This window comes from Equus caballus, chromosome 16 (genome assembly GCF_041296265.1).
Source record: "Equus caballus isolate H_3958 breed thoroughbred chromosome 16, TB-T2T, whole genome shotgun sequence".
Lineage (NCBI taxonomy): Eukaryota > Metazoa > Chordata > Mammalia > Perissodactyla > Equidae > Equus > Equus caballus.
This window is the reverse complement of record NC_091699.1, coordinates 97,248,688-97,320,776: the sequence shown is the minus strand read 5'-3', so window position 1 is coordinate 97,320,776 and position 72,089 is coordinate 97,248,688. Positions and strand designations below refer to the sequence as shown.

The 72,089-nt window shown below is 43.7% G+C and overlaps 1 long non-coding RNA gene across 1 annotated transcript; it reads left to right on the top strand.

The window, feature by feature from the left end:
- Positions 1-43,682: 43,682 nt before the first annotated feature.
- On the top strand, positions 43,683-51,080 carry LOC111768460 (uncharacterized). The gene is made up of 3 exons (XR_011427133.1): positions 43,683-45,175; positions 49,484-50,168; positions 50,305-51,080. It is a non-coding gene; the product is annotated as an uncharacterized lncRNA (long non-coding RNA).
- The last annotated feature ends 21,009 nt before the right edge of the window (positions 51,081-72,089 follow it).

Genomic DNA, 72,089 nt, shown 5'->3' with positions numbered 1-72,089 from the left:
CATTTTTCATGGAAAAGGGGGATGGAAATGGATATTGAGTAGGCAGCCAGCTTTGACAACACCATTCCTATATTGCACTCTTATATCTTGGGTGTAATTGCTACTGGATCTCTCTGACATCCTGCCTTTCCTGACTTCCACCTATTCTGTTTCCTGTTACTGAAACCCTAATAGTGAGCCTATCTCCTGTCAAATCGCCCCCTGGTCATCTCCCACCGTGCTCCTCTGATGTCACCTCTTGCTCTCTGCTGGGAGTTCCCTGTTCACCTGCCCCTGAATCAGAGTCTGTACATTCTAGTCATTTCCAGTATCCCTATTTAATCTTGACCAATATTGAGGAAAAGAAAAATGTAATGGTGTTTTTGTGGATGTTAACTATAGGTGATCAAAATTATAATCTCATCTGACTAAATGTGACCCTCCAGAAATAAGATTAGATAAAAGATAAAAGAATAGGTAGATGAAGACTGAAGATCTGAGAGAAAAGCAGAAATGAGAATCTCAAACAAGAGCTGTTACTGAGAGCCCAATGTGAGCAGGGTCCGTGAACGCGATAGTCATTGGCCGAAATCGGCAGAAGTGGAGCTGACAGCACAGCGGGAGAGCGTGAAGGTTGATGTGGCCCAGGAAGGGTAAGACAGGAAAAAATGATGTGAAATCCCAGCTGGATAGCAAGGCTTGGGAAGCTGGGCTTATTTCTGTCATTTTAGAGACAATTTTTGAAGCAACTAGAAAAATTTTCAGTGAACTAGGCTTTGATGTTGTTGTTTAGGTTTTTCTTATAAAATCAAAGCTATGAAATCTTTAATAATACATCTTTCTAATACTGGCTCCATGCCTACCCATTACTTTGGAGTATTTATAGAATTCAGATATAAATGTGATTATTAAAACGAAGGCAGATTTTTGGCTCTAAAACAAAGCATTATAAAAATATGCCTTAAAAGCAATTTATAAAGCTTGTAGATCAAACAGTTTCTTCCACTAACTCTCAAAATTTAAGATAAAGTGTCTTGGAATCCTGGCCACATCCTATGGAGTATGTCTGTATTTACAGTATATATCTTGATCAGAAGGTGGAATCTGGGAGACCTAAATTCCACCCTTGGCTCTAGCACTAATTTGACATGTAAATTTGTGTAAGTCACTTGATGCCTTTGGGCCTGTTCATACATTAGTAAAGCTGATTGTGGAACAAGCATTTTATTGCTTTATTTTTAAGAAATGACATGATTATAAATCAATATTAAAGTAATCCAAGCTCATGGTAATAAAGTGGTCCCCAGATTACAAAGATAAATACTCACTTGTGTTCTCTAATCTCCATCATTACTTTCAGGAGTGATGTAGGTGTGCGCCTGGGAATGGAACCGGGCCGCTGAAGCAGAGCACGCCAAACGTAACCACTAGGCCCCCAGAGCCTGCCCGCCGTTCTAAGTTTCTATCCAACAGTAATAATCTCTCTCACTGTAGCTTGCAGACTTTCGACAACTCTGCCTGCATGTACCAGTACAGGAGTTCGTAGGCCCGGATGGAAAAAGGGGGCATGTCTCTGTGCCCAGCCCCCCCCCCGCACAGAGCCTGGCGTCTTGGGCCCTCAGTAGAGGGTGCAGGCTAACTCACTGACGTGTGAGTACCTAAGTCCCTGCGCTCCAGGCCCTGCTTTACAAACTGGCTGGTGCTCTGTTCCTTCTTTCCCTGTGTCCTGGCTTTTTTCTTGTCTCCTTCGTCACTGGGGCTTTGAGCTCTGCCCCTGAACCTCGGTCTGTGGCTGGGGCCCTGCTAATTCCCGACAGATTTTTTTCTGAAGGCAGGCATGGCTCCCATCGGGTAGCAGCCTGGCACCACCGGGCACACCCGGTCCTTGTTTCAACCCAAGCGGTCTCCTCTTTGCAATATGTGACTCTACCGAGTGTGGTGACTGTGTCATAAGAAAACATACAACAGGATGGGTATTTTTAGGTCTGTGGTGTTTTCTCATGTGTCTGCTGTACAGTTGGGCCATAAACGGGCGCCTCAGGCCAGTGCAGTCATATGGAGGCCGTGACATAAGTACAGTGGGGCTGCAATTTATTGGCTCTGAGACTTCCCAGCATGACCTCAAACTATTACTTAGGTCTTTATAAAAGCGAAGAGACTGTTGGCTGCCTACCGGTTATGGTCCAGATGCCTAAAAGAGCGACATAAAATATGGTGCAGAGTAACTGTCCAGGGCACTACATGTGGAATTTGAAACCATCAGAATACCATGGGTTTCTTCAAAATAGCTTTTCTGGAAGTGATGTTTCTGTCAGCTAACCTCCTTGTCTGACAGGCTGTTTTAATGAACACACAGGGACATGGAAGTGCTTTCGCCATATTTGGTTTGAGTTTAAAATTTCATTAAATATAAATTACACTATACTAAGCGTTATTCTTCTGTAACTTGCTTATTTTCCTCCACATTCTGTGTTAGACATTTATTTATGTTGATACATACAGCTTTAGTTCATTCATTTAAACTGCCAACTAGCGGGCCATTATATGAATATACTGCAAGATCCATCTGTTCTCCACTGGGCTGTGAGCATGAGCGTAATTGTTACTTTACACCACTGGCTATTGGGGCGTTTGTCATGCAGCTTTAGTGAGCGATAGCTGACTAATACACAAGGTATGTCCACCAACTTCAATAGATGTTGTCAAATTGCTCTCAAGGTGTTTGTACCAATTTTATCGTCCCATGGTGGCTTCTCAACATACTTGCCAAACCTTGGAATCGGTAGATTGTTACATTTTTGTTAATTTGATGGCAGGTTAACTTTTTCTTAATTTTCATTAATATAACTGATTTTTGGTCAGTTTGATCATCTTTTCACACAGTTTTTTGGCCATTTAGATTTCCTATTCTATGACTAGTATCTATTCCAATCTTCTACTTATTTTTAAATTTTGTTTTTAATATTATTTATATTAATTTTTAGGAATTCTTGTATTTATTCTGGGTACCGGTTCTTCTTCAGTCATATGTGTTGCAAATATCTTCTCCTACTCTTTAGCTTTTGCTGTGTTGAAGTTTTTGTTAACGTCAAATTTATTAATAACTTCCTTTAGATTTGTGAAATTTGTGCCTTGTTTAAGGAATTCTTTCTTAAAACAAAGTTATAAAAAGATTCTATATTCTCTTTCAAATGTTTTAGAATTTTGTTTTTGAGATTTTTGGGGTTTTAATGCTTTGGGACTTATTTAGGTGTATGGTATAGGGTAGGCACGTGACAATTTTTTCCCACTGGGTAACCAATCACCTTAGCCCCATTATTGAATCATTTGCAATCCACCTCTACCACATATCATGTCCATATATTCCTATGTCTGCTTCTGGATTCCATTCAGTGTCCTGTTCAGCTTTTCCCTGTGTCAATAGTCTCCTAGCTTATATGATAAAACTTTAACATAAATAACTTAATATTTACTCTTGAGTCCTTGTTCTCTAAACATTTTCGTTGTTATTCTTCTCCTTTTGATTTTTCATATGATTTAGGGTCAGCTTATTAAGTTGCATGAAAAACCCTGTTGATATTTAAATTGGAATTACATTAAATTTATATATTATTTGGGGGACATTTCACCCTCTTCAGGTCTTGAGCCTGTCATCATGAATATAGTATTGCTATTCTTTTATTCAGGTCTCAATAATGTCTTCCAAATTTCTCCATAAAGATCTTGCACAGTTTTTGTTAGTTTTATTTTTGGATGTGTTTAGATTTTGTTGCTATAGAGAATGCTATCCTTTTCTATTACATTTTCTAATTGTTTGTTAATGACTATAGAAAAGCTATTTTGTGAGGCCAGGCCCCGTGGCTGAGTGGTTAAGTTCACATGCTCCCCTTAGGCGGCCCAGGGTTTCCCCGGTTCGGATCCCGGGTGCAGACACAGCACTGCTCATCAGGCCATGTTGAGGCGGTGTCCCACATGCCACAACTAGAAGGACCCACAACTAAAAATATACAACTGCGTACTTGGGGGGGGGTTTAGGGAGAAAAGTGAAAAAAGAAACAAACCCACAAAGATTGGCAACAGCTGTTAGCTCAGGTGCCAATCTTTAAAAAAAAAAGAAGACAAGCTATTTTGTTTATTGATTTTATATTCAGTGGCCCTTACGAATTCTCTTATTAACTCTAATGATAGGTCTGAGAATCCTCTTAGATTTCTATGTGGACATAGTGTCAGTAGATAAGTATGTTTGTACACTCCTTTCCTATCACTAGCTTTTCATTTCTTTCTAGGTCTTTCAATAGGATGTTGAATAGAGGTGGTGCTGAGTGTACTCTGGTCTTGTTTCTGACCTAAGGGAAAGCCTTTAAAGTTTGTTTGCTTGTGGATATGTCAGGTATGGTGGTCAATTGTGTCTTTGCTCTCAGATCTCTGCCCGTTTTCCTGTAAACGACATCTCCCAGGCACTCCCAGCATTGGCCAATAGAACGCACTGCTAGGCAACTGGAGTGGAAGGAAGGGAGGAGCCAAGGACTTTCTCCCCTACTCTTGTTGCTCCAGGGCTCCACCTCCTCCAGGATCCACCTCCCACAAGACAGGCCCTTGTTTCCTGGTCCTCACTATGCAGAGAGTCTCCATATGAATGCAGCTTCCCGAGGGCCTTGGGTCTCGGGCTCTATCTACTCCACCTCCTCCATTGTCCCTCCACTAGGGATGTGATAGCTTCCCAATTCACTAATTTCCGCCATCTTTTTGGCTTTCAGCTCTCCCTACATCTTTGTGGCTAGTTTCCTAAGTTAGGCTCCTTCAATAGGACTATTTGGCTGGACTCTACATCTCTGGCTGGACCCCAACTAATACATCAGGTAGGAAAGTTCCAATTCATTCTTCGTTTGCTAATGTTTTTGTTTGTTTTTCTTAATAACAAAGCGAGCATTATATTTCATCAAATACTTTTTGGTATTGAGTTGCTACATGTGAGCAACTATTGAGAAGTTGATATGTTATTTCTCTTATTTAATAGACTTCCTGAGGACAAACCATCTTTGCATGTCTTGGGTGAAGCCTATTCTTGGTGTTTTTTAAAAGCACTGTTGAGTTCAATTGTTTGCCATATTTTAAAGGGATTTTTGCGTCTGTGTTCGTGAGTGTAATTGGTCAATAGTTTTCTTTTTTTGTATTGCTCTCATCTAATTTAGTAATACAATCTCTATGCTTTTGTTCTATTTAAAGGAAATTTGATGTCTGTTTTAGGTTTTAGGATTAACTTTTCCTCTTTGATATTACAGTTTTACTATAATTTTGGATAATTATCTCTCTGAAAATTGCTTCTATCTCGTGTCTTCTCTCTCTTTCTTGTGTTCCTGTGAGATTTATGTTGGACACACTGTCACCTCTATGTTTTTTAAAAATTGAATTGCTTTTTTCAAGTAATACTATGCTTTTAGTTAATTTTTACAAGTTCAGATTTCTTAATTTTTTAAATTCTTTTTTCATGGATATGAGTCCTTTATCAATTCCAATACTATAATCTATCTACAAGCTTGGCTAATTTCTCCTCTTCCCTGTAAACTTTCTCTGTCTATGGAAAGTCTGCTACTCTGCCTTCCAGGACCTAAACCAAGTGTCCATCCCCAGGCGAGGAGATTGCTCTGGTCTCTATTCTCCTAAGAAGGGATCTGGCTGAAATTCCTTTCATCAGACAACAAATAAACCATCGATAGTTTGATGCTCTAGTTATTTTAATTGGGACTTAGATTTTCTCTATGTAGATTGTATTTCTCACTGTTTTGGAAATTATAATAATCTTTAACAAAACACAGAGTGGGTTTTATTCTTCTCACATAGAGTTAAAACATTCTTCTGCCAGTCTCTCCAGTGTGTCCAGACATCATGCCCTTTATTTCATCATCACTCAGAAAAATGGGGGATATTTCCTCAAATGGCTCAAAGGGTTTCATTGATGCGAAAAATTTTATCATGGCGATTTCACAAAGTTTTTAAAAGACTCTCATGATGAGTGCTACAGGGGGCTGCAGGAAAGTGATGGTGCAACTTATTTTCACTTCTTTCAATCTCCAAAAATCTCTGAATACATATGTGTTAAAATATGGAGGGGGAGGGAGTTCGTCTTTTCGTAGAACGTTGCTGAACTATCAAAGCTCAAAATACTTGGCTGATTTGTACCGTCCTTCTGGGTGCATACCAAGCGCCCGTGTAGGAGCGGGGCTGTTGGTGGGCCCTCTCTTTGTGTCACTGCTCTCTTTGTCTGTCTTTATGCCAGATGTGTCCAGGTGTGGATTGACCTTTATCTCTACTCCTCAAGAGTCACTGTGCACATTTTATGTGAGGATTACATTTTTCTGCAATGCAGGAAAATTATCAGCCTTGTATTTTCAGCTGCTTCTTATGCATCCTTACTCTTCATGTCTGGAACTCTGATTCGTCTCGTGTTGGAGCATTTCAGCCTATCCTTTCATCCTTTACTCTTAAATCCTTTTCATATTGAAAAAAATCTCTTTATATCTTTGTGCAGGCACTGCTTCAACTTTTCTGCTCTCCCTTCCAATTTACTAATATTCTCTTTGGCTACAATTTATATCGCCTGTTAAGTTTCTAATAACAATGATTAAAATGTCAGTTTCTAGGATTTCCAAGTGCTGTTTCTCCTTCATTCATATCATCTCCTTTTCTTCCTCTCTTCTACTTTCCCCAAATCTCTACTGTCCTTGATTCATAACTAATTGTTTTGTCATGTAGATTCTATTCTGGCTTTTTTGGGGGATGTTATTCCTTTTTTAAAATTTTTGAGGACTTTAAGGACATTTATTTTTCTAGAAGACTTTTCTATTTTCGCATTTACTTAGAATTGAGTCTTCCTATTTGTTGAGTGGTTTCAAATATTTTGGTTATTTTTCATTTTATTATCGCTATGGGCTCTAGAATTTTAGTCCGCAAGCTCATCTTGTGTAGGAAATTCTTGTGTCTCCCTCTCCACCTCTCCGCCTCCCGCCATCTTCCTGCCTCTCGGTCCTGGCAGATGTACAATTCCTCTCAGCAGGGCCTCCATTAAAAAGTATTGGTGTATCTGGACTTTTGTTTGAAGAGACATTGCAGAACAGTTTCCTGGGCAGTAAGAAATTTGGCTCCTTTGTGGCCCTTCTAGGCGATGGCCCCCTGAAGGCTCTCCGGAGGTAGAGGCATTGACTTGGGTTAGTGCACCGGGACGCCCCCATGAGGGACAATCAGGCTGACACGTAGCTCTGTCTGTTGTCTCCCCGCAACGACTGGGGACTTCCAGCCCAGCTTCCACAGTAGAGGTCAGAAGCCTCTGCCCGTCTTAGCTCTCAGAGCCTTTGCCCGTCTTAGCTCTCAGAGCCACTGCCTGTCTTAGCTCTCAGAGCCACTGCTTACATCCTGGTGCTTTTGTTCTATGTTTTCTCTCCCTGTGGAGCAATCTGTTTGTGAGGATGACTGTGTTTGCGTGTCTTCATATATTACACCTTTGCTATACTGCGTGGAGCTGGGAGCTGGAAGGGTCTTCCATGTGAAATCACACACATCTTGGCCAGAAGTCCAGGTGTATATTTTAGGAAGATGAGTCTGAAATAACTGTGCAGTGGGTCAGAGGGCACTGAGGCTTGAGACAGAGGTTCCGTTCTGAAGGATTCCAGGACAAAAGACGAAGGTGGCCTGTTATGGGACTAGTAGAGGAGAGAGAAATCATGGAGATTCAGGAAGCAGTGTCCAGGTGGAGATGGAGCCGTGGGTCTCAACAGAGCTACACTGCCCCCTGGGGGGTGTTCTGGAAATTGATGGCAGTATTCTGGGTGGTCCCAGTTAGGAGGGGGGCCTCTGATACTACTCAGCACGTGGGAGGCAGCCATGGTTAAGTCCTAGAGTGGACAGAACTGTACAGTGAAGGACTGTCCTGCATCCTGATGGGCTGTCAAATATCCAGGCAGACATTCACGTGGGTGAAACACCTGTTTAAAATTATGTAAGTGGAAAAACTATTTTACATATTAATACTACTTTCTTTCCACAAAATTTTATTACACACTGAATTTTCCAAGAATACAACGACCATCTTAATCGAGTGAAGATTATACTTTGCTTTGCTTGGAACTTTGACGAGAATTATTCACCACTTCCGAAAATCAATTTACTGACAGCAACAGGGCTCATGGTGCATAAATTTCCAAAATCAGCAATCTTGACCGTTTTGTCATCTGTGACTTTCATATGTGATAGAGAAAATAAGAGATCATTCTGAACAGACTTAGAACCAAAATCATTTAACTATTAGAATCACATGAAACATGAGGATCTCATTGTGTTTTATTAATAAGCTGTTTCTTTAAAGAGTTTCCTAGCTTTCTACATATTTTTATTTTTTGTGTGGCAGAATGATAAATATCTATTTTTAAGATTACATAATGGAAGGAGTTCTCGTTGTGGGGCTGCCTGTTGCTTTTCTGTGTTGCTATGACACGTCTCAGAGGCGCAGCATTCTAGTTGTCTTTAGTCTTGTGTATTTAAGTTCCTTTTAAAAAACCATGCGCTATTCCCCACCCCCTACTGAAAGCTATGATTTCTAGATAGGCTGGGAAATGGTAAATTCTGAGATTAAATGTATGCTTCAGCATGCGGGGAGATTACGGGATCACGATTTTGTGCCGCTCCGACCCGTGTCATAACGACAGCTGTATGTGAACACCACACTGATGAACACAGTCCGGCTCAGTTGTGAGAATCTCTCACTCATTCTTTCCGCTTTGACGGTGTAATTAATCTTGGCCTTTATCCCTACTGGGCCTGATGTTATTTTCCTCCTTCCCTGTCTTAGACGAACAATTCTGGCCTGTCATCACTCATCTGCGGAGGCACAAAGGACGAGGGAGCCATTCCGTCATCTCAGTAACTCATATTTACACAGGGAAAGTACTCTGAGCAAAAACTGATCTTAGTTTTGGTATATTTCCAGTTACTTTATAAAGCTGTTTGGCAACTTCCATTAAAGGAAAAAAGAAAATGAAGATGAAAGGAAATAAAAACAGAGCAACGATTGGAAAAATCACTGGTCTATATGGCCATATCCCGGTTTCAGAAGCTGACTGTCATCTAGTCTGTGGGAGTCAAAGCAAGTGTTGTCATTGTCATAATTTTTCCTTCCAGTGAGGTGGAGACTGAATATGTGAGAGGTAGAAGGAGGGGGAACACCAAAATTGGGAATAAAACAACTAATTCCCTATTTCCCATAAAGACACAAGAAGCAAAGGGAGGAGGGAAATCTCACTGGGAAGAGCAATTGAAATTGCTAAGGACATGCGGGAGAAGCAGCCAGAAAGTGCCGAGCTGGGAAGCAGACCAAACTGCAAGAAGCTGGCAGGAGTCACGGCAGAGGAAGCCAGAAAGGGGCACATGGGGGCCTGCAGGGAGTCAGCCTCTACAGAGGAGCCACGGGGCCAGGGAGCAAGCGTGTGTGGGCCCGGGGCAGCGGAGGGTGGGAGTGAGGAGGGGCAAAACACAGCTACTTCCAAAATACAAGTTCAAAGTCTCCCAGAGACCAACCGCCAGGCAGATTTTCGTAGAGCAGACTGTGCAGGACAGACGCCTGAGCTGGAATGCGGGCCACCATCTAGACTCCAAGAGGTGAGGGAGACAGGTCGAGATGGAGTGGAGCTGAAAGCAGGACCACCTCTGCTGACCCAGCGAGGCAAAGGTGGTGCGAGGACTGCAGGGGAGGAGCCAGGACACGGCTCCCACGTGATTCTGAATGTGGGGTTGGGGTGAGAGATCCAGGGAAGCCCGCACTCTACACGGATAAACGTTCCAGAGTTACAAGTCAAGCTACCAATCTGTCAGATAAAATGTCACCTTCATAATGACACTGGAGGCCAGCTTCACACTTAGAATTCTTGGATGTCTCGGAGTTAGCCAGAAGGTGGCAGTATTTAGAGCTCTGACCCCAGGGCCTTGGCCCATACCCTGGGACCCAGCCCTTCTCTCCCATCCCTTGCTCTGTCCTGCACCGGGGGGACCGGGCTTGCTCAGGGTGGGTGCCCTTGCGTATATGGCCCAACCGGATCCCCATCCGGCTCACAGCACTGCATACAAACAGTGCCCTTTTCGCACGCCTCAGCCCTCATGCTCCTGGGGAAGAAAGCACAGGCCTGGGGATAGGCTTCCGTAGTCCTTGGGAGTGTGTTTGCGGCTGTTCAGGCAAGGACTTCCAGGTGCTGAGCATCCAGAGCATGGCCTGTGGGCAGGTGGCCAGGTGGCCCTGTTGCCTCCTCAGCCTCAGAGAGGGGACGACCAGAGCAGGCCAGGGGGGCACTCCCAACCAGGTCTAAGGGCCCTTCTTGTCTCCAAACCCTGTAAAATGAAACCAAGAATTCTTACCACCGAGAGGAAGAAACAGTTTCTGTCAGAGCAAAGCTCTTCTGTGGGAGCACGGGTATTTCATGCGTGAACTCAACTTTCCCGGCCATTTTTGGCTTACACTGGGTTCCAAAGGCCCTTTCCCGGTTCCCAGCTGCTGACCGTCAGGTGGAGTGTTAGCTGTGCCCAGAGACGAGAAGGAGCCAAACAGAGACAACCGACCTGGCCATTAAAAAGGGAAATTATCTGTGTCCTCAGACACGTGGAGCCCGGGCTGCAGCCTTCTTCAGTCCAGAAAGAGGTAATTTATACAACTGAACACACGTTTGTCATTTCCATAAGGTAAATGCCTATTTGCTTACTTTCCATTAGGACTATTCGCACTCTTATTAGTTTTCACATCCCTTTCCCCTTGAGGATATCCTCACTTCTGAAACGCTTCTCGGCTCAGGCCTGGTGGACGCGGGGGCCTTCTGCTCACCCGGAGCCCGGGAATTACATCCGGCGGCCTGTGGCGGGGCCCCGCTCAGGAACAGGGCGGTGCAGGGGCAGACACACTCGAAGTTTATTCTTCAGCGACCACACTGTGAAATGTCACTTCCCACTGCGCCTCTGAGGGCGGGAGCGTTATTTAAACTCCCTGGGGAGCCGAGGGTGGGTGTGTCTTCCTGAATCAAGAAATGGCTTCAGACAGAGGGTTTGATCTTTCACACTTTCTGCAGAAAGCTTAAGGTTGGAGCACCAGGCGCCCTGAGTATGGAAATGGATTCGCTCACAGGGTTCCTTGTCTCTGCAGGGGAGCCACATACAGGATGAAGGAAGTTATCCCGCTGACCGTTTGTCAGGGTTCCATCTTAAATTTCGTGGATACGTGAGCTTTCATTTCTGAACAAAATCAGAATCTACTAAAGACTCTGAACCAGTCTTCAACAGCTCAGCATCAGATTTGGGTCCTCTGAAGCGTGGGCCGCCTGCAGCCCTGCAAAGCCCACAACTCACCTGCGTAGACGTGCCAGCCTGGGGCCCTGCTGGAGCCGGTCACCGGCCTGGACTCAGCGTTTCTCAGCCTCAGCATGTGCACGGTTTAGGCCAAATCATCTTTGTCGTGGGGCACAGGACACTGTGTGTTGTGGGATGTTTGGCAGCATCCCTGGCCTCTGCCATTGGTGCTGTTATCCCAGGCCCCTTTCCCCAGTGGGGACAACCGAAAGTGCCTCCAGACACTGCTGAATGTCCCCTGGAGGTCACAGTCCTCCTGATGGAGAACTACCCATTGTCTACTCTCGTCTGTGCCCTTAGGCAGGAAGCCAAGAGAGCTGTGGGGGCCGAGGAGCAGCTGCTCTCTTCTGAGACTGGAGGTGAGGGAGGGGCAGTGCTGACTGTGGCTGGTGCTGCTGCACACGCTCCCCGCTGTCCCCAAGTCTGAGGTCTGGGCCGGGCTGGGGCCAGGCTGCTCAAATCCTATAGCGTCAATCGACTTGGTGTGCACATGTAAAACACTTATTTTATATTAAGCCACATGCAAACGAGGAGAATATCAAGTGTGGGTAAAGAGCAAAGTTAAAGTTCGCAATTTCAAATAACTTTTGCGCCTGGGTTGCTCCCCCAGGACCCCACGGGCACAGACACCCACTGGCTGCTGTGGGTCCTGCGGTGGCCCGTGATGGGTTCCGTCGGCCCTTCTGAGAAGGGACGCTTCCTCTCTCCCTGTTTTCCGCTGTGAGGACGCAGTGAGAGAGTGGCCGTCTGTAAACCAGGAGGGGACTGTCCCCGCATGGAACCTACTGCACCTTCATCGGGGACATCCCAGCTTCCAGTACCACAGCAATATTTGTGTTTAAGCCAGTGGTCTGCGTGTTCTGTCGCATAGCCCGAGCTGAGACAGGTGCTTAGGTGGCTGGGTATGAGAAGCATGACGTGTGCCGACCAGCTTAATCCTTTGAGCGTCTCTGTGAATTAGGTATACTCCTCTTATTTATTTTTCTTAGATAAAGAAACTGAGGCTCAGAGAGGTTAAGAAATTTATCCAAGCGCACATAGCTATTATCTAACCACGATCTGGGCTTTTGAAAGTCTTACTTAAAATTTTTTGTTCTTTTTATTATTTTCTGATGCTTTAGTAGGTAGAGTTAGCTCCTGGCACATTTTTGAGGATGGTGAAATTTTACCTTTTCTTTCTTGCTCTCATTTCTGCGCTGCCTTTATTCTCTCCCCTGTAGCCCCCTCCCAGAAACCCAAACTCCCAGTGCTCTTGCTCCATCCAAGTATGAACACCCTGCAGGGCTGGTCAGCCATCCCAGGACTGCTTATCTGTCTCCTGGGAGAAAGGGATGATGCTGCAGGAAGTGTGTGGGGCTCTGCTGGTGGTGACGAGGGGGTGACAGCAGCAGTAAATGCAGATACTGGCCTTGAAGACCTCTTTGTTTACAAATCCAGAAGTCTGAGGGTCTTCCCACTGACCTGCCAGGGAAGATCAAATCGCCTTGAATTTTCTAGAAACCCCCAGATGAGAACACACATGAGGAGGTAGCTGGGAGCCACTGGCTGTACTTCCCCGGATCCCCTGGAGCAGCCCCTTGCCTTTCTTCTTGTTTTTCCTCCTCAGCCCTGTGCTGTCACCAGGGAACGAGGGGACCCAGTGCCTGCTCTTCTTCGGCAGGGTCTTGAAACAGCTTTTCAGTCCGTCTTGTCATCCATCTCCCCAGCTGACCCCAGAAATGCCTAATTCAGCTGGTGAAAGTCATGCTAATTTCAATCATTTGCGTAATCCTTTGCTGTTTGTGCCAAATTTCGGTGTAATACCGAAGTGATTGTGCATGTCACGAAATACGCGTCACACCGCCTGTGGTGGGTTTTGCTGGATTACGGCACTAAATCACACTCAGGTCTTAGGCTGCGTGGTCTGTCGCTGACACGATGTCGTGACCATGTCGTAACTTAAAAACTCGGAAGACTGCGCTGAGGGAAAGTTTGACAGAACGTAGTCTCTCCTTCCAGTAACAGGACGGTGTCGCGATGGACCACATGCACATCACTGTCATTTTGGATTACGGCCTCTACATTTACATTTTTGAGTTCACAATGTGAATTCATCCTTTTGAGACATTTCAAAAATAATCTGTTTTAAACTGTGCTTCAAAAAGAGGCTCACCTTTTCCTGTTGGATCTGCTTTTTCCTTTCATGTTGACCATGAGTCTTTGCCCATCGGCAGGATATTAACGCTGCAAAGTGGAGTTGCTCTCCTCCAAATGCAGCCAGCTTCTCTTTCCACAGGAATATAGTCTTCAGCAGTTTACCCTAAATATTAATAGCACTTGTCTGTACATCTTGTACTATAGGTGTTTTTTCCTTCTTTATATATTTTTGGTACCACAAATTTTTTTTTTTTTGTAAGGAAGACTGTCCCTGAGCTAACGTCTGTGCCAATCTTCCTCTGTTTCATATGTGGGACACTGCCACAGCATGGGTGGATGATCAGTGTGCCCAGGATCCGAACCCATGAGCCCCAGGCAGGGCACATGTATTCAGCCACTGTGCCATCAGGCTAGCCCTGTAAATTTTTTTTCCTTTTTTTTTTTTTTTTTTTGGTGGGGAAGTGGCTCTGAGCTAACATTTGTGCCAATCTTCCTCTGTTTGGTATGTGGGCTGCTGTCACAGCATGGCTTGATGAGCCGTGTGTAGGTCTGAACCTGGGATCTGAACCTGTGAACCCTGGGGCTGCTGAAGCAGAGCAAACGAACTAACTTCTATGCAACCAGGCCAGCTCCTAAATTTTTTTTAAATAAGTGTTATGCAGGAAAGTAAATATTCTTTTGACACTGGGCTGTTTCTTGAATGTATGCTAAACTGTCATTTTCTAACTGACTTCTTCACTGTCACCCTCTGGAATATCATCTTTAGCAAACACGTGGACTATTGTAACTCTGGTCATTTTCCTTTGGGGGAACAACCATAGGCTTAATGTCTTGTAACTATTACATATTAAAAAGCAACCAAATTCTCACCCTCTGTGTCCATTCAATTTTAATTCAATGCAGCAAACATCCTCTCCATCCCACACCCAGAAGTACTGGGGCCCCAGTGAGCCACAGCTGGATTCCTCATCTCCTGGTTTATAGCTGGGTTTTGTTTACTCCTTTTTGTTTATTGTAGGATGCTTCGCATTATTTTTGGTTGTGGGGAGGTATGGAAAATCGTAAGGTTCTGCCTGACCTACCTTTTTCTTGCGAGAAAAAGACCATGGTTTTCTGAAAGCTTCGTGGTGGACGCAGGAGCAGCTCACTGCTGTTCTTCATTTCCCGCGTGCTGCTCTCTCCACACCACGTCTGGAGCGCTGGGTGGGAACAGTGTCAAAGGCAGAAGAGCCCAGTGGTGGCCATCTGAAGAGTGACGAAATTCTGACGTTTGATTCTAGATTTCTCTTAAAGGCAGGAGAGGAGAAGGAGAGCGAAGATAAGAGTAGGTGCAGTGGTGTCCTTAGGTTTGGGAAAAGTTATCTAAAAAGCACAACTTCACAAATAAAAATATTTTCCTTTTCCATTAAACTCCTGAGCTGGGTTTTGCACCTGTCTCCCTGAACTGCTGAGAAAGTCCCAGTGAAGACGACACGGCTGACCGCTGAGTGTCCATCCATCGTGCCTCCTGGGCGGGCGTGAAGCATGCACCCTGTCAAGGCTGCTGGCCAAGTTTCAGACAGACTTAAAAGGGCCTGACTTGACTGCTTCTCTTGGCTTTGGCTGCAGTGATCAAATTTGCCACTAGACAGAGCTGTTTGTCTTATTTCTGACCATTGCGGAGTTCAGGATTTGCAAGAGAACTGGAGCCAATGAAAAGAGCAAACTATAAACGATAAACTCTTTTAGGAGATAGACACTCAGTGTGCACACTTAGTGCCCTTCTGCTAACAACACCTGATTTCCAGATGGGCCAGTGTCATTACCCCTGGGAGGCTGCAGCCCAGCGCTCAAAGTTCCAGTCGCCTGGAAGACCTCAATAGCTAATGAAGAGTCAGGACGGGTCATCAGTTTGATCACTTTTATATTACAGAAGCTAAAGTCAGAGTGACATCCTGAATCTTGAAATGTCTCTGGAAACTTCTTGGTAATTTATTATTTGCTCTTTTCTATGAAAGCTATCTATTTCACAAGCATCAATTTTAGAATTATAATAGTGTTACATTATTGTATATGTTATATGTTTTATCTGCACAACAATTTTCTGCCAACATGTGGACTATGTTGAAAAATTTTAAATCAATACCATCTGCACTGAGTCCATCCTCAGCCCAGTTCACAAAGCAGTGAATTCTGGGGTTTGGTTAAAACTGTGGCCTCCGGGTTCTGCTGAGGAAGGGTCTGGGCAGAGAACCCAGAAGCAAGCACGTCCTTCATGTTTATGCACACGAGTCGTCTTTGCTCTTTAAGGTATCCAGCCCGTTACTGCCCCACACAGGAGTTCTCCACGCTTGGTCCCTGGACAGCAGCATGAGCAGCCCCCGGGGACTTGTGAGAAATGCAAATTCTCTGGCCGCACCCCAGACCTCTTGAGTCAGAGACTGAAGGATGGACCCTGGATCTGTGCTGTCCTGAACCTTCCCCGTGATTCTGAGGCAGGCTAGTGTGCGAGATCTGCTGATGTCCAGGAAAAGCTCCCAAATGAAAGAGAAAAATCAAGTTACGAGAAAAAGAAGCTGCATGAAAAAGAAACAATATACAGAGCAGCAGAGAGCATCCAAGGAGCTATAATTAATGATTTCAAGGACATAAGAGAGTACTCTGAAGAGTATAAGAAAGAGCTCCTGGAAATTAAATCTACAACAAATATTTAACTAATTAATAATTAAATTAATTAAAATAAATTTTACATAAAATAGAATTTAATTAAAACAAAAATTCAATGGAAGAGTTTGAAGATAAAGTTGTAAAAAGCACCTATGAAGCTTCAAAAAAAAAAAAAAAGATAAAGAGATTGGAAATTGGAAACTGTAAATAAGAAATTTAAAGGATACCAAGACCTTCAAAATTCAAGTAACCGCAGGCCCACAGGCACAGAGAGGACAACGTCAAATAAACCATATGCGAACGTCTCTCAGTGTTGGAGCTGTGAGTCTCTTGGCTGGAATGGCCACTCAGGGCCCAGCCCCTGAGAGAAGACCCCCCAACAAGCACATTAATGTGAAGGTTCAGAACACCTGGCAAAAGAGAAGATCCGAAGAGTTTAAGAGAGAAAAGTCACAAAAAAGGGAAAAAGAAAATCAGAATGGCATCTGTATTCCCACTCCCAACACTGGAGGTTAAAAAACAATAGAGCAAAAACTTCAAAAGCTTAAGTGAAAATAAATTTTTAGTCTAAAATACTGTACCCCACTAAGCAAGGCATGCAACAACTCAAGAACTTTCCTCTCCTGTCTCCTTTCTCACCACGCAACCAAAGTGTAGCCTTCAGCAAAGTACTGAAGCTAGAAATCGGAAGCCGTGGGATTGGGAAGTAGTGGATCCAGCAGAGGAAAATGACAAAGGAAGTTGTAGGATAACCATTGTGCCACAAGCCCGGAAAACGACCTGCTGGATCGGAGCAGAAGACGGAGTGGGGTCGCTAGGAAAAAAATGGTACTGTTGGATCATCCAGTGTGTCGATCATTCGGAAAATATTATCAAGAAGCATTTGAAAGTTCTGTCACATTAGTGATAGGTCATAGAAAACTAAGCAGATTAAAAAGGAGGCAATTATTGACTTTAGGAGAAAACAAAGAGTTATGTGAGAGAGAAAACATAATGTACGTAGAACACCGCTTAGCCCTGCAATGGACAACACTGATCCCATCCTACAAACAGAAACGCTCACTTCCATCTTAACCAAAAATTGCAACAATGAACAAAGATGGCCGACAGACTATATTGTGAAAAATGTCAGAATTAAACCAGATTAAGTAAAAGGAAGTTCAAAAAATAATTTGAATTAATTTTATACCATTTGGTAGTTCTGTATTCAGATATCGAATACAAACAACTTCAGTTGGGAGTCAGCAAAGAAACCAGTTGAAATGGTCAAACTGGTCACACACTGGCCCAGGGAAGTCGGGTTGACCTGCAGTGGTTCTCAAAGTGTGGTCCCTGGACCAGTAGCATTTACGTTATCTGGAAACTTGTTAGAATTGCAAATTCTTGGGGCCCATCCAAGACTTATTGAATCACAAACTCTGGGTTTGGTGTCCAGCAATAACAAACCTTCCAGGGGATTCTGATGCATGCTGAAGTTTGAGAAATACAAATTTATGAAAACTTGTTCCCAGCTGGGGCTGCAACACAGTGTTCAGAGTTGAGTGGGGTTTCTAAACTGTTAAAGAAAAATAAGTAAATGAACTTAGGTGCCAAGAATTTGATTGCACCTTACTAGCATTTTCTCTTCTATATAACCCATGTTATTCTCCATCAGCAGATCTCTTATTTGACGTCTGATTTACAGTTTTGGGGAAGAGTGTTAACCCTTGGTAGATAAAATGTTGAGTACATTACCTCAACAGTATCTGATGATTATTTGCCAGTCTTTTGTCTGGATATACAAGATATACAAGACCTCAAATAGAATCCCCAAACATATTTGCTTTATTCTGAGTATCCACATCACCAGATGTCCTCTGCCTTGCAGAATAGTGCGGGGTTGCTGGCATCTTCTTGATGTAGATGGATGCACTGTCTTACAGTCTTGTGCCTGCAGCCTTGGTTGACTTGCAGGAAACCCACACAGGTGCTCCATGAGTGAGGACAACTCCATCATTCTGTATGCTGATCTCTTAGGGAAGAGCGTGGCTCCTGTTCTAAGAAAAGTTGAAATTTTGCTAACGATTTTGACTTACATATGAGTATCATGCTTATACTATTACAGTTGTGGCACTGGGCAAGAGGACCCTCCAAATGATCCAAAACTGAACTTGTAACTTTCTTTTTGCAAACTCTCCCCACTTCTCATCTTCTCTTGGTGACTAGAACCACCTTGACCAGCTGGTCAGGCCACAGACATGGGGTCTGCTCATTCATTTATTCAACAAAAGTTGAGTGCTTACTGCATCCCCACTGTTCTAGGAACTGGGGAGACAGCAGAGAAGAAAACAAGACAAAAATCCTGCCTTCAAGGAGCTTACATTCCAGTAGTGGGAGATGGACAATAACCAAATTAAATAAAGCAAATTACTGACATTGTGAATCAAACAGTGATAGGTATTAGGAGAAAACTTGAGAGTTCCGTCGTGGAGCTTGACGTTTTTAGTATGATGATTAGGGGAGGCCTCACTAAAAAGGTGATATTTAAAAAAAGACTTGAAGAAGGCAGGTGTGTGAGCCACACTGGTGTCTGGGCTGATCAAAGATCGTGAGGCAAAGTCATGCCTGGGATGTGTGAACAGCAGCAGGAACTGGGTGTGGGGGAGGCGAGTGAGCTCAGGGTTGGGAGAGGGCAGGAGATGAAGTCAGTGAGGCAATGGGGCTTGGTGGGGGTTGTGGTGTAGACTTTGTCAGCCTTGTAGCCCATTGTAAAGACTTCAGCTCTCATTTTGAGTGAGATGTGGGGTTTTGAGCTGAGGAATGGTCTGACCTGACTCATCTGTTGGGAATGATGGCTCCCCAGCTTCTTCACCCCCTCAGCCAATCACCATGGGCCCTCAATTCTATTTCCGCTTTATCTCTCAAGTCTTCTCATCTTTTCTCCCCATGATCACTACCACCACACTAGCTCAGGAAACCTTGATTTCTTACTTGAGTCATTTCACTGGCTCCTTAGGAGGTCTTCCTAGAAGTGCGTCCTGTGGGGTTCCCTCTAATTCATTCTCCACAACGTCTCCGGAGTTACAACTCTAAAAATTTGATACATTTACACCCCTGGTCAAATCCATCAATAGCCTTCTTTTTCCCCTCAAAGTAAATTCCAAACTCCTCAACACGACTTTCCACGGTCCGCTCCTGATCTGATCTCCGCTTTCAGGACCCCCGTCCTCCTACGGCACAGGATTCGCTCTGGCCACACTGAACTTTTGTTCCTGGCATACGTGATGTTCTCGTTTGCTTCTGAACCTTCACAGGTCGTTTGCTCCTGGACGCCTTCCCTAATTTTTAAATCTGAGTTGGTCTACCTTCTTTTCGCTCTTATACCACCCTCTCCTCCCCCTGCACTGACCTTGTCATACTGTATTCCGATTTCTCATTATCTATTTCCCCATCCCCCCCTCAGCCTGGTGAGGACCATCTGTCTTGTTCATTTTATCCCTGGTGCTGCACTGTCTGTGACGCACAGAAGGTGCTCAGTGAATATGGGTGAATGGTGAATGGATGCCAAACTACTTGGACAGCAGCACTTTAAGGCCGTTACTGAATTCCTTTTTGTCACAGCCAGGAGACACTCAAATATTTGTTGTCTGCATGAAAGAGGAAATCAATGAATAAAACATTCTTTTGATCCTTTGTATCCTGCTCATTTCCCCGATTGTAAAAACGCTCATCAATAATGGTGGTGTGTGGCCTCCCACTGGTCGTATACACATGTGGGGCAGGTAATGGCTTGCAGAGTGTAACCTCCTGGGTCTGGAAGCATCCGCACCATGAATCATCCCCAGCCTCAGCCCTGGAGGCAGCGATATGAGCAGCACAGATTGTGGCCACAAGATCAGCTTCAGAAGACTAGAATAGCGACGACCCGAGTTGTGGGCTGCTGAGTTAGTGACTTCAGGGGAGGCCGATGGTTTCCAAGCCAAAGGAGAAAGACACTCGATGGTGGGGTCCAGTCCCGGCGCCAATGCCGTTATTTAAGTCCGAAGGCCGCAGAAGCCCCAGCAGCGAGTGGATCCTGAGTAGATTTGTCCACAAGTGCATTTGAGACCCCTCAGTTCCCCTAGAAATAGGGGGGTAGCTTTGGAGAACTTGGGATTCCTCAGTTGTGACTAGATGGGCATATTCGATTCTTGTCTTTGCGACTGACTAGTCAGAGAAATATTGTTACCTGAAGGTTTTATTCCTGGGCTACCGTGGCCTAGAGAAACGCGGGTTACATCATCCGACGGTAGTGGCCTTGGCTCCTCCCCACGTTGCCAGACAACCTATTAACAAAGTGGAGCTGAATTTATTAGGACTAGCTGCAGGCTCTGGGACTCCGCCTCTCCTGTCTCAGCAGCGTCTCTGAAGGTGGAGTCAGAAGTGGTATAATTTAGGGTTTCAGGGTCTGAGCTCACGCTGTGTGAGCAGGTCCTTCAAGATGAGGGATTCCTCTGGATGGGGCAGTGGTGCTGTAACAGCTCAGAGTTGGTGGCACTGCGACGTGAGGGCCCTGCAGCTGGCCTTGATGAATGAACTCGGGGTGACAGCAGGGGCTTGCCCAGGCCAGCAGCCTTCTCCCTCTGACAGTGGGTGTGTGGGATCTCCTGAAGCAAAGAGGGAAGGCTCTCGTTTTAATTGGTTTATGGGTCTGTCTTTTCCAGGCAGAGTTTCCTGGAGCAAACAAGTCCTACTGACACGGCTGGTCTATACTCTTAATTAAGCTGTTAGCACAGATGGTCTCCGTGCTCTACCTTTACTGTTTTCTTTCTTTTGAAGAAGAAGAAGATTAGCCCTGAGCTAACTACTGCCAATCCTTCTCTTTTTGATGAGGAAGACTGGCCCTGAGCTAACATCCGTGCCCATCTTCCTCTACTTTGTATGTGGGACACTTACCACAGCATGGCTTGCCAAGCGGTGCCACGTCCACACCGGGATCCGAACGGTGAACCCCAGGCCGCCAAAAAGTGGAACGTGCACACTTAACCGCTGCGCCACTGGGCCAGACCCTAACCGTTTTCATTCTTGAAGACCTCCAGACTTTCAAGTGTCTCAGTGATTTCCAAGAACAGGCTTTGGAGAGATGACAGGATGAGGGCGTGGAGCTGGGAAGGGAGAAGATGCTCTGCTAAGGGGACGGTGGGCAGCACTGAGAAAACGAAGGTGACAGAAATAAACTAACTTTTGTGCAATTTCGTTTGAGGAAAGGCTCCTGCTTCAGCCAAAGAAAAATCCAATGCACATTTGGTCTTCCCTTCAGGAGACATCACCTGTGAACACCACCCGCTTTAGGCAATGAGACTGAAGTCTCCTTCCTCAGCCCACATAGTCACGACCCATGGAAACGGACACCACGGATGGCGGTGGGCTGCGCGATGGTTTCTCGCCTACTTGCTTCAACCATCTGGCATCTGAACACGGTGGGGATGAGTGAAGGGGTTTCCGTGGGGAGAGGGTAGTGCAGCACTGTGGCACCGTGTTCCGGCATTAAAGTAGTTACAGATATTTGATTGACCTATGCTCGGAGCTCTGAAACACGGCCGCCAGTCAGCAGCGAGGCAGAGCTTCTCTCTTCTGTGGAGTTGACATGGCTGGATGTGGTGACAGTGGAGGCTGGCAAGTCTGTAGACTGTAGCCATCAATAGCTCAAGCTCTGGGCTTGAGCTGAGATGGAACTGGATGTGAGTCCTGACCCTAAAACTTCTCAGTTTTGTGATCTTAGTTGCTACTTAGTTGCAACCTCAGCTTTTTTCATATATAGATCTTAGCTTCACTATTTTTCACATATAACATGGAGTTAATTAATAGCTACCTGATAAGATTGTGGTAAATAGTAACAGCTATGTAAAACTTTTAGTCTAGCTCATGGTGTGAACTCGGTAAATGCTGGACGTTGTTATTATTATTAGGTACAAAGTATGCTTTGGTGCTCGTTTGAAGATGAGAGATAGATACATAGATTCAGAGAACAGTCGAGCTGAAACGGACCATAGATGCTCTCGTCTAGCATCTTTGTGTTACAGGAGAGGAAACTGAAGCCAAAGAGGGCAAAGAGTGCCCGGAGGGAGTGGCCGGTTAGTGGAGATGGCAGGGCTTGAGTTTCCACGCTGGCCTTGCAGCAGCGTGTGCCCATGAAGGGCAGTGTGGGGAATGGCTTCTGGGGGTCTGGTTGGTGGTAGTTGTACAGAGCCTTTTCTTCACTGAGGGGGCTTAGAACCTGTTCTAATTTGCAGTATTTTCAGTGGAGAATCAAAGGCGGTCAGATAGAATTTGACTCTGTTTCTTGGGCACAGCTTCATTACTTGGCAATAACTGACATCTTCAGCGTGTGAAGTGAGTACCTAAGATTTAAACAAGCCCTGTGTGAATGCTACGCTCCTCATCTGTTGACACATTCTTTCCACGCTCAGTGACCACTCCAGCAGCTTCTCTTGCTGAGGAAACACCAAATATTGTTGAAAGAAAAAATAGCTGCAAATATTAAAAGCCTGGCTTTTTAAGAGGTTTCCAATGTAAATGATTAAAAAACCTAGAGAGTGATTTTACTGTGATGTGAAACAAACCTTTTAGAACTTGTAACTTCTAGTCTTAAATCAATAAAATTTTATCGAGCACTTGCTTTGTACAAGACACTGTAGGTGATTCAAAGACACCTGCAAAATAACCTTTGAGGTGCTAACAATCTAGTAGGAAAGATGAAATGTACATAAATTAAGCAGTAGTTACATGTTAAAATGCAGCTTAAATGCCATTTGAGGATGAAAACTGGAAGGTGTTGGAGGGCAGAGCCTGATGAGTTAAAGGAATGGCAGTGCACGGTTGCCCATAGCCATCCGCCCTTTCAGGACAGCGTCTGACTCTGGTTTTGGAACTGTCCTTGCCTCCCGGTCTCGGGGGTACTACAGGAAGCTCTGCATTTCCCAGCCACGGAGCAACCCTGTGAGCCACGTCACGCCTGCGGGACTGCCGGCCAGAAGGGCTCAGGATTGAAGCTGGCGGGGAAGTTGTTGATGACTGACTTAGTTGCTGGCTTAGCTGAGACAGGAGTCTCTAGCCTTCGGTCAGTTCCCTTGCCATTAGCTGGAGAGAGCCTCCTTTTCCTGAGTTCGTCAGACTTGGTGTTCATGGTCGAGGCAGACAGAAGGGAGGGAGGTGCCACTTTGAGTGTGGGTGTTAGGGAAGACAGGAGGTGACATTGGAGTGGGACCTGGAAAGGGGATGAGGGTGAGCAGAGTGGAAGGACCTTCAGTTTGGTGACACCCTATTATTTCTAATTCTGCAAGACTGTTAGAACCATTTCTATAGTTTGTAAACTAATTAGAGAGCTTGTTCACAAATCCTGAGGATTTAACGCTTTGCTGAAGTGCAAGAGCAGGGCAACAGCGTTGGAAAATATTTCAGGTGTTTACTTAGGTTAAAAAATAGAAAAGACTGAAAAGACAGGGCCACAGATGTGGCTCCAGCTGAGACGAGGTGCTGTCTACACTGCGTCTTTTCTCACTGTGTTTGAAGTCTCCTTACCTTATCTTGGCTCTCTGATAACCCTCGTGTCATAATAGGATAAATTCAGTCTTCAATCTATCAAGATTCAGTAAAATCTAATCTATACTTTCTTCACTAAACAAGATAAAGTATTTAGAAATCATATTATCCCCATTCCGTGGTTCTTGTTAATAATTGAAACTACATATGGTCCTTGTAAAGAGCTTGCAGACACTAGCGCATATAATTCCCCAAATTCACTTTACATGCAAAACAGTTGTATTCCTTGATTAAATAATGTGTGTTAAATTCTGTCTGGAGATACACACTTCCTGAGCCAGTAAGAGATAAATACCAATATTCTGGGCTAGAATTTGGTCCAATTTGTGCTCTAAAAACACAGTTTTGTTGTTGGCAAAATGGAAATGTGCTGAAGAATTGGGAAAAGGAAAATGGAGAGATTACCAAGGGCCATTTTCCCCTTTTCTCTTCTAATGTATTATTTTCTTTTTCTAAACAAAGCTCCCTTTAAATTCCAGAGGAGGAAAATGTTTTTTCTTAATGTGATTTTCAAGGGGGAATTATAAGCTCATTTCTGCTTCTGCTTGGGAATTAAAACATTTCTTACCTTGATTTTTATGGCAAACTGATAATGCCTACATTTGAATTTCTGGCAAGCCCTAGAACGTAACACTATTCTCATTTTGTATTTATTCTTCACTGGTTGGATGAATTTTTTAAACATGAGGTAAATCAAGTGAGAAGATTAAAATCAGATGGTTTTGCATAGACTGTCAGTAATGAGGATACAGCTGGCATTTTTCCATCTGCTTATTTGATTATACATTTTGTACTTATTTTTAAGGCCAAAGTAGAAGAGTTAGAAAGTGTTGTTGAAGTCCAAAATGGAAAGCATTCCTTAGTCATCTTTATAATGAACTCTGAATCTTTAAATGCCCATGGCCGACGATGCTGGGACACGATCAAGTGGGTTTTTCTTTCCTCGAAGAGTTTATTCAAAAAAATGTTTGTGTCAGAGGCTTCTCACTTAGTGTATCTGAGGGAGGTCTTTGGGAATTTCTCCCGTCTGCTCGTGTTGCCATGGGAATGTCCGTTTTTATATCTTCAGCAAGATACCGTTTTCCAGCGTATGGAGCAGAGAGGACACGAGCCTTCCAGCTGGAAAACCACACATCTCCCTCTGGCTTTAACTCCTTACCAGATGTGCCACTGTGGGTCAGGGGCACAAGTCCTCCAAGCCTCAGTTTTTTGTTTTTCACAGGGAATTGAATTAATTTTCATTCTGAAGGGTTATTCTGAGCATGAGAAGTGGTGAGTGCATCAGAAGACATCTAGCAAATGCTAGTAAGTATTAGGTTGATGTGATTGTGAAAAGGCATCTGAATGTGTATTTCCTGGCTGACTCCATCCTACCTCTCATGGGAGCTCTCTGTCTTTACAGGCTCAGTCCCTGGGTCTATTTGTGATGTAAAATTAGAAAAAGAGAGTAGAGAAGGAGGTGATCTGAGAAGTGGTGAAAAGGAGAGAGGTTGAAACTGAGGGCCTGCTACTTCATTTCACAGGGTGGGGCTGGGGGCAGAGGGCTCCCTGGTGGGGGCGTCTGGAAGATCTGGGTCACTTGCTGACGTGGGGGCCCTAGGGCAGCGTGCCTCACAGGACTTTCTGCAAGTTTGGAGCTCTCTGTGTCTGAACTGTCCCATAAGGGCAGCCATGAGCTACTCGTGGCTGTTGAGCACTTGAATGTGGCTAGTGTGACTGAGGAACTTTTTCATTTCACTTAATTTTAATATATTTAATTTAAATAGCCACATTGGACAGTAAATAGCTATTGGACAGTAGAACTCTGAGAATCTAGGGGGTATGAGAGCCTGAGGGCAGGAAGGAAGGAGAGGAGATTTTAACAAGTGTTGTCATGAATTGTGAGCTAGATCATCTCATATTTCCTGACAGATGCAACTAAAAAATTGAAATTCATTTGAAATTAGTTTTGATAGCTTGATTGTATATAAATATATGTGTGTGTTTCTCTCTATATATATAACTCACAGCTGAGGACAGGACACTTGGGGCGCTGATTAATATTATGGTTACATGGGTAATAACAAAAACTTACTTTCATTAACATGATGATAATTGAGAATTTTTATGGACATAAAACTTATAAGGAAAGTAGTTGTTTACATAAATTCTTTTCATTTTAAACACACAGCCATAACAACACTTCTCATCTAGAACCCTACCTGATGTATAAATAAGTCTAAATATTTGATTTAGGAAATTGGAGCTAATTCTCTGCAGGCTTCATCCTGTGTGGCAGAGCACGTTTTCTCAGATGACAGTGACTAAAACCACCACCAGGACCCATTTTCTCTCCAGCAGCCCAATGAGTAGGTCTTGAAGTCTTAAGCACCTTCACAGATGAATAAAAAGTTTTGTGTACGTGTATTTTTTTCTGGGAAGAATCTCCATTCATTAGAGATTTCGTATGAGTTTTTATGCTTTTGCTTTTCCCTTGTCTGCCCGGGAGCTGACGGCCTTGTTCCCCTCCCATTGCTGAACCCGGGAATCCGGGCCAATGCTTCCCATGCTCCCTGCAGATGGGCTGTGAGCACCTGTCTCTTACACTGCTCCTGGGTTGGAACTGGGAACCAGTGAGGTAAAACGTGGGGCATGGGGCACACTCTGGTGGCGGCAGTCACAGCAGGCATGAGTCCACGGTCCATGGAGGATGTCACAGATGGCAGCAGTGCTGTCCCCACTGGCGCCAACTCTGCAGAAAGATTTTGGATAAGGTTCCTTTTTGCTGAGCCCCAAAGCGGATGCTTCCCCAGGCCCAGCAAACCTGTGAACTGCTCAGTACCCCTTGAATGAATCAACGCTCCCCTAAACCTGGCAGAAGTGGCTTCTGTTGCTTGCAGCTAGAACCCTGATTGATATAGATATTCAGAAGGGTCTGTAGCCTCAAAATGTTAAGGACTGTCTCATAAAAGCTCACGCATTAGGAGCATCACAAGTGTGTAATTAAGACAGACACACAAAAATCCAGAGCTGGAGAAAAGGTGTGTGCTTCAAGTGACAGCTAGCATCTGTTCAAGAACATAAACTGCACTAACATGTGGATGCAAAGAAAGGGGTGAGAAGAATGTCAAGATTCCAGTTACCTTGGTGGTTGAGCACACCTTAGTAATGGAAGAGTCCATTCTGTCTAAAGGCCCATGATGCCAGGAGTCCGTGCTTTCCTTCCACCCAAATATGAATCCAATGACCATCGGTACCCTCCGTCTTCTGTTCTCTCCCCGAATTTGATGTCAGTGATGTTTCTAGTCAATACTATGACACCTCATCTAAAAATTCAATCAAAGTATTCCAACATATATTAACCTCAGTCTCCAACTTGACCGTGCCTCTAGATTTGTAGAAGTTAGTGCAGACATATAGTCAGGGGGTTCATTCTTGGAAATTGATATACAGTAAGGGGATTATGAAAGTACCATTTTCCCCTGTTTATTTTAAAGAGAGTTTCAGTTATAAAGCAAATTGGGCTAGAATTTTAACGATGCTGGACAGTTTCATCTTGGTGCTAGAAGTCTGAGAAACAATCCCTTCTTCACAAACAGAATAATGGCATTTTATTTAAAGGGAATATATTCTTCCATCATGTGCTCTGTGTTTATACAATATTAGCATCGCTGAATAGTCAACGTATACCCCAAGGAAGGACTAATGAGCATTCCTTTCTTTTCACATAATGAAAGTTCCAAATTGCTGCATCTTTCTTATTTAATTAGGAATAAATTCACAGGTGTGTGTTATATTTATAATTGAACCATTCTGCATGCATGTCCTAAAACGCACTATAAACTAAAGCCTCCAATATTCCCATTCTTTCCCAAAATAAGAAAGAAAAACATCACGAAACTTGGAAAACAATTTTTTTAATTTATTATGAAAATCTCCAAATGTACAAAAATTAGAGGCAATAGCCCTGCATCTGCTGTGCTGGCACACAGCTGTCACGGTGTTCAACATCCAGTGACATTTGCTTTGTCTAATCCCCATCCCTGTCACCTAACCTCACCTTTTCTTCCTTTTTGGCTAGAATAATTTAAAATAAATACAAAACATCATGTTGTTTCACTTCTGAGTACTTTAACATTCATTTCTAGAAAAGTAAGGACATTTTCTAATATTGTCAACATCACCCTTCATAAAATTAATAAATAAGTCTAATATTATTTAATACCTTCTCCATATTCAACTTCCGTTGCTTTTCTTAAGCATGTCTTTTCACCATTCGTTTACAGCAGGATCTAAACGAGATAGTCGGCACAATGTTTCCAGTTGTTATTTCTCTTAAGTCTGCCTCCACCACCAACACCCCGCCTTATTTTTCAACCATTGGCGTGTGGGAGAAATTGGGGTGGTGATCTGCACAAGGGTCCTCTTCCCAGACCCGGCTGTCGCTTCTTCGTGGTGCCATTTAACTTCTTTCTTTAACCGTACAGACTGAAAGTTAGATCTAAAGGCAGATTCTAATTTGTTTTGGACCAAAATACTTCATAAATGGCATATGTGCTTCATTTTGCCCAATTCAGGAAGAAGCTAATGCCCCACTCTTGTGAAACTAAGATTAATTCATGAGTTCGGGCGATGACTCTCTGATCCTTTCACTATAAAATTTGCTGCAGCATGTATGCTAAAAACATTGGCATCTACTAATGGCCACTGTCTGATTCCGGTTTTGAGGCAGAGGTTACGAGCTTGAACTTCCAACTCTCGTTCCTCTTGCATCTGTTAGCTGGGGGTCTTCTTTCCAGAAGAACTCACCCTCATCCATTAGTGCAATGTGGTTACTCTGCCAGTTCATTTCAAAAAAGCAGGAGAAGGGCCTAATTATTTCTCTTTGATGCCAGTTTTCAGAGGAAAGAGTTGGAGTCCGAAGTTGATTGTGTGGTGCATCACTGATGCCCTTCAGGACCAAGACGCTTCTTACCCCAGCTCTGGGGAGGGTTGGGTGCTGCCGCCTCCCTAGGCATGTCCTCAGCAAAAGGATGGGCTATGCCCTACCCTCCTCCCTGGGGGCAGCTAGGCCCAATGACTGGTCACTAGCATGGGGGAACAGCAAAGTCTTGACCTGACCTCCTTAAATCGTGACAAATCTGAAAGGCCATCCCAGCTCCTACATATGTAATATCTAAAATCAAGGATAAACTAAAGTCTTTATCGTGTTAAACAAGAGTTATGGTGATTCCAACAAATGGCTTATTTGGAATTTCCTATAGCAGTAACCACACAATGGCATGTTTACTTACAATGCATTAGACTCTGCTGTATTGATTTGATAATATCAAGCGTGTGAGCAAAATCATAATTAAACTGGAAAGAAATTGATCTGCAGTACATAACTGATAAGATGAAGTAAGAAGAAAATACCCTTACGTATAAAAGAGTGTATAATCATGCATTTGCAAAGGAATCTCTATTTTTCAGCACTAAGTTTATTCTTATTTCTTTACCATATATTCTAACACGACCGTTGTTTGCTATGTTATATTTGGTCTGCATTGAAGCATCCTCTTGATAACCATAGGATGTTCTATTAAATGGAATTCTCTGTTGACTAGCATTTCCACATCTTTAATAATAAATGTAAAATTAATGTTAAGAAGGATGTGAATCTGAGTCTTCACAGAAAAATCAGCATTACTGGCAATGTCATTTTAATCCCAAGAGCCCTCTGCTTTTTGCTCCTTCCATGATATTTGGCAATAATACAGGGCAATTGTTTCCAAACTGCTTCGCAGACCCCCGCCCCCGCATTTCACCACGGGGAGGACTGGTGACAAATCAAGGAACAGACAACACAGGCGGGACTCCTGCTGCACTCAGGGTAATTCCACTTTTTACCTGTTTTGTACACCGGCACTTCAAGCAAAAGCACTTTGATTTGCAAAATGAAATGAAAAGCACTTTCATTTGCAAAAAATGTGCCAGTGCCAACATCACTTTGAAAACCAGTGAAAAGGGTATAGGTGCTACGAGAAATATTTAAATAAACAAAATATGCCATTGGTTGACTCAGAAAATAGCAACTATTTTAAAGATTTTCTCTCTAGCTTCCCTAATGCAGAAGTGTGTGTATCTCATGTTATTTGCTTGTTGGATTTCACACTAAGCCTCATTAGAAAATTAGGGTACTTTTTTCTGGTCAAAAATGCTCTAAAATGTAATGCAATCACACTCTATTTTACAGGAAAATCAGTATTTTCATAAAAATATTCAAATGAACTGGGCTATTTCAATGCACAATTACAATACTTTATATAGAAATGAATGGATAGGATGCACTGGATTGGAAAGTCAGTGCAAATCTGTGCCTGTTACTCTCACTACAGATTTTCTGATGGGATGTGGAGGGCCAGATCTTCCCATGTAGCTTCTGTTTTCCCCTTTCCCCCTCTTCTGTTTTTCATGTATCTTTTTTCACATATCTTCTCCATCCCAAACCCTCAGCCCAGGTCCTGACGAGTCTGGATGAGGATGCGCACACAGAATCCACCTAATGGCCTTCTTGACGCGTGTGTCTCAGGTTTGCTCAACTCCACAGAATGAGCATCTTCTCTTCTCCAGTGGGGGAGACGTCCTCTTTGTCTCCTATGGTGGTGTGGTTGAGGAGGCCACTGCCCCACTGCTACCAGCCAAGACCTTGAGGTGGACTCGCCTTGGAGAGAAGGGAGAGCAAGGCCAGAGAGCAGAGAAATGGAAAGAGCTAGTATCTTGTTGACAACACCAGGCTGCTGAATCAATTTCTAGACTTTTCCTTTGGTAACATAAAACATTTCTTACTGTTTAACCCAGTCTTAATTGGAGTTTCTGTTATTTTCAGCAAAAATCCCCAAAAGCAACCTCCCCCCTGCAAAAAAAGACACCACCGAAGACAAACAAGATGGCGTCACGGGTATAACTATAGAACGCAGTCCGCCTGGTGTTTTTTCTTTTCAATCCTAGGTTTTACATTGGAATTTTCTTCACCCTATTCTGTGTCTGAACTCAGCTCTAGACAAACGTGTTTTCTGGGACTTGCAGGGAGGCCGTGGTGCTGGAGGTGGGCGTTGACAGGGAGAAGCGCAGGCTGACACAGGCTCCTGGTGGCTCCTGCCAGGTTCCCTCTGTCATTTCGCCCGGCTTCCTGGTGTCACTACTCCCTGTCACGTCTGGGTCCCGACATCGGGCTTGCCCCTTGAGTTGACCACTGTTATTGAAACTGGTCCCATCCGTGACACACAACTCTGTGGCCTGCCAGGTTCTTCCTGTTTTACTTTATTTTGATGACTCAGTGGTTTTAAGATGTGAAATGGTTCTCTGTCAGAAGGAGAACTAAAGACCCCGTGGGCAAGTTAGATGGTGCAGGAGGAGATTAAGCCATGAGTGAGTGTGTTTGCTGTGGATTCAGGGGACCCAACAGCCAGCAGTCGGTCAGAATCACCGACACGAGGAATCGGATGGTGCGCACCTGCAGGGTCAGCAGGTGCCTCCTTTCCAGACAGTTTGTTCTTGTTCAGACCAGGTAGTCTAAGACGTGGACGGTTTTCTTGAGGAGGTCTATTAAGAAAATGAGTAGGTATGAGGTGAGTTTCCGAGGCACCTGGCCGAGCCGTAGCCTCAGTACCGGCAGGAATATACAACGTGGCCCTTCCTCACCTTTTCTGCTTTCTCTCCCTGTCCTCCAGGTGTACTCTCGACCACACCCATGACTCCAGAGCCCCTATTAAATAAAACTCTCTATGACTAGTATTTCTGCCTCTTCAATAATAAAATGTAAAACCAATATTAGGAATCGTGCACAAAATCATAATTAAACTAGAATTTGCGACTCTAAATGTTAGCTTTAGCCAAGATGTGCCCCGCTCAAGATGGGTTCACTCGACTCTCTGTAGGACACTGTTGCCCCAGAATTTCTGCAGGCAGCTCACTTTGTCAAATCCAAAACAGAATCCACTGTTTTCTCAGAAACCGGCTCCTTCACTGCTTCTCCAAGGAAACACTTTCTGAATGTTTAATGTGTTCCAGGCTTTGTCTCAAGAACTCCACCCTCCAGAAGCACGGAATGGCGAGGAGACAGATACGGGAAGGCCAGGCACAGGAGGCAGGTGTGTGACCTCGGAGAATTTGCATGACCTCTCTGTGCCTCAGTTCCTCTATCTGTAAAACGGAGACAACAGGATCTCCTCAGAGAGCTGCTGTGAGGATTAATTCAATCAGTATATACAAAGGGCACAGAACACACTAAACAATCAATAATGATTAGCTATCATCATTAATATTATCAGTTACATTATACAGAAACTGAAAACCAAGCCTTAAACATTGTTTAATGGTGAAATATTAGAGCCAGTCTATCATCCCTAGTATTTAACATTTTTCTGGAAGCTTTGCTAATACCATTAAATGAGAAAAAATTTAAAAATTGGAAGGAAAGAGGCAAATGACAATTATTTGCAGATTATTTAACTATTGTCTTCACTTGTTTGGGCTGCAATAACAAAATATCAGAAATTAAGTGGCCCAAACAACAGAAATTTATTTTCTCACAGTCCTGGAGGCTGGAAGCGTGCGATGAGGGTGCCAGCGTGGTCTGGTTCCCGCGAGAACTCTCTTCCTGGCTCGCAGATGGCCACCTTCTTGCTGCGTCCTCGCATGGTGGAGAGAGAGAGAGCCAGCTGACCAGGGCTCTGATCTCATCATGGGCCCAATCTCTGTCACCTCCCAAAGGCCCCACCTCCAATTATGTCTCATTGGCAGTTCCAGTTTCAACATATGGATTTGGGGAGAATACAATTCAGTCCGTAACAATGATACATATGGAAACCCCAGATAATCAGCTGAGAAAACAATAGAAGCCATAGGCAAGAGCTCTTTGAAGCAGTTGGCTGCAATGTTAATTTGCGAAGAGCAGTAGTTGCACAACACAAAAAACACAAGACATAATGGAGGCTCACATTTAGAACAATAACTAGCAATATAAAATATCTATGAAGAAACCTTACAAAACTCTGTAAAATCCATGTGAAAATAACTTTAGATTGCTTCTGAGGAGCCAAGACAATGTGACCAAAGGTTATGATATATTCCTTGTTCTTGGAGAGAAAAACATTATTGTAAAAATAACAATACTACATAAATTAATGCATAAGTTTTATATCATCCCAATAAAAATGCAATATATTGATCTTTGATCTAACTTATTTTAAAATTCACACGGAAAATAAACATGGAAGGATAGCTGGGAAAATTCAGAAAATCATTAATAACAAAAAAGCATTAGTTACACCAGACATCAAAATGTGTTTATTGTATTTAGCAAACATTTGATAGTGTTTACTGTGTGCTTATATGAATTAAATATTATCACGTAGTAGTCATAACAAATCTACTAAGAGGCTGTTATTATCACCCCCGTTTTACAGATAAGAAAACTGAGGGGCCGGCCCATGGCCGAGTGATTAAGTTTGCGTGCTCCGCTTCAGCTGCCCGGTGTTTTGACAGTTCAGATCCTGGGCGTGGACATGGTACCGCTCATCAGGCCATGTTGAGTTGGCGTCCCACATGCCACAACTAGAAGGCCCCACAACTAGAATGTACAACTATGTACTGGGGGTTTTGGGGAGAAAAAGCAAAAAAAAAGAAAAAAAGATTGGCAACAGTTGTTAGCTCAGGTGCCAATCTTTAAGAATAAAAAAAAAGAAAGAAAACTGAGGCACAGAGAGGTCAAGAAATTTGCTCAAGATCTCACAGCTTGTCAGTGGAAGAACCAGGCTTCAACCCCAGGTAATCCGGCTCCAGAGCACATGCTCCTAACCAGTGCACTAACCAGTACACTTAACCAGTGCACTATGCTGCAGGAAGGAAAACAGTTTGTTATGAGCACAAGAATAGACATAGAGATGGATGGAACAAACCTAATTTTGAAATAGCCATGGGTATATGTATGACGATTTAGTCTATAATGAAGTACGCATTTTAAATAAGGGGAAATGATGGATTGCTCAATAAATTGTGTTACGAAAATTGGAAAAAAATGAAAATGGATCTTTACTAACTGCTACCAAGCCGGGGCCTGGGCTGAGCTCTAAGGAGACCATGGACTCACACGAATACAAAATCAACTGTGACGTGCACTATATGGGGCCAGAAAGAGTGTATAACGGGGAGACTCAGCTCCACGGAGGCCAAGTCAGGGAAGGCTTCTCTGAGGAAGTGATGTTTGGGCTGAGATCTGAGAGGTGCTAGAAATTAATCAAAGTTGGGCAATAAGAGGGAATGGTGGGAAGAGGTGCGGAGGGGCAGGGACACCTCAGGTTGGGCAAACTTTAGGCCCTGCATTGCTTACTGGGAAAACCACAGTGCACACTGCACAATGCTGATAATGACCCCATACTCTTGCACAGCAAAATGCCCTGACCTGGTACCATGCTCACTCACGCTTATCATTTCCTACGGGCACCGCTGCATTTTCCCTCGGGTTTCTTTCAGATATTTTAGGACTGTCTTGAAAGTTTAATGCGCTCTTGCTGTGCCATCATTTTGTCTCCTGTCTCTTACCTCAAGTCAAGATTATTTTTCTTCTTTTTCAACACCGTTATGAGAGAGAGCGCAATGGAGGTTTACCTGGCTGCGCGATCTAGGATTACTGGTGTTTCGCAGATTCCATACCATTCAATGTATTGGCATTTTGTAGGATCTAGAATTAAACCCTCCTTATTCACTGAATCATTTGCACCAGAGATGTACATATTGTGCCCAACAAAACGATGGCATAGAAAACTGAACTCTGAAATTGTTCCCATCCTCTGAAAGAAACTTTTTTTTTTTGGTCAAGCAGCTCTTAAAAGCATGACCTAGAATTTCTTTCCCTGTTGTTTCTTTTTCTCATTTATTTTGTACATTTCAACAATTTCCAAGCTGGCTACAGACCCTGAGCTAACAATTGGGAGCACTGTTGTAAGACTCAGTTAAGAACTTGGGAACCATTGTGCAGCTCAGCAAGGAAGTGCACGACAGAGGCACACAATTGCCTTCCCACTGGAGTTCCACTTCCCTCCTCCCCCATCCAGTTGAAGGTAAAAAGGCTCTTGAGGTCATCAAATTAAAGAATGTTCTGTCTCTCAAAAGAAGAGGTACATGTGTTCTCAGTAAACCAAAATGTTCCAATGAAAGTGCTTCCTGGTTAAAATGGCAGCCAGTGTTGAAACCATGTTCCATATCTGGTTTTGCCAAGATAGCGTTATTTTTCACAAGGTTGGGGAGGCAGGCACATTGGAGCCAGACAAGTGAGAACCCTGCGGGAACCACAATGTGGAACCTGCCAGATAGTGATGCTTTTTCCCTTTATTTCTGTTTGAGCTACAGTAAAGCTGGTGCTTTCAAAACACGAAAGCCTGGTTCCTACTGTGACTTCCCAAAGTGCTTCTCAAAATAGCCGTGCAGCAGCTGGCACATAAAAAATTGTACACGAACGTCTGGACGGCCCCCCGGAAACTCTCTGAAAACTCACAGCCGTTTTCAGGTAGCTTTGGTCTCTGATGCTTTCCCCTGTTTCCCAGAGTCATGATTTTCCCAGGTAGCTTGAAGCTGTGTTCCAGCCTGACTGCGTACCTGGAGTCAGCCATGTCCACAGGAAAATCCATCACTGACCTGTCTGCTGGAGTTAGTCAGGGAAGGGGGTAGAGTCCTCAGAAGCCATCATGAGTCCAGAGTCTCTCACGGCTCTGCTACTAGGTTGATGTTTAATGTTTGTCTCTTACTAGATGTCAGGTTCCTCAGCGTAAAATGAACAGACACAACAGGACGGCAGGTGTGGAAGTGTAACGTGGTTGCAGCACAGCCAGCTAGAAACCTGCCTAGTTGACGCTGGAGCCACCTGGGCACCAGGAAGTCTTGATTCAGGCCAAGTTTCCATCAGAGCCAATAACCTGAAGGAATCTGTCAATCCAGACTTTAAGAATCCAGTGTCCTAAGGATTAGTTGAGAATGAATGAGAACCACATGCTGTTAGAATTCTGTCAATTACCATATACACATGCGGTTCCTGACAGCTGATGGTCTGGATAACCATTTTCAGTTTCTCCTCCATAAAGAATTGATGCAAAAGAAACTGAATCCACTTTTTCTTGTTTTTCTCAAACTTAACCCACTTTTGAGTTTCCAACCTAAGTGTTATTCAAAGCTGTTCTGAAATGAGGTAACACGTTTGGAAGTTTACTTTCTTTTTTTACAATTCCAATTACTAATTATGAAAAAAGTTGTCAGGCCCTACATTATTACTCAAAATTCCCTCCAAATACCAAGTTTTGATATGGGAATTTCTGAATAATATACTCTGCAAAATGCTGACTACCTGCTTATTCTTGAGTCCCCAAAGGGGGAGAGCCATGGGTCTCTTGGATAACAGCCAACATTTACGGAGCTGCTGGTGTGACCCTGTGTCACTTCACTTAATCATCACAGCTCCACGAATTAGATGTGATAATTATTCCACTTTCCAGATATGCAGATGAGGCTCAGGGATATCGGCCAACTTGTCCAGGGTCTCCCAGCCAGGATGCAACTCACAGGTCTGACTCTAGAACAAAAAGCTGAGCTGTCCTCCTGACCTAACCTGTGGCCTTTTAAGCTTTCTGTGTTTCTTCCCTGGGGAGCTGCCCTCTGCTTTCTGAGTGCTGTTTTGATAAGTAATGAGTTAAAACTACTTTTTGTGAGAAGTATAACTTCCTGGTTAGGGGAACGACTGAAAATAAATTCCCCCACTGGCGCTCCCAGGACATTTCCTGTGCAACACGTTGATTGTCCTTCCTTCCTGAAGCAACAGCTCAGGATGCTACTATTTAACCTTTCAACACCAATTAACACAAAAGCCGAAAAGCACTTTAGCAAAAGTTGCTACAAATGTACATTGCATTCATTTTCAAAGTGGGGCAGGTGCCACTTTGGGCTTTTGTAGTGTGTTTTTCTTTGGTTTGCTAAGACTTCTGAGAAGTCCCTGAGCTAGAACCATCCTCTGGGCTGAGCCCCCTGGCACTGGGAGGGAACATCCTCGTGTACTGGGGCAGCAGAAGGTTGCGCACCCCTGGTACCTAGTGAATCTTCCCATCACCCTCGGCATGAAATACAGACCTTTACAGAGCCCACAAGGAGAGTCTGCTTCTTCACTGGGGTCTCTGCACACAGTGCCAAGGCTCCAGGCTCTTTTTAAGAGCTTACAAACATGTTTGTGACTGGAAAAAGCAACTAATGGCCCCCAAATATGAAAGGGAAGTTGCAAAATGGAAAAGAAGAAGTTTAAGTAAGTGTCTACACACTGTAACAGGTCAGCCTTGTTAATGTTTAAATTTAGCGTTCATAAAAATTTCACTACATATGAAAACAAATTATGGGTTAGATTTTTTCTTAGTATGTAAAATGATTTCTTAGAAATCATAGCTCTTTATAAATTAAACGACTTAATTACAATCTGTGAAATCATCCTGATTGTTTTCTTGCTTGTTATCTGTGTCCCCCTATAAGAATATGTGCATCACGAAGGGGCAGGAGACCGAGTGACAGTCACCAGCTCTCTTCCACATGCACATAGCTACTAGCATGTTGTACCATCTGGGGTGATTCTGACAAGTTGGTGCTGCCATGAAGATTGTCTGGAAATGGGTCCACTCCTGGAGGTGCCTGAGCAGCAGGATTTCAGCATAGAACAGGCTGAGAGAACCGTGAGGCACATGCAGTCGGAACACTGTCTGTTTGTTAACAAGGAAAACAGTCACTTCTGCAGCAAGAGCGCAGACCCCAGGAGGTGGCTGACCTCCAGGATGTTGTCACAGCCCACACGGTAGTGCCTTGCTGTGTGCCTGCCCTCTGCCCAGACAGCAACCTCTCTGCTTTCTCAAGTGTCATCTTTGCTTCTGGGGAAAGGAGCGAGCCGTGGCCCTTTTATGCCGCTGATCTCCAGAGCTGAAGTCCCTTTCAGGTGCATATTCTGAGCCAAATCTTTCTTCAAGGACGTCCACTGGATCAGCCTCCAGGCTGCTCAGAAGGGTCTTGTTTCTCCCGCTCTCTCCTCCACCCACAGCCCCAGAATACCTTCCACTCTCCAGGAAGGGTCACCTCCAGATTGTGCTCTGGAGATGGTGTTGCCAGGCAGAGAGCCTCCGCAGCAGACGTGTTGTGCATTTGGACTTTGGGTAGGAAAACTATAATGAGCTTTAGGGTATTTTTAGGAACTGCTATGTATACTTCGTTTGTTCCTAAAAATACAACACAAAATTTGATTTCAAAAATCCACAGGACAAGCCAATTTTGAAAACTTTAATCAGGTTAGAATTTGGCAGTATTTAGATCCAAGTTAAAATCGAACTTGAGGTTTGGGGGAACTTAGTTCAAGTAACTACTGATTTAAATCTTTGAGGGGTAAAAATAACTTAGAATTTAAGTAAAATGTGAGGAAATACTTATTAGTTCTAGATTTATCTGAATTTTTCATCCTAAAAGATTTTGTTTAGGTTTTCATTTTTCTCTATGTCAGATGATGGTTTTTACTCAGAGCTTTTAATCAGATTTTTAGATGAAAATAATTTTTATCCTTATTCAAGAACTAAATTTCTTCCTGAAAGAAAAATGTCATTGAGATTAATTGTTCCATGTTAATATATATTGTTTAAACAGAAAACAGTAACAGCAAGATTACTTCTGGAAAAAAATGCTTAAATGGTTTCTGGCTTGAAGGAATGTTTTATGTAAATTAACTCAAGTTGCCTATGGGCAAGAAATAAAATCGGGCAGTTGAAAACGTCCCAGAGGATAAGTGTGGAAAATCTTTTATAATATCACTTTTGAAACCTGACAAGTGTGTGGATGGATAATAAAACACACGTCTCGGTAACCTCTTTAAAAATGCCTCCCACTTTTAGGAGGGGGATTGTCGAGTTTGTCGGGATTGGGGGCTTTTAGCCTGTTAAATGGTTTGAATAATGATTTGGTTATAATGCTTCATTCCCTATTGCTCTGTGTTAAAATATGCATTTCCAGTGTTCAAACTGCATCTTGGTCCATCAGCTCTTAAAATGACGTGTGCTTTCCAACGTGATGAGCACACAGAATCTGATGATGTTTAGAGGAGAACCATATATGAAAAAGTATGAAAAAATAAGTTTTTTATCCCTTCTAGACTGTTGGCAAGGATGGTGGAATGAGCTCACAGGGGCAAGAGAGCTCATTTTAACCTTGGCCCTGTCAGCAGTGCTGGGAGACCTTGAGAAGGCTCTTGACCTCTCTGGGCTTCATCTGTGAAATGGACATGCTCTTCCTCACCCAGCTCACAGAAAAACTAGGCATTACACATGGTGAAGGAAATCCAAAATGTGCCCTTTCAGCATATTGATTATTTTGAATTAAATAAGTTAAGAAACAGCAGGTGCAAGAAGGACACTCCTTTTCTTCCTCTAAGCAGGAGATAAAACTCTCAAGGGAAAGGTGCCCGCTCTGTGCTGGGAGGAGGGAAGAAATTCTTATCACCAGAGATGGGGGATTTGGGGCAAACAACCCTGTTGGACTCACCCTCATCTTACTTCTTACCTCACCATTTACTACCCCTAGTCCAAACCCGTCTGTCTTGTCAATTGTTCACAAATTTATTGTTTCTTTGTCTAAAAGGTAGAAAGGCTTCCTGTTCTGGTTGCGTCTTCGGATCTCATCAGCTTGTGAACTCTCCCGTGTACATATAAAAATTTAATAAAATTTGGATGCTTTTCTGCTGTTAGTCCGCCTTATGTCAGTTTAGTGCTTAGGCTCAGCTGGAGACCCCAAGAGGGGAGAGGAGAATTTTCTCCTCCTCTAGAAAGAATATGCCTTGAAAAATATAAATACTATAAAACCAAATTAAGTTACGAAGTTGAACCACGTGGAACTGCCATTTTTACAGGTGACAAAGGTCAGATAGAAGCAATTCTATAAATAAGGTTTTTGAGTCTATAAAACCAAATATTATATTTTAGCTGAACTATATATGCATTAATATGTTCGTAAAAAAACAGTCCAGTGGTATCAGGCAGAATATCGAAGTATTTAGGAATCTGGTCAAATGCCTTCACTAACCACTCTATCAACAACGACGGCGGTGGGCCGCCTATTTTGTGCTAGACCCTGCGCTTGGTACTGAGGATACAAAATGAAGGAGACAAACTTTCTGCCCTTAAGGAATCTGAATAAGTGCTAATATTAAAATACATGAGAAACTTCTTTTGGCCTAGTTAAGGATGGTTTTCTGAAAATCTGAAGTTTTCATATGAATTTGACCAATTTGATCCCCCCACTTGGCTTCTGCGTGCCCCAAGGAGACTGCTCCCACAGGGCTGGGTACAGAGGGGCCCAAGAAGCAGTGGATCTGGGCCGTGGAAGGGCATGGTCCCAGCACTGAACTTCGACAGCTGAGCTAAATCCGACTGGGATGAGCCAGGCGTTTCTCTGTGTATGGTCACCCGTGCAGACTCCCAGCACTGCCTCCTCCACAGCCCCTGGAAATAAAGCCTGAGGTCAGATGTGGAACCAGCCTGGCCCTGGGAAGGACTTCAGGGGGCCTCAGGGAGTTTGTGTAACCATCAACTCAAGGATGGTCAATTGAATCACGCCTCTGGCTTTTTCCTGCCTTCACCTGCTGTGACATCAGTCAAGAAAGGCAGACACCGACAGCCTTTCATCAGTTTTCAAGGGGAGGGGAAACTTGGTATGGAATATTATATTACTGAAATGACTAATTGGAAAGCTCTCCTGGTCAATTGTATCAAAAAGTCAAACAGCTAAATGTTCTCTCTCACATCCATTGTGCCCGTCAGTGAGCCTGTATGGGGTTCTAGGTGTCTACTTGATGATGTCATTCTTATGTAGTTTTCAAAAATAACACTGCAGCATTTGCAAAAAGAATAACATATTTGATCACTTTGGTTTATATCCACAAATATATGTTAAGCGTCAAAGACCTGGTTGATCTGATAAAAGGGATCTCTTTATTTGCTTATTTGTACTAACAGGCAGGGTTTACAGCATTTGTTTTTGAATTCACCACAACGTGGCACTCTAGTAATTTCTGTATCTCTAAATGTTTCTAGTTAATGGAGATGCCTTCCAAATATTGGACTCCTAGCAAGAATCTCTGCCTGAAAATGTGAGTCATTCTCCAAGGTCACCACTTATGAAGTCATGGAGGGTCTAGATAATTAAGTACGTGGGCTTCACTTGCAACGATCTTTCCCTGTGCTCTGCTTAAAACACAAGAGCAAAAACAAAATGCATTTGCTTGATTTCTTAATCACTGTCTTTTCTGTTTCTTTCTTGAAGGCAGTCAGGAATAGGAAAAATTAAAATCTTACTGTAATGACCATGGAAACAAACCTAAAAATTAATAAGTAAGTGAATATAGAGGTGTGGTATGGAGTAACCCATTTTGTTCATGGAAGATGTTAAAGCACACAGAGAGAAGGACATTTATTTCAAATACAGGAAAATACAGCGATTTTACTCTAGGATTTTGATGCATCCTCACCAGATGACTAGGTTTCTTGACAGGGTCTGCAGGCTCAAAGTAGTGGCCTCTTCATGACTACAGGCTTGAGATCATCCATCAGGCCTTTTCAGGAGAATTAACTATAAGAGGCTGGACAGGGCCAACCCGCTTCTCCACCTAGGCAGCACGTGGAAGTCAGCTCATCGGCCCTCTGACTAAACCTGGAATGACAGCAGCTATGAACATGCTGTGTGCTGATTCTGACTTAGGGAAGACTTAAACCCCAAATTCAGACTCATCAACAGTCGTATGTAGTCTCACATCCCTTTCCTGACCCCATTACCTTCATCGCAAAGGAATTCTCAACCTCCCTTTTACTGTTTGCCCTCATGTTTATATTTATACAAAAAGGAAATAGAACAGAGAGAAAGATGAGGAAGGAATTGAGAGAGGAAAATTCAGAATAACCTTTTCTCAGCTTCTAAAACGGGCTTTATCTCTGCTTGTCGTTACACAACTAAAGAGAATGAAATGGCCAGTATTTGCCAAACCCGCCAGTTACCAGGCGCTTCCCAAACAGTACATTCAGAGGACGTGTCAATTATGCAAGGACTAGAACACAACAAAACACAGGAATCAAACAGGTACGTGGTTCTACAAATTAAAAAGGAGGGGAATTGAGTTTGAAGGGCAGGCCTGCTTGTCCACACCGCTGGGAAGACCTTCTCACATTTCACACTGTTTTCTTACGTGTGAACCGCCAGCTCTCTGAGCCAGGCCTGTTCCTCATTGCCGTGACGTTAAGAGATGCTCTGTAGTTTCTGGCATATTGCTCTTGATTTATTGCCAATGATCTGTGACTAAGGGTAGGCCTGTGCTACATTTCCGACATCTGGTTTTAAAAGCTTGCAAAATTCCGTATGTTTTGAGTATTCATATATTCGATTATTCTCCACTGCTTGAACATTTTCATGACTCTAGGTTTTTCCATTTCTGAGATTTCATGCTTTCACCTGACTTCTCTCAGACTGCATCTGCTTTTCACACCGAGTATGGCCTTTGGTCCTTTAATGTCAGTTTATTTTCCAACTTATCTCCTGATGACATTTTCACTTCTACCTCCACCGGACCCAGTAGAGAGTTTGCACTGAGATCCCACGGTCCTCTGCCCTTTGTCACATCTGCTTTTCCATCCTCCCAGCCCAGGCTGCCTTCTTCTCCCAGCAGAGGGTCATAGGATGCAAGCATTTACTGAAGTCATGTAGACACGCATCAAATTTCAGCTCTACTGCTCATAGCTCTTCACTCAGACAGGTGATTTAGCTTTTCAGAACCTATCAGCTACTCTAAAATGTGGAGATGGTAGGACCCTCCTCAGTGGTTATGTGGTTTAAATGAGAAGGCATGTTAAAAGTGTCCTCAGACAAGCAACTGTCCACACTCAGTGTTTGGCCTTCCCTTCTAAGGTTAGTCCAGATCTGGTGGATGCCGCTGGAGGAAGTACAGGTTTAAGCCCACTACAAATTCTTGCCATCTACTCATACATTAGATTGTTATTTATTTCTTATTTATTCTTGTTTTAGTCAGGGTTCCTGGCTGCCAGCAAAGAATCCAGTCCTGATGGTCTTCCTCCCTCCCCCTCTCCTTCTCTCCGCCTTCCTTCCTTCCTCTCTTTCTCTCCCTCCTTGTCCCCGCCTCCCTTCCTTTCCTTCTTGCTAAATTAGAGTGTAATGTAAATTTAGCCCAGTGAAGTTTTACACATGTACACACTCTGCATCCCAGACCCCAGTCAAGACACAGAACATCTTCAGAGCCCAGAAGCCTGTTCCTGTGGCTCTTCCCCTTACACAGTCCGCTGCAGAGATAACCGCTGTTCTGACTTCTATCACCAGAGATTCCTTTTAGTTTTGCCTGTTCTTGAACTTCACATACATGGAACCGTGTGGCAAGTATTCTGCTGTTTCTGGTTTCTTTTGCTCAGCAATGTCAGTAAGATTCTTCTGTGTTGTTATGTTTTTATGTGGGGTGGTAGTTTGTTCTTTTCTTATTATTAGTGGTGTGTGGTATCCCACTGTATGAATATAGTATAATTTATCCATTCTATTTTTTTTTTTTTTTTGAGGAAGATTAGGTCTGAGCTAAAATCTGCCAACAATCCTCCTCTTTTTGCTGGGGAAGACCGGCTCAGAGCTAACATCCATGCCCATCTTCCTCTACTTTATATGTGGGACTTATCTATTCTATTTTAGATGGACATCTTGGTTTCGGTTATTACGAATTGAGCTACTATAAATATTTTTTACAAGTCTTTGGTAGGTCCGTGTGCACTCATTTCTGCTGTGTGTGTACCGAAGAGTGAAATTGCTGGATCACAGTGTAGGTGGAGTTTAAGCTTTAGCAGACACTCACACCTGAGCTGGTTTAACCAGGAAGGAATTTATTGCGGGTTATCAGATAGTTCATGGATTCAACGGACAGACAGTCTCTAAGGCTGAGTTTCCAGAGCCACACTGCAGAGTCGGCCTGGGAAGGACTTGTCTGCTCCAGCTGACCTGGAAACATGTTGTCCCTGATGCAACAGAAAGCTTCCGTCATTGCCACCAGCCCTGGAAAGGCCCCTCTGGGCTGAAGCGGAGGATCACCTTGCTGCACCGTGTGGTGGAGGGGATCTGAGAGGCCAACTTCTTCAGAAAAGGACCTTCAGCAAATCATCCCTTTCTAGCCTTGCCTCGCATCTCCTGCTTCAGAAGTACCTGGGGTTTCATAGTCCTGAGACTTAGGGCAAAGCAACAATATGGTGTCTCTTATTTCTACCAGCACAAGCTTCTGCTTCAGTTTTCTCAGGATTTCTAAGTCAGTTACCATCCACCCATCTGCTTGGTAGCTTTCAAAGTTTTGCTGAAGTCTCTTATCTCCTCTTTGTCTTCCTTTCTACTCAGCTTTACTCTCGTAGATTTTGGCCTTTGCTTCATTCCTTTACTGTCATCTGGGCAGGATTCAGGATGAGAATTCTCTGCGTACAGCTCACTATTTTTAAGCCGAAGTCTTCTTATTACATTTCTCAAAATGCTGCTCCAAACTTGTCCTACTCTTTCCAAATCTCTACCTAGTCTGCCCCCAACCCAAGTCTAACAGGTGGTCTCCACTTCTGACAGCTCGGTTTACCTCTCCTTCATCTCAGATCTCAGCAAGATGGTGGTGTACGTAGACTCTGAACTCACCTCCTCCCACGAACACAACCAGGTTACAACTACTCTTGGAAAAGTTACCGTGGAGAGAGAGCTGAAAGCTGGATAAAAAGAACCCCCACAACAAGGGACAGTCCTGACTGAAGTGGAAGAGGCAGAAATTCCTTCTGGAGAATAAAACCACCTTCATGAGCCACAGACCTTCACAGCCAGCCAGGTGGGAGCCACCCTAAGGTACGCAGCCCTCCCTGGAGGAGTGGGGACCTGAGGGCGGCTATGTTACCGCTATAAGCATCCTTCAGACTCAGCACAGCTGAGATGGCTTCGTGGGCTATTAACTGCAGTGGGGGTACCACCAGAAAAGCCATTGGAAGAAAGCTGAAAAACCCAGCTCTCAAAGGGCCCACACACAAATTCACCCGTCTCAAGGAGCAACCTAAAATCTCCAAAAAGAAAGCTGCACAGTGCTTTGGTGAAAAGAGACTCACCTCGTAGGCTTTGGGTGCATCTCGGTGAGAGGTGAGATCTCTCCAGAGACTGAGACACTGGTGGTGGCCATTGTTGTGACCTAGTCCAGGCGTGCTGACACGGATGCTGGCAGTTGCCAATTAAGTTCTTCCCCTGGCCTGTTAGCCCAGGGGTCTGCCCCACCCACTAGAGTGCAGATTTAATCCACTTCAGCCAGGGCAGGCAGCCTGCCCTAGAGACCAGCTCCACCCGACAGCAAGCCCTCAGACTACTTGTCAGCATGCCTAGACTGAGTGTCTTGATCCTCTACAGGCAGGTGAGTGTGTCCACCTCTGTGGAGCAGGGCCTGTGTGAGGACCAGGTGAACTGTGGGGGGCGTTGGAGAGGTGGGGGCCTCGGCAGTGGGGCAACTGGGTACACTCTATGGGGCCGGGAAGTGTGCATGGACCAGGGCTGTGTTGACAGTGTGTGTGCACCTGTCGGGGGTGGAGCTTATCAGAGGCAGAAGACCTGTGCTTCATAACAGCCACAAAGAGGATTGGCCCCACCTTCCAAAGCCTGAAACAATTGGGTGCTTTCGTGCTTAGGGGTCCAACTTCTCTGTACTGTTATCAATTTTAGGATGTGGGGCATTAGGAGGAATAATCTGTCCTTTTCAATACTAATTCTTTTGTTTGTACCTGTATCTTCCTTTGGGCTCTTGTTCATCTCACATATAGCTCTCTTAGCCTGGAATATGCATTCTTGGAGATGGCAGACCCCTGAATCAGTGCCATGTGGATGACTTGGGGTACTGTCTCTTTGAACGTTGTTCCCAGACTGGTCCTTTGGCAGACTGTCTTCTGTTTCCTCAAGTTCCTTGAAGTCATAAATGGCCTTCAGACCATTTTCTTCCAGCCACAATTCACATAATCAGTGGTCAATCCTCTCAGGCTGCAATGGAGTTCGTGAAGCCCTTCTTAATCATCAGTGGTCTGCTTCCAACACTGACTCATCTTTGATCGTTACCCTCTGTTAATTTGACCGTTCCCTTGATGGCATCTGGAACCGTTACAGAACTTTTTATTTTTTCACTGCGAAAGATTCGCCCTGCACTAACATCGGTTGCCAATCTTCCTCTTTTTATGTGAGCTGCCACCACAGCATGGCTACTGACAGACAAGTGGTGTGGTTCCACGCCTGGGAACTGAACCTGGGCTACTGAAGCAGAATGGGCCAAACTTTAACCGCTAGGCCATCAGGGCTGACCCTGCAGAACTTTTATGTTCACACGTAGCATGGTTTTCTTTCTTTCGTTGTGGTGGTTCTAGCCCAGCACACTTTTGTCAGCCATTATTAGTCAACACTGAAGGTCAGCCATTTGTTGTCCTCTGTAATGTAAAATAAATGCCAGAGAGGGAGGTGGCAGTAGACATAAGCCACAACTCAGAATGGAGTGGTAGCTGCAACCACTTAGGTTTTGAAGCATTAGAGCTCACTGGCTAGAAGTCTGCAATAACTCTCAGAACATGGAAAGCTCTGTGTTTTCCATTCTTCTGTAATCAGTTGTGTGTGCACGTGCATGAGCTACACGAGCACATATACACACATGTATGTATATAACTTTTAAGTAAATTGTTTCGTTGTAACCTTGGGCTCTGTGGAATAGAGAAGGCAGGAATTACATGTCCTCTTTTCCTCTCCACTGGCTACTTTCCTTTTGCTCTAAAAATGCTCAGATTCTCTTTAGATGTAAATAAACTTCCCATCAACCTTGATTCTTATGTCTTTCTCCTTGTAAAATTCAAACATCTCAAAATAGAAGTTTGTTCTCAATTTCCATATCCCTGGCTCCTTCACTCCTTGGAATTCGCTTTTCGGCTCCGACCACTTCACTTGAAGCACTTTCACCAGTGAACGGACGGCCCCTCCTTCTGGATCCATTGCCATCTCCACAGTGTTGATCCCTTTACCTTTCGGGAGGGTTATCCTCTCTCTCTGTGTGAAAATCTCTCTTCTCTCATTTTCCACTACATTTTTGCATCCTAGTTTCCCTCTTTTTCTCCATCTTTAATGGAAATTTTTCTCCTTGTATTTTCTCTTAAATATAAGTGTTTCTCCAAATCCTGTGTCACCTCTCTTATGTCCTCTGCTCCCTGTCCCTACCTCCATCCTTCGTAAATTTAGCCACACTTCACATTTTTTTCTTCAACCATTACAACTGTGTGAACATCAACATCAGCTGTGATCTCTCTTGGGATCTCCATTTTAGTGTTTTCCAGCGGTCTGATGGCCCTCTCCACTCGAGTGTCATGTCAATCTTTCTATCCTATGCCTCCTCACTCTTTCTTACCTTTCCTGTTTAACCAGTTGTCGAGGTCCTGTGGATTTTACAGTCCAACGTCACTGACTGTCATTTCCTTCTTTCTATCCCTACTGAGCTCTCGGGTTCACCCTCATTGATTTTACTTCAATACGTGGATATGTTTCTTAACTGGCTTTCTTGCCTCCTCCAACAGATGAATTCTAGACAGCTCAGCCAGCTTTACTGCATTAAAACACACATAGGAACTTCCCTTTACCTTGCTGAAAACTCCTATGTTTCAGTTACCATACTTACTGCTTATGTAGTAGAAACCTTGACACAGCTGCTTTAAATAATGCTGTTTCTCTCCAATAATGAGGAGTTAGGAGACAGAGTACTTCCAAGGCTGGCTGATTTAGTTGTTCAGTGATGGATTCGAGAACGTATATCCCTTTTATCTGTCACTCTGCTGTCCTCAGGTTGATCCCCTAATGGTCCTGGAATAGATGGCTGTCTCAGTCCAGTCACACTGTCTGGATATCACAACATCTCGTAGAGGAGCTAAACCTTTCTCTGTGCCTGTCTTTTATTAAAGCGCAATGAACCCTTTCTAAGATTCACCCCCAGCACAATTCTTCTCACGTTTTACTGGCTAGGATGGCCTCCAACACGGCTGCCTACAGAGATAGTTAGCAGCCAACTGGTTTAGAACAATCAGGGTTTATCCTCAGATTCCTATGAGATGCATCCTTGTACAAACGGAGTTTTGTTACAAGGAAGAAGAGTGTAATGGATGCTAGATAGGAAACCTCTGCCTCACTCCTTTCCTTTCTCTGCTCCTCCTTACCCTCCTCCTTTCTCTACCATCTCCATTGCTTTCTCTTTCTTCTCATTTTACTTTGGTCTGTTCTTGATAGTGCACCTCTGGTGACATCTAGGTTTGATGAAGTTTCTCATCTATGAAAAGAGTTCCAGAGAGAAGAATAATTCTTTTCTATGGCTCTACAACATATTTTGGTGTTATGTAATAGATTAGCCAGCACTACGTTCTTGTCGTCATCTATAATCTGCAACTCTGTCCTCTATATACTGCAGGGGAACGAGAGAGTAGTAAGACAAGTCTCTCTCAAAGAGTTTATAATTGAGGTGGGCACACGCACTGTTTACAGGTGAAAAGTGTGAACGGACAGTACTCTTAAATGTCCAGGTAAGAGAGGGAAAACCTTGACATATGCAATCCAGTGGACTGTAGCAATATCTGTCCTTTTGGAGTGTCGATAAATGATGGTGAAATTTTTATCAGTGAGACAATGAATTGTCTCTAAACTTCTTAGGGATAAAAGGAAAGAAATTCTAACAGTCTTCCAGAGAAAAGGAGATGTTAGGAGAGTTTTGAGGGGAAAAAAGGGAGTCAAGCAACGTGGCCAGATGACGGCCCATGGGGAAAAAATGGGAAAGTGACTGGTTCCCAATGGCAGGAAGCCCAAATGTGCATTGAGACCAAGGAAATTGAGCTTTCAGTGCTAAGTTGTTCATGTGTCTGCGATTTGAATACCCTCCACCTCTCCCAATCTCAAGGACAGTCTCTTTATGTGTATGTTTTACGGGGAACCAAGGAGTCCCATGAGTGGGAGAATATGGAACAGAAGCGACAGGTAAGGATGGAGAGACAAGAATCAGGTGGGAGATTTCATCAACAGCCAGAAGTCGAAGCCAAGGCATGGCGTTGGGACTCCGAGCCAGAACTGCCCGAGGAGTAATACAGTCTTGGGACCACACTGGCCCCAAATAAGATGCAAGATAAAGAGCTCTGGAAAACTGTATTTACTTCTCAAAGGGTAGAGACCCCTCAGCTGCCGTCTGGGTTGTACATAACAGCACTCAATTAATTGGGAAATAATGAGACCAGGTTAGAGCAGGCATAAAATAAAGCATTCTATAGATTTCATTTGTCTCCTCTTTTGCTTTAACAAATGAGGGGAATATGCTGAAATTAAAAACAAACTAAAAGCACCAGCTTTGGTATTAGGCTGAACTCCCTTCGAGCCTCAGCTCCACCCATGACTCAGTGTGTGGCCTTTGGTACGTTTCCCACCATCAGAGCTTTATTTTCCTCACAAGTAAAGTGATCATGGCAATACCTGCCTTGCAAGGTGTATGGGGCACAGCATCTGGCAGACGGTAAGTTGTGACTGTTGTCGGCGTTATTTCTGCTAATGAGAGAGAACACTCACCGTGCATGCAGGACCCCAGGCACTGCTCACAGCACTTTGCTTAATTGATCTCATTTAATACTTAGAGCGACCCCATAAGGTAAGTGAAAACATCTCTGTTTTTCAGATAAGCAAATGGAGACAAACTGGTTGGCAATCTTCTTAAGGTCATATAGAGGCCAAGTCAGGATTTGAAGCCAGATGGAACCTGTTCTCCCTAACTAGTAAGCTCTGGAAGAGAGTAATAGGTCTGGGGATCATCAGGGTGGACTTCTCAGGTGAGGTGGCTTCAGCTTGGCGTGGAAGGATCTTGAAGGTGTGCTGAGTCATGCTTCATTCCTAAACAACCATAGGGATGCAGGAACACCTGTGGTATGTCAGGATAAGAAGGGAAGCTGAATGAATGGATGAAACTGGGGAAGCATGTGCAAGAAGGTGAGGAGAGTGAGGCCGGACAGGGAGGCGGGACCTCAGGGAAGAGGCTGGCAGGTGCAGTAGAGGCTTGTGGGTACAATAGAGGTTTGTAGGTACAGTGGGTGAGATTGGAGGAAAGCACATTGTTTTGAACTTCTGGAGAATTAACAGGCTGTGAGTTGGGTGAAGCAATTGATTGACTAAAGTCAGCTAAAAAACGGTCCACCACAGACTCTCTGAGGCCAAACCTCAGCGGCTGAGGATTCAGTCCTTATGCTGTGCAGACAGCTCCTCCTGAGGACTCACATCGGACACAGCATGCAGGCAATCAGCCGGAAGCAATCTAGAGCAGAGGCCAATGGATGCAAGCTTGTCCCAGCCACCCCTAACAAGACCAGGTGAGTTCACAGGGTGAGGGGAGAAGAAGGCTGAGAGGCGGGGGAGGAAGGGAGGAGCAGGCCCATGCGAAAAGCTGTGCTCCTCTGGGCTGCAGCTGTGCGTCAGGTCAAAGGAATTCTCCTTTTCTCCATGCAGTTTGGCCATGTTGTCACAGCATTAAGCATCAAGCTGCACACTGACTCCTAACGCTCTGGTTGAAGACTTAGAAGTTACGCATTTGAGCTGAATGAGATGGGCCAGTGTGTGTCATTATCCCCGTTTGTGGAGGTGATTATGGGGCACACCCAGGCTGGTTCGCTGACTTCACACCCTATCTGTGATGGGAGCTCAATTGCACTGGAATGGAACACCGTGTTTCTACTTGTGTTGAAGTTCTCTCTTTATCTGACCGTGTCTCCCATTTGTGTGCTGCAGCCACAGAGCTCAGCACACTTGTGACTGGCCCAAGGAAAGGGCCTGGTCAATCCTCACCGAAGGAGTGAATACCCTACGTTGAAAAGGCGCTGCATAGAAAGTGAATGTGAGGTGCAGCAGAATGAAATGTTCAGCAATGCTCTTGACTTGACCCGCCAGTTGTCTGGTTAAATTTGTGCCGTTGTTCTGTTAGGATTGTTTTCTTTTAAGCTCCCTCTCATCTCTCAATTTTACTTACATACTTGACATTTCTTTCCACCAGATTTGTGCCCTGCCTTTTGCCACGTCGTTTCACCAGCAAATGTCTGTAGACTTGGTACTGTGAACAGTTATAAAACGCAGGAGTAATACTGTGGGGATGGAAGCTGCCTTTTCAGAATGCATCCTGTTTGTGAATCTGACTAGTTATTTAACAAACCATAAAAACAGCTACTATAATCATTAAAGCACAGTCTTTCCTTCTCCTAAAAGAACTGTCTGGAAAAAAGAATTTTAAACCCTCAGATATGTGCTACACTTGTAGGTGGAGGAGACCTTAGGAATAACTCAGTCCTATGACGACAAAGCTTATTTTTTCTCCCCTCTGTGCTAAATTCTGCTCTGAATTATAATTATGAAGCTGATGCTAAGCCAATAAGCCCTTCTTAGCTTACGAGGTTATAGAAAGCGTTGATAAAGTGTTCCAAGATTAAGAACTACATAAAGATTCTCCTTTCCTGAGAATTGCCGCTCGCTCCCTCAAGCTAGTAGGAACAGCATACGTAAGTACAAACTATTTTTCACCCTCATGTGTCTAAAATACAACCTTTAAACACTGAGTTCTTTTCAAAAGTGATCATAGATGACATCATAGACTTGCAAAGTTTCGTTTTCTTTTTACTCTCTCTGACAAGCCATGTGAGTCGTACAATTATTTCCTACGTTGACGACATGCCACCTCAGCCCTTAGAAGCCTCCATTCTTTGGCCACTGCCTGCCGAGCCCCCAGGCCACTACTCGGTCAGCTGTGGCATCTCTTTACTCTTTCTGATGTCCGATCGCAGGGGTTAAACTTCTGCTGAATTCTTTCTTCCATCTGCCCTGCGGCTTCTCTTCCCTCACCCTGTGCTTGTCAGGGAGTCGTGGTCTCCCCATATCCCACCCTCTCTTCTGTTTCCTTTTTCACCACACTGTGAAACGCAGAGCACCTCCTTCATTTTAAGGATCTTACGGCTAATTATTAAAAGGAAAGAAATACAGGGCAACAAAAGTATACAGACACACACACTTCTCAGAGTCATTGATGTTAAAATATTATACAGAGTAACTTGCAGGGCCCCTGGACTGAAACAAGGCTTGGTAAAATTCCAGAGGAAGGCTATTTATATTGTGCCATTTAGGGTATGAAAATTTTAAATCTAATAGGATCCATTTGATTAGAGAGTTTATATTAAATTGAAGGAGTTCTTTAATTCTGTACTTGTAAAAAGAAAAAAAAGAACTTGTTGAGAATAACTACCTCACACTCTTTAACAAGAATTGTAGGCTGTTTAATAGTTACGGTCAGACTATGAACGGTCAAGGGTACCTATGATAGTAATATCCACGAGGCAAGAAATCCTTATTACTGCAGGAATTACACAGAGTGGTGACGGTCTTCCCCACAAACACCTGACTCTGCACCTGTCCCCTCACTCTCTGTAGACGACCTTGCCATCTTCCTTGCAGACAAACCAGGAGTCTCCTTGGTGTCCTACCACTGTATCTACACATCTTTTGTGAACTTGGATGCATCTTTTCTTTATTCCTTCCTATTACAGTTGAGACAATGTCCCTCCTTTTGAGGCAAATCCAATAATATTCTGATAAATGTTTAACAAACAGCTTTCTGTAAAAGAAAAAAAAAATCCTGATTCGTAATATTGGTTGATTTCTGTGATGTAAAGACTTCCACCATGGCTCATTTCAAGCTACCTGTATGACATCACAGAACAACGGTTGGAAAGAGATGTGCTCATGGGCTCTTGCGAGTCAGCTCCAGCACGTCATTGGGTCAGTCCTGTCTGAAGCCATGGTGCAGAGTGGCGGGTCAGCGCAGACTCTAGAGTTGGATCTGCCTGAGTTTGTATCCTGGTTTTAATCGCTAATATGTCTACGGTTTGGGACAAGTCATAATGTTTCTGTACTCCAGTTTTCTATATTGGTAAGACGATGATTAATCAAAACATACCCTATGAGGTAGAGCGACGTTATCCTCCTGATCCATAGCAAAAGGATAGAATATCGTCGAGGCAGAGCACCATTATTAACCCTGCTTTACAAATGAGGACGTGGAAGAACTTTGTCCTCCAGCTGCTGCTCTGCTTCTTTCCTTTTATTTAGCGGAATTGTATTCCACCTCTTCCTCTCCCACCTGGTCTTTGATGTGTTCCATCTGGCACCTGAACCCACTGTGCCATCAGCTGTGGCTGTTAAGAATATCCTCCTGTATCAGGTTGGGTTTTCTGGGCACAGACTCATAGAGAAAGATTCGTGGGTAGGAAGTTAATGGGAGAGTGCTTTCGGGAATGACTCCAGGACTGGGGGAGGCACGACTGGGAAGAGGGAGAGCTTGCCAAACTGTGGTGCATCTGCACCGGAGACCTGACCGAGGCAGCGGGGACTCTGGAACCGAGATGTGGAGGGGGCACCTCTGAACTGAGGTGAGAGGGACAGGCCCTTTGTTTACTGTATTAACTCGTCATTGAACCGGACAGGAGAAACGTTGGACCAGGACGCTCCCTTTGGCAGCTAGAGGGTAATAGGGCTGTGAGGCCCAGCAGCTCACAAACCGGTCAGTCAGCTGGGGGAATGAGTGTCCTCTAGAAAGGGATCTGGATGGACCTGTGTCCTTTATGCTGCTCAGATCCATGTGCTTCGTATGGCAAGTTCATCACATTGAGGAACAGTTGCTCCAGGTTCTCGCTGGTTTCCTTTCTCAGGAAAACTCACAAGATGAGTGTTAGTAGGATGAATTATGGCTTCGACTGCTGTAGCTGTTCTTGAGACCACCACTGATTCTCACTCTTTCCTCCTTAGTACTCATTTCCCTCACGAAAGTCACCTCGCCCTTCTCAGGCTGTGGTTGCTGCATTTGTCCATCTGCATTGTCCATCCAAAGTTGGACAGGACAGTGAGGACCAAGAGATGTTCCAGTGGACCACCTGGGTGCCTAACATGCTCCTTTCCATCCGTGCTCTGTGACAGAAGCCCTCCCTCCTCCTGGTGATCAGGCTCAATGACCTTGTCAGACGGTCACTCCTCTCCTTACCTGCTGTCTCTTGGGACAACAGACCTGAACTGACCAGGTAGTAGCCATACCTCAAAGTTAAGGAGGTATGGAAAATTTTCCTCCGTAGGTGTTAGGGCCTCTAGACTCACAATGTCTAAAATTGTGGCAGCACATTCCCCAGATGAGGCCCTGGGAGAGATGGTAAGTGAGACCACATCTACCTTCTCACTCCTTGGTTCCTAGACCCATGTATTCTACCTCCTGAGGATGCAGCACCATAGGATGCTCATTGCAGTAGGATGTATGTTCTGTCCTAGTGGACGGTGTCCCATCCTCACGGGGTCTCCTCTCCATTTGGTGCCTGATGTACACCTTAAAAAGGTTGTTCCAGTCTTCTATTTGGCTGGAAGCTTCTGGTTGGAACAGTGTGGTATAAGATCAGTGGATGCTGTTGTCACTGCCACATCTCCTTTCCTAGAAAGTGTGTCTCTTGGTTTGAGGTGGAGTTATATGGCATTTATTGTCAGTGGATTAGTGCTCTGTAAGCTCTTAGACAGCGGTGTTGGCCAAAGCCTTGTGGGCAGAAAAGGCAAATCCACACCCAAAATATGTACCAAGTCCAGTCAAGGAAATTTCTACCCCTTTCAGAGTAGATGGAGTCCAAACTAAGTTGCCACCAAGGAGTGGTCTGTACTGGGGGCTCAGTGTTGATGTCGGTTGCTGGTGGGTTGAACACTCAGCAGTAGGATAAGCTAGATTATCCTTGGTGAGTCGAAGCCCATGCTATTGGACCCACATGTAGTCTCTATCCCTGTTCCCTGGCTACTCCCTTCATGAACCATTGTGCCAGCACTGGGGGTGGAGGGGTCTCTGACATCAACTGGCTGAGACATTCTGTCTACCTGGTTGTCTAGTGCCTCTTCCACGGCTCTCAGTTGGGCATTGGTACGTGACAAAGAGAAACCACAGGAAGAAAACAGCCTTGCAGGTTCTTCTACCTCCCTCAACAGGTGGAAGAGTCGCGTAGCAAACCCAAAGTGTGGTGTGAAGAGGACCAGCCCCAGCATCACAAAGCCAATAGAGATGGCCGGGTTTAGAGTTGACAGCTAGATCTCAGAACAACTGGGGTAGATGAGGACTACCACTCTGCCTCCTTTAACTCTTTATCTCCCTCATTATCTGCTGTGAGATTGTCGATTAACAATCTTGGTCTGGGATAGGAGATCAATTTCAGGGATTTCCACATGGTCTTGACAACTCTGAGAGCTCTTTCCCTACATGTCAAGGAATCAGTTTGGAGTTTTGGCCACCTCCAAGTGTGTCCATTTTGCTTATACATTCAGATGCTGGGGAAATTATCATGGACAGGGTAGACCTACTCTAATCCGTATGTAGGCCGGGTCTCCATTTACTGATAGCTCCCATGTACACTCATTCTAATATGGGAGTCAAGACAATACTTCGGGTCCCTGGATATCAATATCAGTTTAGCTTCTTACCAAATTCTTGAAAGATCTGAGTATTACCTTTCCCTGATGTGTGGTTACCCAAATAAATGGCTCATATCCCTTTGAAGAAGGACTGGGAAGAATCCTGACCTTATGTCCTTGCTGTGGTGTTAAAAGGTTCTTCATCATGAGAAACCAACCTCTTTTTTCAGTCAGTAGACTCCAAGCCTAAGATCTGGCCGAGATCTGAAAACTAGTAAGGAATCATGACTTTTTTGGGTCATTTGCCCTCAACTCCTCCAATTACCATATTCAGTTTCTTTGGGTTAAATAAATTAAGCAATATTTTTGTGGGCTTTCCATCTGTCTTTTCCCTAGAACATCACATTCCATTAAACATCTCCATAGTTCTCTGCAGGTCAGGAACTCCTGAATGAGTCTCTCATCTTGTTTATTCCAATAAGTGTTCCTGTTTTGGAGGGTCAAGCTCTGACACCTGGCTGCTGTTATTTTGGGGTCCCAGCATCCTCAGTTTTTATAACAGCATCTTATACCTTCAGCCCTGGGTTCCACAGGACAGCAACCCCTGAGCTTCTCAATCATACAAGTACCTCTCTCACCAGCATGCTCTTTATGGCTTTGGTCAATTGAGTGTCCTCTGGGTCCTTCCATGGATCATACTCAGCTGATGGGTTTTCTGGATTAAATTATACATACATTTGGGCATGACCACTTCTCTGAGCCTTCTGGTCTCTTCTACTCCTGGCTGGTACAGCAGTGCTGGCATTAATTCTTCACTGTTTTAGCACTCTCTCTTGGGGTGTTTGCCAGTGTGCCAAATTTTGTGTCACAGGAGAGAGCTGATCCAACATCAGTAAATTCTCCCTTATCTGAGTTTATGTTCCATTCTCTCACCCGACCTTAATCCATCACCCTCAGGATCCCATACATACCCTTCTGACTCTTGCCAGTTCAAGTCAGTTGGGTCCTAGAGCTCTGTAGGTATATAACCTCTTTCATCTTTTACAGCACTCTCCTGCTGGATATGCTGTGGATTAGCCCTAGTTATTGTCCTGGGGGTGGAGAGGTGGGGCTAACTCCTGGTGGGCATACATATTGTCCTGTGTGATGGTCAGTTTTATGTATCAACTTGGCTAGGCTACCGTCCCCAGTTATTCAAGCAAACTGAGACTTCTCAGCAAAAGAATTTCCATCTGTGTACTACAGCTTCAGCCATGGCCTGACCGTTCCTGCCTGCCCTTCCTGATGGCCTGCCCTATGGATTTTGGACTTGCCTAGCCAAGCCCCGCAGTTGCATAAGCTAATTCCTTGCAATAAATCTCTTAATATATATTTCCTACTGGTTTTGTTTCTCCAGTGGAACTCTGACTGCTACATTTTTCAAGGCAGAGACCTTGCATCATCTTCAAGAAAATAAGCATTGGTAGCCTTAAATGGGAACAATTCATCGGTTCTCCAGGTCTTGAGTGTTCAAAGACTCTAGGGATTGCAGATTTTCCAGTGCATGTACCCAGATGCCCTCACTCCAAGTCTCAGGACCCCACTCTTTTCCAAAGATGGCCCTGACCTTGGTATAGCATGCTTGAGGGGTTGGAGAATTCAAGTTTCTCTGCAGTTTCTCCACATAATTGAGTCCTGGGTCTGATCCTCAGCTCATCCTGCTCACCAGCTGCAGGGGATAGGCATCTCCTTATCTGCTACCAAGAAGGCCCTTGGGCCTTCACACTTTGCCTTAAATTAGCTATTTCAGCCTTTTGTCCTCAGACTTTCATTGTCTTTCTTCAATGAATTGATAGCGCCCAGCAATGACTATCTACTTCTGTAGTCCTTAGGTTGCTACTTTACTCTAGCTTCTCAAATACCTGAATTGTTGCAACCAACAGTGCATTTTCTTCCACAGTGGCCCATCCCAGTCTACCATAGCTAACTGTCTTAATAGTTGCCAAGCTATAGCATGCTGTAGACTATCTTGTGTTCCTCCTACCGCCAGTGACAGATCCTTGTTGCCATTTTTCAGAATCCTTATTGCCAAATTTAAGAATCAAATTTCTAGGACCACCCTTAGCACTATTTGTCTTAGGTTGGATTGGAAACACACCCTGAAACAGATTTCGATGGAAGAAGTTTACTGGGGTGAGTTCTCATGACCAGCAACACCTGCAAGGGGATGAGGGAAGAAGAACTGGTCAGAGGAAGAGGTTGAACAGTGATGAGATTGTACGAGAAGTTGCAGCTGATCCAGTGGGAACTCTGGAGCTGGGATGGCCCTTCCAAGTTGTTCATAATTGAGGCAAGTGTCCCTCAGCTTTAAGACATAATTATATATGGGCTGTTCATAGGGAGGGCCTCCTTCCTGAAAGGGAGATCTGGGTGGTACGCTGTGTCCACCACTACACCTCAGGGGAGATTTTCTATGGATGGTCAAAGCCTTCTTTTGATTGATTTCTGAGATGTCATACTTGATTATCCTCCTAACCATACTTGAAATGCTGGGGTCCTTCTGGCTTGGTCCTGCGTTCCCTTCTCTTATTGTCTTACACTCTCTCCCTAAGCATTCCATTCATGCCCATGCCTTCGGTTCTCTGTCTGTTCTCTCTGCCATATAGCCAGCTCATTCTGATGTCCCACGGATAGTTTAACCTTAATCATATCCAAGAATAAACTTATCTCCCCCTCCAAACCTGACGTTCTTTCATCAGTCCATAACTGTATGAATGACTCTACCATCTATCCAATTCTGAAACCCAGAAACTCAGAAACATGGGAGATATTCTGGATAAATCCTCTCCTTCATTACCCTCATTTTACCGACTTCTGAGTTCTGCCAATTTTGTCTTTCAACTATTTCTTAAATTCATCTACTTTCTTTCATCTTCATCACCACAAACACCCTGGTCTTAGTGCCATTGTCTCTCTGATAGATTCCTGCTGTCGCCTCTTAACTGGTCTGTTTCCACTCTTGCTCCATTTCAGTCACTTTGCTCCACAGCAGGTGGGGGGTCTTCAGAAACCTCAATTCTGATTATGTTGTTGTCTTACTTGAAACTCTTCTATGCTTCTTGTGGATCTTCAGATATTGATCAAAAGCCTCAACCTGGCCAAGGCCCTGAGGTGATCTGTTTTGTCTTGCTGCCTTGCTTCCTCTGTGTCAGCCTCAGACTTTCAGTTCCTTGAAAGTACGATTCTCCCACCTACTACTAAGCCTTGTGCATTCTGGTCTCTCTCCTTGGAACCCGTGTCCCCACCCATGACCACTTCACTTGGTTGTTAGTCATATTTTACAAGTCAGTACAAACATCACTACTTCATGGAAATGCTCTCCTTGAGTGAATTGATAGAAGAGGCTGGGAAGGACTTTAGGCGTGAAGGATCTCTTCCTATTTGGAATCAACTGAAATTGGATCCCTCATCTGTGAAGAGTCCTGGCTCTTGCTTGGGCGACACCCTCGAGCATCTGCAGGAGACTAGGAGTGGGCATTGCTGTTAAATTACTATCTTGTGGATTACAAATACTAGTTCTCACTAATATTTATTTCACATGACAAAGTCCCTGACTCTTATGTGGATAAATGTCTCATTAACTCTTTTAAAGCAAGAGAACTGGAATGAAATGGGAGTGGATACTCTTTATTTTTACTACTCTTCCTTCAGACTGAGCTCTAGTCAAAGATAAATGTTTCATATCATATTTCTGTGCCTGATATGATTCTTGTTTCCTCTGCCTGGAATGCTCTCCTTTCTCAACCCCTTCCCTCTGTGCACCCACCCACCCCAACTTGCATGTATCTTAGGTTTTCAAATCCATCTTTACTTTTCCCTTGGAAAATTTTTCTCATTCTCTATGCAGAGCTTGCTCCGATTCCCATAATCCCTCTTCTCTCAGAACTCACATTTTCTTCGCCTCTCGTGGTGTGTTCAATTGACGTTTTTTCTATTTTAGTCTTATGTGTGTAAGCTTTATCTTTATTATACTGTGAGATCCTTGGAACTATCTACATTTGATTTTGTAAAATTCCTCACTGCACCTGGCAGTGTCTTGCTCAAAGAAGGCAGTCAATCAATATTTGTTGAACAAATATTTCAAATTAATGAACAAAAGATTTTGGTGACCAAGGAGGAACCAGGAACTGCACAGGAGCCAGAGATAAAGTAAATAAATAAGCAAAGTAAGGCGATGGATGAAAAGCCAAATAAAGGAGCCAAGAGGAAGAGAAAAGAGCCAACTCTCCAAGAACAGGAGATCCTGAGACTAAAGCTCAACATTAGATGATTCAGCTGAAATAGCTGAGATTGCAGGAATTCCAAAATCAGGGGCAAGGTAGGTGACTCATGTATTGACTCATGAAACCTCCCTTCCTGAATGAAGGGTGCTGGTTGGTTTGAATTATTATCCTGTTTTAGATGGTTTTCCTTCCCCAATCTAAAGTTAGAGGAGGAAAATGGCCTGTCCCTTGATTGGGAAGATCCAAGGAAACATTTCAGCGATGAAAGCAATCTTGAGAAGTGGAACAACAGACGGAAAAGAGGAAACAAAGGCAGGTAAGAATTTTGTCAAACTTCTCAAGGATAAATGGAAATGCAGCATCTCACTCAGACGCTCTGAAGTCCCAACGAAAGAGAAGGTACAAAGTAAAGAGATTCAGTGGAGTGGTATTAAGCGGCAGCCTGGAGAGGCAGAAAGGGTAGTGACAACAAGAAAAGTAGAATGTAAAAGTTCTCTGTGGAGCTCTAGGATTTGGGTTTTATTATCTGCCATCTGTATGTTTGGTGTAATGTCAAAATTTCTGGTTGACTGAATTCAATTTTCATCCCGATGTTCTGATATTACGTAGGCACGGTTAAAAAATCTGCTGAAAACAATACAAAATATATCTTTAAAAAGCACTGACTGATTCTTCCATGTTTTCTTTTGATTACAGTAGTCACTTTGGACGAAAGGTATTAAAAGTTTGAAAGTTTGGACCTCAGAGGACTGTAGCCACATCATTCAATCTCGTGGTCCCTGCATTCAAAGAGTCACGGGAGATAAAGATCTTTATTTGACATCAAGGCATACCAATTTTCAATACCTCAGTTCACACTAATGCATTTTATGCATGAGCTCATCCCTTCTTTCATATTATATGCATTCCTTGGTGCTTGTAAAAGTTCCTCAACACAAGGCTCATTGTACTCCATTGCTCTCACATTCTAGAATGCCAGCACAGGAATAGTAATGAACTCAGAGTTGTTGAATCAAGTCTTAGATGTGATATGAAAAGGACAGATTATTGCTAGAAGAATTAGGGAACACGAAATGCAGTGGTATTTTGAATTATACATGCACAAACAAAAGAGAGGCTTAATTTTTTACGATATCCATGATCATACATAGGAATGTCTTTCCTTTTCCTTGAAGGCAGTCTTAGTAGCATACATATTATTTGCTTCTCAAAGTAAAAATTAAAAGCATTAAGTATAAGCCAAAAAGCTGCAGTGATTATTGGGAAAAGTATTCTAAATTGCAAAGTATTTTTCGGGAGACAAGAAAGCTTTGGTTAAAGCTTGGCATTCAGTGCAGTTGTGTAGAATATCGTATGAATCTGTTAAATGTCAGAAGAGAATGAGAAGAGCTCCAGCAAATACTTTTCTTGGTCTATAATGAACATACTCTTTTTACATAGTATCTTAAAATTTTTTATTTACCTAGCACCAAGGAATTCTTATTTATCTTTTATCTCAATAATCTTAGGATACTTCTGTCTTTTTTCTTTTTCATTTTCTAAACAGAAACAGTGAGAGAAGTTGAACAGAAATGTTAGCTTATAGCGCAACACAAATAAATAACTTCCAGCAGTATGAGACTTCCTGGAAAAATCGTTCCTAGGAAATCTAACATATTGAAAGCCCCACAGAATCAGTAGGACTTAACCATTATTATATAACAATAAATGTTTCTCATTAGGGTTCGAGGATCACGTGACTGAGTCATTTGGATAATTGCTCATACTGAGGATTAGTGGGAGAATTGAATGCACATGGGCAGAGCATCGTCCAGGGCTGAAAACTTCCTGAAAGGACTGTTGTTTTATGAGTGGTTTTTATATTACGCCAGGCCCAAGTTATTTTGGTTTTAGTTTTAATTTTATTTTTTTCAAAATTATATGTGCACACAATCTGAGAATCAAAGAATTGTATAAGGTTTGTTACCAAAACAGCAGAGTCAGCTCTTTTCCTTTCCTTCCTCTTCCCCAAATGCAGCCATTTCGACCTTCTTTGACTCTCTTGGTGCCACGTGTCTAAACAACATGCTTTCCTCCATTTTTTCAGTTTGAGCCGTTATCTGTTGAATTTCCCTTATGTATGACAAGGGTTGAGCTCTCTTTTCCACGCGCGCCAGTCTTCACCATGCTCCCCAAAGAATGTAATTTTGCTTAGATAAATATTCAGCATTTATATTATTATAACAATAAAATGCTATTCACAGCTGAGCCATGTAAGAAACTATTATTTTTTCCTTTTCTACATAACTATTTGCTTTCAGTGGAGTCAATTATCATCCCTTACCTTCATTTTCTTCATTTCCTAACGTGCTCGTGGCGAATTCAACCCCAAACCTTTTTGGCAAGCTTTTCCTGTAAAGTGCTGTAAGTCTTTTAGTCTTGCAGTCCTTTTGGCCGATGGGCTGTGTCACACCTCCTCAACTCTGCTGCGGCAGATCTGACCCACGGGCTGTGGTTCACCGACCTCTGGTCTAAACCATCCCTTAAGGTGTTCCGTTGTCTCAGATATTCCATCAATTTTCTCCTTTTCAGCAGAGAACTTTCTCACTGGGGCTCCTGGGCTGCTCTCTGCACCTGTGTCATAGGTGCCATCCTGGTGGCTCCCTCACCGTCAATCTGGGGATTTCCTTTGTCTCTGCCTCTTTCCTTTCGTGGATCTCCTGTTACCTGATCCCATGTCTTTTCTGTTTCTTGGCTAACTCTTTATTTTAGTGGACAACCACTTCCAGAAGCTTTTAGAGAAAGGTTGCATGGGAGAATATGCAAGTTCTTTCTTAACACAGATCTTCAAGAATTCACTACGTTGAATGTTGTGTTTGCTTTTAGCCACAGTTTCCATTGGACTTTTCAGAATTTCACTAAGAAAAGCTAAATGGATCTTAGGTAACATATTTTATTTTATTTTGCTTATTTTTAAATAAGGTCAGGAAACCAAGAGTCAAATATATGTCTAGAACTTGTAATTACAACACTCTCCTGACTCATTATAGTTTTCGTCTTCAAGTAAAACCATCCAGGAGGTGGAAAGGAAAGGCTGGAAAGGAATGTGGGGCTGGCAGCGTACAAAAAGGGGGATGGAAGGAGGTTAACAAAGAGTCGTTCTTCTCTTCACTCTCTGATGTCTCCAGAAAGACCCTCACTGTGATTCCCATTATGATGGCACACTAAATGGTCCACAGTATGATTGTGTGATGAAGCTTCATGGAATTAATGTTCATGCTTCATACAAATAAGAAAATTAAATGATTAAAATATATTAAGCTAAATATATTAAATTAAAAAATGATTTTGTGGTAATCACATAGGAAAATCAACAGGGGAACATATGGTATTCTTGATGCCAACAAAGCCTAGTTGTAACGTGTTTTTAAGAGAGCATTCGTTCTCCCAGTAGATCTTTTAAGAACGAAGTTCGCAGAACGAATGGATCAGACGGGAGCTAGGTCTATTCCTGAGCTCTGCTCTTCTCTGCTAGCGTCCTCGCTGGTTTATTTAGACCCAGACCCAGGTAGGAGCATGGAGCTCCTGAGGCTGGTAGGCGGCTTCCACTTTGACTCGCATGGCCTTGGTAGGTTCCTTTTCCTCACTGTTATTTTATTTTTTAACTTTTTACTAAGATTATGATAGTTTACAACCTTGTGAAATTTCAGTTGTACATCATTGTTAGTCATGTTGTGGGTGCACCACTTCACCCTTTGTGCTCTCCCCCCACTGCCCCTTTCCCCTGGTAACCACCAATCAGTTCTCATTGTCTATATGTTTAACTTCCACCTGTGAGTGGAGTCATGCAGAGTTCGTCTTTCTCTATCTGGCTTATTTCACTTAACATAATACCCTCACTGCTATTGTTGTATCCTTTAACTTTGGGTGCAGCACGGGTGTGGCTGTGTCCTGTAGTTGTGGCTTTACCATGGTAATCGCGCAGCATAACAGCAATTACCAAACCCCAAAGCAGTTGTGCATGTAAGCTAGACCCATCTCTCTAGGGATTTTGGCCGATCTATTTTTAATTTATGCATTTCTATATGGTTTGAATCTGGGCTTAACATCCATCCCTTTACCCTTCGTGGTCAGAAAGCTATGAGGCTCACGAAAGCCTCAATGTTCAGAATATGTCTTTCCACTTTTGTGATTCTATCTTTGAAAAACTTCTCTGGAAAGATTGTTTTAAATCTCTTCTTCCTTTTAGATGTAACTAATAAAACTCTTTGACTCTATTTTAGAATGTTATTGAAAACAACATACCCAGTAAATTAGAATTATTCTTTTTAAAAAAAAATAGTTTTGGGCCTGACCTGGTGGTCCAGTGGTTAAGTTTGCACGTTCTGCTTCGGCAGCCCGGGGTTTGCTGGTTCCGATCCGGAGTGCAGACATGGCACTGCTTGGCAAGCCATGCTGTGGCAGGCGTCCCACATATTAAGTAGGGGAAGATGGGTGCAGATGTGAGCTCAGGGCCAGTCTTCCTCAGCAAAAAAAGGGGGATTGGTGGCAGATGTTAGCTCAGGGCTAATCTTCCTCAAAAAATAAAAAGTAAAAAATTGTTTTAATTCCTTTTAGGTGAAAAATCACTCTCATATTTGCCAAACTATAGATAAAATTAGATCCTTTTTTTTAGGAAAGTGCTATTGACTTATGAGGGCTGTCCAAAGAGTCATATTAAAATATGTTGATTTAAAAAGTCAGAAATTTTAAGAATAAGGCTTAAAAATATGTAGCCTACCCCCAAGTGTGGAAACAAATGAAGACCTCTCAAATGAGAACAGGTGAGGGCTGTTTATTCAGGGCTTGCTATATGACAAGGGGGGCAGCCACCATCACTTGCGTTTTAGCAGAAATTCAAAGGCAGGCAGAGGGGTGGGAAAGCTTTCTAGTGGGGAAAAGGGAAGCTCCAGGTGTGCCCCACTGGAGGCTGTTGGTGTCTGGAAGCTGGAGGCCAGCTCAGGAGAGCAGAGCATTTAGGGGAGTGTATTTGGCTTTCTCCCATTGGTCTAAATTAGAACGGGGGGGGGGGGTGGTGGCTTGCAAAAACTAGGGAAGCTGTCAGTTATTGATCAAGTCCTGACTGGTTTGGGCTGACTGCTTCAGAGGTTGTGGTTTGCTGTAGGTTGTGGGTCATTGTCTGGCTATCGTCTGGCTATATATTCCATCTCTCACAAGAAATCAGAAATATCTGTCATCGTATGAAAAATTACCAATGATTCACAAGAACTAACTTAAAATTCAGAGTAATTTGCCAATCATCATACTGTTTTGGTATTTTTATTCTTCGTATCAGTGAAGTAAAACATGGCTGATTTGCTCCCTTTTTTTTCTGGTTAAGGAGGATCCTTGACAACTATTGCAAGTAATTATAGAGTGGAAATCCAATTTGGATTCAGTAAAATCATAGACCAGTAAAACAACTTAATCACAAAAGAGTGTCCCTTGTTTCTGAGAAAGGATGAAGATGACACCCCCTCTGTTCTGTTTCCAGGTTTGGAAACACAGCTTGCCTTGAATTCCTTACAGGGAAATTTCTCTTCCAGTGAATGGAACCAAGCAAAGGCCATCCCACAGCACTTTCATCATTTTGCTTTGACTCAACGTTACCAATATATTTTTTGCAAACCAGAAATATATTTATGCCTCAATTTAAAAATGTCCCCAGTGCTACACGCTTGTCACTGGGTTTGAAAATCTGTTGTGTTAGATATGAGGAAATAAAAAATAATACAAAAGAAAACAAAAATCATGTGTACAGGCAAAGTACACTATCATGGTTCCACTTTCTTGAAATAGATCGCTCTGACATGACAATTAACAGTAATTAATAAGTGATAAACAAAACGAGGAAATGTCAGTCTGCAAGTAACCTTGCCAGACTCCTGATGTTGCTGGGACCCCCGCCAATTAGTCAAGCTAATTAGGAGGATCAGACAGACGTGAATCTCTCAGTGCCTGTGGGGCAGGTTATGAACACTGTGGAGTTAAAGGGGCAGCCCCGAGGCATGAGTAACCTGAGGGCAGAAACCAACAGCAAAGAAGAAAATGCTGCTTGCATAGTTTCCTCCCTGGTGCTATTCGCACCTCTTTCAAATAGAGTGCTATTCAGATTTTATCCTGTTAGTGGCTCAAGGAAAGTATAGTATAGAAATATTGTATCTTTTCCACTAGAAGGATTTGTTAAATACACAGTCTCTTTCTGCTTTCACAAATCTTCGAATCTTCGTTTAGGGAGCTTTCATTACAAACACCACCAGCACCTACCTTTCGTTTGTAACTTCTCATTTTAATAAGGAAGAATGTCTGTTGGTTTCCTCACCTTTTTCTCTATGTACATTGCTAGCAATTAGAACTGACGAACTCATTCTGCCTCGTATAATGTGGATGTGGATGACCAATAATTAATCATTGGAAAATGTAAATTTCCATTTTGAAACCTTATTGGGCTGATGTCTCAGACAAAATCATTTCTATTCTAAATGTGGCAAATTCACGCTGAAGACACCACGTCCTAGGCATTAGCTCCCAACTGTGAACTTTCATGGTAAATACAGACAACGTGTTAATTAAGAGAGCTGCCAATCCAAATGGATAACTGGGGCTGAAAAGAGCAGGAGCAAAGGCTTGGCTTCTGTGTCCAAGAGGTGCCCCAACGTTGAAGTCTAAACTTTATAACTATGACTGCCGACTAATGAGGACGTGGGAGGGAAGGCAAGGATAGCGGGCCTCCATGAACTCATTCAGCCACTCCTAATCAGTTTTAAAAGACTGCCAGGCAATGTTTAATGAAAGCCTTTTCAGGAATAGGAAATGAGTAAAGGTCACAATACATACTAATTCTTCCACCCAAAAGGGTGCCCGTTAAACATTGACTGAGAGTAGATTCTTTGTGAGCGCCCTTCTTAAAGAGCCTGCTTTAAGCAGCAGCATGAAAAAGTGGCCACTCTCTTCCTGACATTCACCAGGGCCAAGTGAGCTCAGACCGCTCAGCCCAGGGGAGGCTGGGATGGGGAAGCAGGGAGCAGAGGCCTCCACTCAGCAAGGAGATAGCCACGGTCAGTCCAAAGACGACCGCCTCTGACACATCCACGGCATGCAGAGGGCCTGTGCATCTCAGTTACCTGAGAGTTCAGGGCCATCCAAATCAGAAACCTTTGATCAGGAGCTTCTACTCCTGATTCTAACTTGACACCTAAGCCGGGAAATCCTTCTGGGCTATGGGGTTGTCCTGACTTCTTGGAGGAGGTCACCGAAAGGATGTGACGGCTGGTTGATGGGAGAGCTGGACTCAGGCAGTCTCCTCACCCTCCCCTGTGCTTGGAACGTATGTTCTGTCCGCCGTTCCCACAGTGGGAGCCATTTCAAGGACGCAGCCTTGAGAGAGCTGTGTGCTGTTGAGACCAGCTAGACACTACATGCGACTGACCCCCGTTGAGGCCTCTATACGAACTTTCAAGATTCTGGTGGGCGGGTGTGGACATCTACTCATCCTGCAGCGCCCAGGACAAGCCTCATGTGTGAGCCCCCTGCTCACTACACCTGCCACCTCCATCTAGAGGGGTCTGCCTTTCTTCAGTCTCTCCTTGCCCTCCGTATCTGGGGGCCAGTTTGCGAACCAACACGGCTTGAAGGAGAGACCCCACCTCCATTTAGTCAGGGCACTGAATTACAAATCTCTGAGGTTTTTAAAATGTTTGAGAACCTAAGTCATTGTCTGTGAAGAGTCTTCTGAAGCTATTAAATACCTCAGGTCATGAGGATAGAAAACATTTCAGTGAGGCCAACACTGCAAATGACGGTATTGCTTTAGGAAAGTTGCTTTGCCTTCAGACAGCCTGCCACTTTTTCTGAGAAAGCTCCAGATCGAACAGAGAATGAGACAGAGGGAAATCTTATTTGTGGAACGAACGGCATTCATCAAAGGTGCTGTTCTAAGTCCATATCAAATTTTCATGACAACTTTACGAGTAAGTGCCATTATTATATCCGTGTTACAGATGAGGATGCTGAAGCACGAGAGGGAACGCAATTTACCCAAGAACACAGTTCTATTCAAACATCTCCTTGTCTTGACCCTGAATCTTGGTATCTGGGGTGTCACAGGGATCCACTGTGCTCGCTTGTTTTCACCTGAACTCCAGACCCTGCGGCTTTGGTCCCTCCAGGCTATTTCAGCTTGAGTCCTGGCCCCTGTCCAGACTCACGGGAACACCTAACTGTTTCCACCGGCCTCTACATGCCCCAGCCACACACCCAGGCTCTCAGAGCAGAAGCGTATTTATTGTGATGAGGACAGCAGAGCCTCATCCGCACCGCGCCCCCAGGATAGGGATTCTCCCAATGGAACACGCTCTCCCAAGTTGGTGGTCAGTGGAAATTGAAGCTGGGGTAGCAGTTTCTCTGGACCACAGCTTGACCATTGCTGGTCTCTGGCAAAGATTCCTGTTCTGAGGACACATTAGAGCGAAGTTTGGTTTTAGGGTGTCACCCGAAAAATTTTTGCTGAGCCTTCACCAGGGACCAGGGTTTAGCAATTTTAGAATCTGTTCCCCTTATTTCCGTTTTAAACATTTCCCTACTCAGTTGTCCATCTTGCCCAAGGTGTCTTTGAGCTTGGAGGCTCTCTTACCTATGATTTTCTATATCTGTAGTATATTTTATATAAAGAGTAGAGTTAACAGATAAAAACCCATGACGGGGCCAGCCTGGTGGCGCAGTAGTTAAGGCTCCGCCTCGGCGGCTGGGGGTTTGCAGGTTTGGATCCTGGTCACGGACCTCACACCAATCATCAGCCACGCTGTGGTGGCGTCCCATATACAAAGTAGAGAAAGATGGGCACAGATGTTAGCTCAGGGACCACCTCCCTCACACACACACACACACACACATGAAACCCACAACACCTAGTTAAATTTAGCTTGCAGAGAATTTCGGAGAAATTCCAGTTTACCTGGGCATCACATGCTTTTGTATGCTAGCCATCAGCCGTGTTCTGTAGGGAACTCACTAGAGGTGAGGGGAGGGGGCGAGCTACTCCTCACTGGGTGAACCGTCTTGCTTAGTGTAGGTTAGTTCAAAGGCCATAGAAGCCAAAACATCTGTGGATGCACACAAAGCTTTCTCTGACTCATTTATTTAAAACTGGACATTCTAAAATAATTATATTCCAGGTCTAAATTAAACATATTTAGTATGATTCCCACAGTTCATTTTCCCAGAGCAAGATAATCACCATAATAGTTTTTAGGATGTTTCCCGTATCATTTGTGATTAAGGTCTTATAAAGATGGATTTCTTAAGCACCAAAACTTTTACATTTTAATTTTTCATAGAAATCTTTCTGAAGTGTATTTGACATTACTGTATCTACTTGAGGGTAGTATATTGAACATGACTTTCTCTGGAAGAATCATTGTTATCATTATTGGTATAAATTCTTTTGGCCTTTAGTGCAGTAATATGCCCCCAAAGTCTACCCGTGTGTATGCAGCTCCTTTTCCCGGCTGCACGCGCCTCGCTGTGCTGCGCTCTGGTGATGTCTGCCTGCGGCTGTTTGCCCTCCTGTCTGCACGCCTCCCTCAGACCCGTCTCATCACTACCAGTGGCCTCAGCTCTGAGTAGTAGCCTGAATTTAAGCTCAGTTGTGTGGGTGAAGAACGGGGGGAAGCTCACCCACGGGCTCAAGTGCACCTGCTTTGAGCCAGCTGCTTCTCCTGCGGCCGCTTCGGAGGCCTGCCAGCTCTTCTAGGTCTGCGCGTGTTCTTGTGGGCGAGCTTCGTCAGGTGCTTGAAAGGCCGCTCCGCGCTTGTCATTATGCTTCCCAAGATGTGTTCCATGGGACGCAAGTTCTACAAAATGTTAAGAGGTCCTTCAAGAAAAACTTCTATTATTGAAGAGTTTGAGAGACAGTGGGCTAAATAATTTACACCTGTAAAAATTTAAAGCTGCCTTTAGAGGGATTTTCATATGCTAATGGGGACTGTGAAGCCCAGGGTTTTTAACCTGGTTTAGAGCAAGTTTCGATTTTAGCCCCCCTGCAATCCCTTCGGTGGACACATTGTGGCATCTTGTCATGACTTACAGTTGCCAGGCTAACGCGGGAGGTGTGTGCAGAGATAAAAACGTCTTAAGCATGATGTAAGTTCCATTCTAAAAACTTAGAGGAGAAAAGGATGAAATATGGTGAAGCGATTTATGATGGGGATAAAATTAATATCCTTACGCATTGGGGACAGTCCTCTGAAACTAATAGCAAGTGTACAGATCTTCAGGAAATTAGGTGGAGAATAGGTTTTTCCTTTAGAAGTAAAGGGTTACATTTCTGAAAGGTCACACATTAAAAAGAAGTAACATGTCAAGGTTTAGAAGCCATAAAATACAACAGAACTCCTTCCTGCTCCCTGGGAAAGTTCAATGAGAAGATAAAACTAAACTTTAAATGGAATTCAATGCTTCAAATAGAATCTTCAAAAGACAAGGCCAAATAATAACCTTGCTTCTTTTTCCTCTTGGACTGCCGCTTATTTCTCCTTCTGCTCTTAAATACGAATATTTCAGATGAATATCATTGCTTTTAATCAGTGTTTTGGTATATTTTGTGATTATTTTTGGAAGTCATTGCTACTAAGTATCGAAGGAATGCACTGCTACATTTTGCTGCACACTGATACTTGGTGTAGGTATATGTGCATCTGTCTTTGCCTAAAGACACACACACACGTACATATGTTTGTATTAATTTTATCAGGAAACACCGAATCATGTATAACAACGCCTTCTGTTCTTTGTTTTGTCTTGTCTCAGAAAGATTTCCAGGGTTTAGCATCAACGATAAATTGTAACTTGGATATTTAATCTAATCTGTGTTTAGACATGTTGCAAAGACAAATCCATAGACTGTCTGCCGCCATTTTGGCACCTGCTGGACCCTGCATCTTAAGTGATCTATGTGGAGAGGTTAATGTTAATAATAATAGCTAACACACGTCAGCCGTGCTCCTAAAGTGTTTTACATGGACTATTTAATTCTCACAACGTGTTCATAATTTTCATTGTAGAGATGAAAAAATCACAGTCTACTTGCCCAGGATCAACAGTTAGTAAGCGGCAGAGCTGGAGAATGATCCCCACTAGTCTGATTCCAGAGACTGTTGCCAATAACCATTAATAATGGAAAGATGGGAATGATGCTTAGGTTAGTCCCTAAAACTGTATCCTGCCTTCCTAAAATCTTCCCATGGGTTTTCCTGAGGCAATGTAACCCCTGAACTCAGTCCTTATCTTCTTCACAAAATAAGAGGAATAAAGAAAGATTTCTCCATTGTACTTCTCCATAGCAGATGAGCTCTGACATCTTGATTAAGAATAGTGAAGTGCTAACTTTATTATTAGCCAATGTTTTTATCTCCTGGAGTAAGAATATAGCTTATTCTAAATTCCAGGAGAGGTGTGGGCTCTGTCTCCTGCTTCTTTAAAACCCTACAATGCTAGCTAGAGAACCAAGTGCTGAGTAATCGCTCAACAAGGACCTTCTGAATTATCCTCACCTTATTGATGAAAACGAGGCCCAGAGAGTTGAAGACCTCCACAAAGTTCTCATAGTAAGTGGCAGAAATTCCACCCAGGGTCACAGGACCACATTGACACTTGGTGCTCATTTCTTAACAATTTATAGAAATGTTAAATCGCCAGAATTATTGAAACATATTGATTTGTCAGACTTGTCACGATCATGTTAGAATATACACAAATGTCTTCATTACAGTGACTGGGTCTTTCTGGCGGTTGCTAAAGCAACTGGCTCTCCAGATGGATTTAGGCCACGTTTCTGGGAACAGTTTGGGGTCCTTATGGAGCATCCCTGTCTCACCGCAGGTCAGACAAGCCCCTTTCACACCCTCACGAGCAAAGGGTTCTCTTTCCTCCGTGGGGAAGCAAACGACTTGTGACTGGCTGCTCAGGGCTGATGGGCCCACACATTCTACCCTGACAAGGCCTTTTTCCAAGGCGCTTTGAAAAGCACTTTTTCCCAAATGAGAACATTTACATGGAAACCTTCCCACATGTCGTATCAACCTGCATCTTGATGGGTCTCTTTTATTCCTCTGTTCTTTACCCACTCGCTATCACTGGTGCGTACATTTGTATATGTATACATATGCATATATTTCCATAGATATATTTTGATTTGGACCAATTTTTAATAGGTGTGTGTTCTTTCACGCCTCTGAGTCTTTTCCGTCCTGATATTAACACGGCTAAAAATGCGCTCACCACACTTCCAAATATGTTTTTATGCCTGCCTTCTCCTGTTTTAGGAGAAAATAGGTGCAAAAGAATTTCATCAAAATTTCTGCGAAAGGCTATGTTTAATGAAGAGTTTCGGTGTCATTGACTTTGTAGTCAGATTAAACTTCGATTAGAATTCTGGTTCTGATAATCACCATGTGACCTATGACAAGTAGCTTAACTGTTCCACACCTTAGTTTCTTTACCTATAAAATGGTGCTGGTAATAGATCTTGTCTCCTGGGACTGTGAGCAT